This window comes from Gossypium raimondii, chromosome 12 (assembly GCF_025698545.1).
Source record: "Gossypium raimondii isolate GPD5lz chromosome 12, ASM2569854v1, whole genome shotgun sequence".
Lineage (NCBI taxonomy): Eukaryota > Viridiplantae > Streptophyta > Magnoliopsida > Malvales > Malvaceae > Gossypium > Gossypium raimondii.
In genome coordinates this window covers 26498949-26571037 of record NC_068576.1, presented here as the reverse complement: position 1 = coordinate 26571037, position 72089 = coordinate 26498949, and the positions used below count along the sequence as shown (strand labels likewise).

At 32.7% G+C, this 72089-nt stretch overlaps 1 protein-coding gene across 2 annotated transcripts; it reads right to left on the bottom strand.

Moving 5' to 3' along the window:
* Positions 1 to 36734: 36734 nt before the first annotated feature.
* LOC105763588 (membrane-associated progesterone-binding protein 4) lies at positions 36735 to 43939 on the bottom strand. 2 transcript variants are annotated; one of them, XM_012581842.2, is made up of 9 exons: positions 43743 to 43939; positions 43578 to 43654; positions 43425 to 43496; positions 43067 to 43104; positions 42230 to 42292; positions 42018 to 42061; positions 41545 to 41591; positions 38058 to 38232; positions 36735 to 37161 (listed from the first exon to the last, which is right to left on the bottom strand). In XM_012581842.2, the coding sequence occupies exons 1-9, from the start codon at positions 43839 to 43841 to the stop codon at positions 36994 to 36996; spliced, it is 783 nt and encodes a 260-aa protein (XP_012437296.1). In that variant the 5' UTR covers positions 43842 to 43939; the 3' UTR covers positions 36735 to 36993. The 2 variants fall into 2 exon arrangements, with proteins under 2 accessions (XP_012437296.1, XP_012437297.1); XM_012581843.2 differs by lacking the exon at positions 42230 to 42292.
* Between the last annotated feature and the right edge of the window lie 28150 nt (positions 43940 to 72089).

Sequence of the window (72089 nt, the reverse complement as noted above, 5' to 3'; positions counted from 1 at the left end):
AAGCTCCTAGAGCTTGGTATGAAAGATTATCAAATTTTCTCATTGAAAAATATTTTTGTAAAGGGAAGGTTAATACAACACGTTTTATCAAAAGAAAAGGCAAGGACTTTTTAGTAGCTCAAATTTATGTTGATGATATTAAGTTTTACTAATGATCTTTTTTGTCAAGAATTCTCTTAGCTAATGCAAGGTGAATTTGAGATGAGCATAATGGGTGAACCAAATTTCTTTTTGGGTCTTGAAATAAAGTAAAGAAAGGATGGCATCTTCATCAATCAAGCTAAATACACAAAGAAATGCTCAAGAAGTTTGGGATGGACACTCTCAAACCACAAGTTACTCCTATGAGCTCTTATACAAAGCTTGACAAAGATGAGGTAGGTAAATGTGTTGATTTAAAGTTATATAAGTCAATGATTGGCTCTTTGCTTTATCTTACCGCAAGTAGGCTCGATATCATGTTTAGTGTTTGCTTATATGCTAGATTTCATGTCTTAAAGAATAACATTTACATGCCCTTAAGAGAATCTTTAAATACCTTAGAGACCCTCCAAATTTAGGTCTTTGGTATCTTAAAAACTCATCCTTTAGCTTGCATGCATTCTCGGAAGCAGATTTTAGAGGATGCAAACTAGATAGGAAAAACACCTCTGGTACTTGTCAATTCCTAGGTAGCTTGCTTGTATCATGGTTTTTAAAGAAACAAAATAGTGTTGCTTTGTCCACCACTGAAGCAGAATATATTTCTGTTGGTAGTTTTTGTGCTTAAGTTTTATGGATGAAACAACAACTTATGAACTATGGAATTGATGTAGGTATCATTCCCATCAAGTTTGATAATACTAGTGCTATTTATCTCACTAAAAATATATCCAACATTCTAGAACCAAGAATATTGAGATTAGACATCATTTCATTAGAGATCATGTCCAAAAAGGGGAGATTGTTCTAAAGTATGTTGACACCTTAAATCAATTAGCTGATATTTTTACAAAACTTTTAGATAAAAAAATATTTTGGACACTTAGGAGAGAATTAGGTATTACTACCTTACCTTAATTTTGTGTTCAAATGGATTTTTGCACTTTGTTGTTTTCAAAATATTTTATGACATAAAATTGATTGCAAAAGTGTTTATGCATGATTTTTATAGCTCTTATATGCAATTAGTTAGGAGGAGTTAATTGTTGCATGATTAATCTATTTTGATCAATATCGTCTAGCATAAAATTTTTGAATACCTTCAAATGTGCTCAATTAGACTTTATTTAATGAAAATGTTCAACTTTTGCATACCTCACAATACTTTATGTTTCAGATGCATCATACTCAATTTTGGCATATTCAAGCATATGAACTCATTAGAAATTGTTGTTCAGTCATCCTAAGTTAGTATAGAATAAAATTCATGTTAGGAAAATTTACTGCACTTTGAAAAATATTTTCATTATTTTGTATCGATATTGATTTTGGGACCACCTGTACGCCCCGTGGCGCAGCGGAAAGTCTATTCCAGTGATTCACAATCAAGGATCCATGTATGAAGAACGAATCAGGTTGAAAATATAACTTCTTTACTGAAAATGTTAAAAGGATGTTGTTGATTCGATGTCAATTCCAAGCCACAACAAAAACATCTCAACCTCTATGTAGTCCACCCCGTCAAACACGAACAACCACTGTATCTTAAACATTTCGTAGAGAATTAAAAACAGTTGCTAGACCTTTTAAATTATTAAGTTGGTAACCTTAACACACTAAGAGATTATCATCTTATTATCCTCTTTAATATCACATATTAAAAAGGAAAACCAGGATTATTCCATTATTAATAAAGAAGACAAATAGAAAGTTAGAAAAAGGAATTATATTCTTCCAAAAGAATATAGAATTATTCCATTATTAATAGAAAAGACAAATGGAAAGTTAGAAAACGAATTATATTATTTCCAAAAATATAGGATTATTCATTTATTACTAGAGAATACAAATGGAAAGTTAGAAAAAGGAATTGTATTATTTCCAAAAGAATATTAATTTTCGTGTTTTTATATTTAAAAAATTAATTAATATAATCGTTTATATTAATAAATTCGGTAAAATATATACAATTAATATTTTGTATGAATCAAATTCATATATTGATTATATTCTTTCCAAAAGAATATTACTTTCCATATCTTTTATATTTTGACCAAATTAATTAATATAACTCCTTATATTAATAAATTCGTAAAATATATACAATTAATATTTTGTATGAATCAAATTCATATATTAATTATATTCTTTCCAAAAGAATATTAATTTCCATGTCTTTTATATTTTGATAGAAACTAATTAACATAACTGTTTATATTAATAAATCCGGTAAAATATATACAACAAATATTTTGTATGAATCAAATTCATATATTAATTATATTCTTTCCAAAAGAACATTAATTTCCATGTCTTTTATATTTTGACCAAATCAATTAATATAAATGTTTATATTAATAAATTCGGTAAAATATATACAATTAATATTTTGTATGAATCAAACTCATATATTAATTATATCTATGTTCTCTATTTGTGTACAACAAGTTTGTACATATAATGTGTTTAACATTTAACTATCAAATTAAATAATTAATTTAATTCATGTGACAACTAAATACAATACCAAATGTATTTTGGATCCTGTTCGTTTCATCTATACGGTGTGAACCTGTAGGCTCTTGTAATGTTGGTAGTAATACTAGAATGTTTCTAACATTACAAGTAATGAGTGGCACCTAGCAATGCATCATTGCCACCCAAGTTAGAAAAGGTCGTGATTCAACATAACCATTCCGTGATAGTCTTTTCATGTATTATATCATTTTATACTTAATATCTAGATTAGAAACAAGTCATGGAATAGTCACACTTGTATAGTCCAATCTCATATTTCTTGATTTTCTGAGCAGATTACAATAAACAATTAAGTGTTATATCTCATATCAACTTATTCCAGCATGACCATGCATTTCTAGTCTCACTCCATCAAGAGGCCTAAGATATTACTCCCATTATGTAAGAGGGATAAATCCTATCTTGATCAACCATATCCCACTACATGGATTTTGGTATATCCAACATCAGCCTTTATAATACAACCTGTTATGGTAGACATTTTGACTGTATCAAAATATACGAGTCACGATATTGGGACAATGGTGATCTCAAGTCTGAGGATCATATACATAGTTATCACTATGAGTAATATTGTGACATTTACATAATAATCCAAGAAACATACTCATAGCGGGTCAGCCCAATACGTTGTTCTCTAACACATACTCATGTATTAATTTTGACATCTCTATGTCAATGACAATTCTTTGTCGTCAATCAACTACACATTATTCTCAATGTATTATTATTGTCCAAGCCCACAATAATACTTGACTAAGGACATTTTTAAGAATAATCATATTTTCTTAGGACTTTATTACAATTCATTTTATTTATTTACACAGAAAAAGAAACTGAAATAATAATGGAAATGTCTTATATTAATAAACAAGGTAAAACAAGTATGTGATTACAATCATCTCATGATAGGTCTTTGGGCATACTTTAACAATCTCTCACTAGCACTAAGACCAATCAATCATATATCTAATACCGAGTGACTTAGTGTGACGATCATGCTTCTATTATGTCAGAAGCTTTGTTAGTGGATCAGCTATGTTGTCATCTGTTGGTACTCTACTTATTTCCAAATCTCCTCGATTAATGATTTCTCAAATGATATGAAAGTGTATAAGTATATTTTGGATCACTGGTGAGATTTGGTTTCCTTTGCTTGTGCAACAGCTCCGTTGTTGCCACAATGAAGTTCTATAGCATCTAATATACTAGGCACAACCCCTAGTTCAGATATGAACTTCTTGATCCAAATAGCCTCTTTTGCAGCCTCACTAGCTGCAATATACTCGGCATTAGTTTTAGAATCAGCTATTGTATCTTGCTTTGAACTTTTCCAGCTCACAGCACCACTATTAAGGCAAAACACAAAACTCGATTGCAATCGTGAATCATCCTTATCAGTTTGGAAACTAGCATCAGTGTAACCTTTTACACTCAACTCTTCCTCACCTCTATATATAAAGAATGTATACTTAGTCCTTTTCAAGTACTTAAGGATATTTTTAACTTTGACCCAATGACTTTCACTGGGATCTACTTGGTACTGACTTGTCATGCTTAAAGCATCTGATACATCTGGACAAGTACATAGCATGGCATATGATAGATCTATAGTCGAAGCATATGGAATCTTACTCATGTGTTCTCTCTCTTGTGAAGTTAGAGGATACATTTCCTTCGAGAGTGAAATATCATGTATCATAGGTAGAAATCCTCTCTTGGATTCTTCCATACTGAACATTTTCAGTACTTTATCTATGTATGTACTTTGTCTTAGACCTAGGAGTCGTCTTGATCTATCTATATAGATTTTGAATCCTAATATGTATGTAGCCTCGCCTAAGGCCTTCATAGAAAAACAACTTCCTAACCAAGTCTAAATAGACTGTAAGGTAGGCATGTCATTCCATATGATAAGTATGTCATCTACACACAATACTAAGAATACAATAATGCTCCCACTATTTTTCTTGTAAACACAAGGCTCATCTTCATTTTTGATAAAACCAAAATCTTTGATCGCATCATTAAAACAAATATTCCAACTTCAAGAAGCTTGCTTTAATCTATAAATGGATCTTTTTAGCTTGCATATGTTACCAACATATTTTGGATCGACAAAACCTTCAGGTTGTCTCATGTACACATCGTATTCAAATTTTCCATTAAGGAAAGTTGTTTTGACATCCATCTGCCAAATTTCATAATCATGAAATATAGTTATTGCAAGTAAAATCTGGATGGATTTAAACATAGCAACAAGAGAAAAGGTTTCATCATAGTTAATATCATAAACTTGGCGAAAACCTTTAGTGACTAATCGCCCTTTGTATGTTTGTACATTATCATCCATGTCAGTTTTCTTTCGAAAACCCACTTGTACCCTATAGGTTTAACCCCTTCAGGTGGGTCAATCAAGATCCATACTTGGTTTTCTGACATGGAATCCATCTCAGACTTCATGGCCTCAAGCCATTTCTTGGAATTTGGGCTCACCATCTCTTCTTGATAAGTCCTAGGCTCATCTTATCCATAAGTAGAATATCACCATGTGTTGTAATGAGAAATCCATATCTCTCAGGTACATTTTGTTCTCATAAATATCTCTGCAATAGTTGTGTTTCCAAAATAGTTGATTGTTCTACAACAACTTGTGGACCCTGTTGTTGTTCAATCTCTGGTTCAATGATCTATTGTTATTCTCAAATTTCTCTGAGTTTTCTTCTTTTACCATTTCCTTTTCTAGAGACAAACTCTCTTTCAAGGAAGACTCCTATTCGAGCAATAAACACTTTGTTTTTAGTAGGATTGAAGAAATAATATCCTTTAGTTTCCTTAGGATATCCCACAAATATGCACTTTTGAGATTTGGGTTCAAGCTAAGTAGACATTTGACATTTAACATAAGCTTCACAACCCCAAATATTCATGAAAGACATGCTAGGACACTTTCCAGTCCATATCTCATATGGTGTCTTTTGAACCAATTTAGATGGAACACGATTTAGTGTGAAATCAGTTATTTCAAGTGCATGTCACCAAAAGGAAGTAGGAAGATCAACATGAATCATCATTGATCGAACCATATCTAACAATGTTTAATTTCTTCTTTCAGAAACTCCATTCCATTATGGAGTACCAGGAGGTGTAAGTTGTGAGACAATCCAACATTCTTTCAAAAACTCATCAAACTCTAAGCTTGAGTATTCTCCTCCTCAATCTGATCGAAATGCCTTAATACTTTTACCTAGTTGGTTTTGTATTGTACTTTTAAATTCCTTAAAATTTTCTTGGGCTTTATATTTGTGGCCCATAAGATAAATATACCCATATATACTGAAGTCATAAGTGAAAGTAATGAAATATTGAAAACCTGCTCTAGCTTGTGTGTTCATTGGTCCACATAAATCACTATGTATTAAGCCTAATAAATCACTAGCTCACTCACTTTTACTATTAAAAGGAGTTTTTGTCATTTTACCTAACAAGCAAGACTCACATATATCCAATTGTTCAAAAAAAAAAAAAGAATCCAAAATTTCATCTTTATGGAGCTTTGATATGAGCTTCTCACTTGTATGGCCCAAACGAAAATGCCAAAGATAAGTTTGATTAGAGTAATTTATTTTTTATGTTTTAGTATTTATGTTATAAATGGGTCTATCTTGATCTAAAATTTTGAGATCATTTACTAATTGTGTCGAACCATAGAAAACATTATTGAGATAAAATGAATAATTATTCTTAATAATTATCTCAAAACCAATTTTGTCTAAACAAGAATTTGAAATAATGTTTCTAGTCGGGCACAAAATAACAATCCTCCAAAATTAAATCAAGTCAATTAGGCAATGATAAAATATGTGTTCCTACAGCTAATGCAACAACTTTTGCTCCATTCCCGACTTGCAAGTCCAAATCTCCTTTAGTCAGATTCCTACTTCTTTGCAGTCCCTATACAGAGGTACAAATATGAGAACCACATCCGGTATCTAATACCCAAGAAGTAGATGTTGATAAATTAATATCAATAACATAAATAACTGAAGCGGATGCTTCGTTTTCCTTTGCCTTCTTGACTTCTTCAAGATAGGCAGGGTAGTTCCTCTTCTAGTGTCCGGTCTTACGACAATGGAAACATTTTACTTCCTTACCTGTAACACCCCCTACCCGGGACCGTTGTGGGAGTCGAGCACGAGGCGTTACCTGACTTAACTTACTAGTTTGGAGCATAAAAAAATTGCTTTTAAAATTAATTCACTCACATTCAATCAATATGTCCCTAAAAGAACTCTCGAGACCCTAAAACATGCAACGGAAATGGTTCGGGTCCCAACCGGGAACATTAAAAATTTTTCGATTACTCAAACAAATAAAGATAATTTATTTCACTATTCACAATAAAACTGTCCACCTGCGCAGTAGTCACTAAATTAATTATAAACAGATCTACGAAACTCAAAATTTAGTTTCGTAAATTTTACCTAAAACTAGACTCATATATATTTTTACCATAAAATTTTCAGAATTTTTGGTTCATCCAATTAGTAAATTTTATTAGTTAAAGTCTCCCCTATTTCACTGATAGACTGTCCTGACCTCTCATCACTAAAATTCAATTCTCTCATTGTATAGACTTCATATAGTGTTCTCACTTATTTATACAGAAAATAGACTCAATAATAAATCTATAAATATAAATTAAAACTCATAAATATTTTTGTACAATTTTTAATGATTTTACAAAGTCAGAACAGGGGATTCCGAAAACCACTTTGCCTTGTCTAACTAAAATGCAAATATCTCAGAATACATAATTCTTTTGTCTACACCGTTATTTTTCTATGAAAATAGACTCAATAAGATTTAATTATATATCTCATCCACCCTCTAATTCATTTTATACTATCCTTGGTGATTTTTCAAAATCACGTCACTACTGCTGTCTCAAAACCGATTCACTGCCAATTTTTACTTTTTCATGATTTCTATGCATAATTTATCACCTAGACTTTTATAACAACAAACACCTTCATACTTAGCCATTTTAAGAACTATTCATCATCAAATATTTACAAATAATCTTTTGGTCATAATTTAAGAATATAAAATCGAAATGACTAAGTCCCTATACATGCCATAGCTCGAAACATTTATCGTCTTAAAATACCGAGTTGTGGTGGTTGATAGTGTGAACGCTCTCCGACGTCTTCAAGATCCCGACTATGCTTGAAATACTATATGAAAGAAAAAGAAATAAAAGAAGAAAGCATAAAACTTAGTAAGTTTACAAGTAAATAAATAAGAACATTTATCATAAACCATCATACTCATAAATTTTCATCAAGCACTAGGATCTTTACTTTCTTCTTTACTTACTCACTTACTTGTTTACTTACTTGCTTGCTTAAATAACTCACGATTATAACTTACTCTTCACTTATTGAAATTCTTTTTCTCAACTGATAACTAAGATATTTTCAATCATTTATAACTCACCTGAATCTAGATATCATGCTTTTGCTTGAACTTTCATGTAACTTAATTCATTTTTTAGCCCGTTGAATAACTTGGAATACTAAGGATACTCGGGTCTCTTCTCTAAATATAACATGCCAAAGCTATGTCCCAGACATAGTCTTACACAGGATGTTTCCTGTACTACCAATGCCATATCCCAGATATGGTCTTACATGGGAGTTCTCATATCGGTGCCCATGCCATGTTCCAGACATGGTCTTACGGGGGACCTCTCATCTCGGTGCCAACGCCATGTCCTAGACATGGTCTTACATGGGACCTCTTATCTCGGTGCCAATGCCATGTCCCAGACATGGTCTTACATGAGACCTCTTATCTCGGTGCCAACGCCATGTCTCAGACATGGTCTTACATGGGACCTCTTTACCCAAATGTCATGACATTTGTATCTGATACATTCCTTATGTTTCAACAGGAATTTTAAACACTTATTCTCTGTCATCTCATACTTGAGTCAACATTAAATAAATTCATGAAATAAATATATAATTTTTGGAAAATAACAAAATTAATAATAATTATTAAAATATTGTATTTCTTTACCGTAAACTTACCTCGGTACAAAATTTGACAAAATCTAGCAACTTAGCCCTCTATCTTTTTCTTTCCCCGGTCTAACTCCAAATTTCATTCTTCTTGATCTATAATAGAAAATTTAGCTTATTTAATACTCACATTCATCAAAACAATCCTTGACTCGAACTTTGGAAAAATTACAATTTTGCCCCTAAACTTTTGCATAATTACACTTTTGCCCCAAAGCTCGGAAATTAAACTTCATCTCTTATTCTTATGTTTTATGACATGCTGAACATTTTTCCCTTCTAAGAAAACATCAAATTCTTACTCTAACACTTACTTATGAACATTAGGTATTTTTGCCGATTATGTTAATATACTCGTTTTCACTTAAAATCAACTAGCAAAAGTTGTTTAACATAACTTATAGCTTTATATTCTACCATAAAACATCAAAATAAACATATTTCACCTATGGTTATTTTTCCAAATATGAACCTTAGGTTAAATTATTGCTAGAATAAGCTAAATTAAGCTATTGGGATTCCAAAAATGTAAAGAACATTAAACACGGGGCTACAACAGACTTACAATCGAGCTTGAAAGCTTGAAAAACCCTAGCCATGGTTTCCCCTTGTGAAATTCGGCCATGGGGTTGAAGATGGACAAAAATTGGCTTTTAATTTTGTTTTTAATTCATTTTAATAACTAAATGACCAAAATGCCCTTAATGAAATACTTTGGAAACATGCCTAACCATGTCCATTTTTGTCTACCAAATTAACCAATGGTCTAATTACCATATAAGGACCTCCAATTTAAAATTTCATAACAATTGGACACCACTAACATGTAGAACTCAACTTTTGCACTTTTTACAATTTAGTCCTTTTGACTAAATTGAGTGCCCAAACGTCGAAATTTTTGAACGAAATTTTGACAATATCATTCTGTGAAATTTTAGACCATAAAAATATAAGAAAAATATTTTTTTCCTCATTGAATTTGTGGTCCCGAAACCACTGTTTCGACTAGACCCAAAATCGGGATGTTACATTACCAACTCCTCCTTTAGGTTTTAATGCATATTTTCCTTTGTTGGGCTTGGCCTTGCTATTGTCCTTAGGCTTTACCTTAGCCTTAGCCTTTCCTTTGTCCTTGTCCTTGTGGACTATCAAAATGGGCTTAGGCCTAGCCTTTTTCATGTTACTTTCAGTAGTTCATAACATGTTGAGCAACTATGGAAAAGTCTTATTAATCCCATTCATGTTGAAATTAAGGAAAAATTAGCTAAAACTATCCGGCAACGATTGCAAGATGACATCGGTGGCCAACTCCACCCCTAGAGGGAATCCTAGTTTTTCAAGGCTTTCAATATAGCCTATTAACTTGAGAACGTGAGTTCCCATAGGAGTTCCCTCTACCATTTTACATCGAAAGAGAGCTTTAGAGGTCTTGTACCTCTCTTGACGTGCTTTCCCCTCATATAATTTCTTAAGGTGCTGGATCATATCATAGGCAACCATCTCCTCATGTTTCTTTTGAAGGTCAAGAGTCATAGTGGAAAGAATTAGACATCCTATGCCGAACATGTCATCAAGATGCTTCTTATAAGCATCCTTGTTAGCTCTAGAGACATTAGTTGTTGGTTCATAAGGAATGGGTTTTTCAATGACATATAATTTTCATTCTTATTTGAGGACAATCCTCAAGTTACAGAACTAGTCAAGGAAGTTCAAGCCATTCAACTTGCCCTTCTCAAGGACCGATCGCAATGATAAAGAATTTGTGTTGTTTGTCATAATTAATCTACAATAATAATCTATGCTCATGAGTACATTTACCAAGTTTATTATAATCATTAAAAGGACTTTATTAAATGATGCTCCCACTATTTTATTCAAAATTAATAACCCTCATATTTTAATTTCGAAAAGACTTTTTATAAAGTGTTCTAGTGGGTAAGGATCCATATTTCACCTCTTCTTCAGTCAGCTTTGGCTTTACTTTCAAGATTATGGTTATTTAGGTAAGCAACACTTGCTAATTATATCACATGTAACTCCTCAATTTGGTGAACTACTCTTATTCCAATCATCTCATGATTTGTCCAAATCTCTTGCCTCTAAGTATCTAATCCTATTAGAGTAACCTAGTTAAGTTATTAACCAATATCATAACCAGTGAATATCACTTGCTTATTCTTCACGTTTAACCAAGATAGATACAAGTACTTCACTTTAGCAGAACCCACATTGTATCGATCGAGGCTTTAACGAAGGTAAATATTAGAAGGTAAACTTAACTTAATTTTTAATTGAGGGGTTTTTAATTAAATTAATCTCACCATTAATGGTCAAATTTGTTCATTTAATCCTTTAATTGATCTTATAAATATCCTATAACATGCATGCTAACATTTCATCAATTGTATCATATACAAGAAAAATATAAAGCGGTAAATAAATACAATAGCTATAGCCCATAAAACTAATGTGGTTCCTCCCAAGACAATGGGAGAACCGTAGGGAATCCTAAGGGTTTATGCTGCTTCTCGAGCTTCTTTTCCACTTTAGGTAGCTCAACCTTCTTTTCCACTAGTCCGTATCCACTCATACAATTTACAATTATAGAAACTTGTTTTACATATGAGGGAGTAAAATGAGAAGAGAAATACAAGATAAATATAGAAAGGCACGACACGCAGGCTGTATTTATAAAATTACAACCTTTGCAAATAATAAATTAAATGGGCTATTAGGCTATAACCATGCATTTCCAAACACCGTGCATATCAAATATAACATACAACATGTATATCATATAATCGCATCAACCAATAAATTTAATCCTAAATATGTATCGTACAAGTGGCTCTGATACCACTGTTGGGATCGCCAGTACGACTCGTGGCGCAGTGGAAAAATTATTCTTGTGATCCATAGCCAAGGATCAATGTACGAGGAATGAATCGAGTTGAAATAGGGTTGAAAATATACCTTTTTTGTTGAAAAATTGAAAGGATGTTGATCCAATGTCGATTCCAAGCCACAAGGAAAATGTCCTGGCCTCTACGTAGTCCACCCCATCAAAAACAAACAGCCACTTTCTCTTGAACTTTTTAAAGAGAATTAAAAGCAGTTTCTAGACCTTTTAAATTATTAAGTTGGTAACTTTAACACACTAAGGGATTATCATCCTTTTATCTTCTTTGATATCACATATTAAAAAGGAAAATCAGGATTATTCCCTTAGTAATAGAGAAGGCAAAATTGAAAGTTCGAACTATTAATTCATTTATTACTAGAGAAGACAAATGGAAAGTTAGAAAAATGAATTATTTTATTTCCAAAAGAATATTAATTTTATATTTTGATCGAAATTAATTAATATAACTGTTTATATTAATAAATTCGGTAAAATATATACAATTAATATTTTGTATGAATCAAATTAATATATATTAATTATATTCTTCCCAAAAGAATATTTTGACCAAAATTAATTCATATAACTATTTATATTAATAAATTCAAGAAAATATATACAACTAATATTTTGTATGAATCAAATTCATATATTAATTATATTCTTTCCAAAAGGATGTTAATTTCCATTTCTTTTATATTTTGACCGAAATTAATTAATATAACTATTTATATTAATAAATTCGGTAAAATATATACAATTAATATTTTGTATAAATCAAATTCATATATTAATTATATTTATGTTCTCTATTTGTGTACAAGTTTGTACATATAATTTGTTTAAAATTTAATCATCAAATTAAATTAATTCAATAATTAATTTAATTCATGTGACAACTAAATACAATACCAAATGCATTTGGATTCTGTTCGTTTCAACTATAGGGTGTGACCATGCAGGCTCTTGTAACAATGGTAGTAATACTAGAATGTTTCTATCTTTACAAGAAATGAGTGGCATCTAGCAATGCAACATTGCCACCCAAGTTAGAAAAAAATTGTGATTCGACATAACCTTTCTATGATAATCTTTTCATGTATTATATCATTTCATCCTTAATATCTAGATTAGACACAAGTCATGGAATAGTCACACTTGTATAGTCCAATCTCATGTTTCTTGATTTTCTGAGCAGACTACAATAAACAAATAAGTGTTATATCTCATATCAACTTATTCCAGCATAATCATGCATTTCTAGTCTCACTCCATCAAGAGGCCTAAGATATTGCTTCCATTATGTAAGAGGGATAAATCCTATCTTGATCAACCATATCCCACTACATAGATTTTGGTATATCCAACATCAGCCTTTATAATATAACCTGTTATTGTAGATATTTTGACTGTATCAAAATATACGAGTCACAATATTGGGACAATGATAATCTTAAGTCTGAGGATCATATACATAGTTATCACTATGATTAATATTGTGACTATTACATAATAATCTAAGAAACATACTCATAGTGGGTCAGTCCAATAAGTTGTTCTCTAACACATACTCATGTATTGATTTTGACATCCCTATGTCAATGACAATTCTTTGTCATCAATCAACTACACATTATTCTCAATGCATTATTGTTGTCCAAGCCCACAATAATACTTGGCTAAGGACCTTTTTAAGAATAATCATATTTTCTTAGGATTTTATTACAATTTAGTCTATTTATTTACACAGAAATAGAAACTGAAATAATAATGGCAATGTCTTATATTAATAAACAAGGTAAAACGAGTATGTGATTACAATTATCTCATGATAGGTCTTTGGGCATACTTTTACAATCGAAACAATTATATCGATACTTAGTTAAAATGTATCGATACTCTTGGGACTTTTAAGGTACTTGCAGCGTATTTTTCAACCAATTCACCAACCCTAAAAGTTTTTCCCCTTTTTCAAAACCCTCTCAACCCACTCTTCAAAAACTACAATTTCTTCACCTTTTCTTTTTGATCTTGACACAAATCAACCTACATTATCATTTTCTACAAGGATTCTAAAAGTTTGCTCTCCAATTTCACAAATTTAAAGAAATTTCAAGGTAATTTTTTTTTATTGTGAAAATTGTTTAATTTTTTAAAATTTTTTTATTGGAAATTATTTTTTTGGATTTATTTGGAACATATATATGTGTTTTCTTGCATGAAGTTGTCTAATTTTAACCAAACTCTCATCATTTTTCTTTAAACCTATTACCCACAAAGTGTTCAATAAAATTCCCCAACGAACATTTTAAGTGCTAATAGGGTCACTCTTGTCTAGTTAGTTAGAATGTCGGTTAGGAAACGCCCTCGTTTCAGTTCTTCATCTTCTTCTAGTGTTCAACGCAATTATTTTGATGATTATTTTAGAAATAATCATGACTCTTACTGTTTTAATCAATATTTTTTAAAATGAAACGTTAATGTTTCTTATACCGTTGATATCGAATTTTTGGCCAAAATCAAATTTTCATTTCTTCAAACTTCAACCGAATAGAAGTGGATCGATTTTTTAAGGATTCATTCAATAACACAAGCTAATCTTGTTTGAGCTTTTTATTCAACTACTAGGATTGAACATAATGAATCCAGTGAGACAATGGTTGTTATAAATTCTTTTCCTATGAACACTCCTGTTTGTGTCATTTTAGAAAATTTTGGTGAATTTTTTAAACTACCTTCTAGGCTGAGTCGAGTGAGAAAGGCCCTTATAATCTGACCTTCAACGTTCGACCCTCATTTGCATCTGAGCTTGATGTCCATGATCGTATTTGGCATAGACAATAGAATTTAGGTAACCTCCATACATAGCATAAACAAACTCAGGTTTGGCGAATACTTACACCACCCATAATTACAAATATGCAAAGTTCTCTGTATTGACGAGCTACTATGGCAGATTTATTCTTCAGAAACACTACTGATGACTCTTTCCGGAAATACCCCTAAGGAAAATTCAAATTTCACCACAAGGCTATCCAAACAGGAATATCTTGAAACTTACCCAGATCTTTTTCATAAAGTCAACTAGCGAAGAAGTCTCAAAGTTTACCCAAATCTCGCCACAAAGGCAGTTAACTAGATTTCACCTCAAGGGCGTTATAGAATATGCCACAAAGACTTCACAAATACACCACAAAGGCATCACAAAATATGCCAAAAAGGCATCACATAATAGATCTTATCATATTGATTTTTCCAGAAAGTGTTATGGCCATGGACTTTTCAAAGATTTATTTCTTGATATGTTAGTCTGGTTTGCATTATAGTTATCCCTCTAGAGGCTACACAATAGATCTTCATTTTTTAAATGGTCTAACTGTCTAGTTAGCAATTTACCTGCCTTACCAGAGGCAACACAAATGAATCCATTAATCATTTGACACAAAACATACTTACCTAGATCTCATTCACACTCCTAAAAAATTCACAGTCTCCAATACCTAATTTCATATGCATGTATACCACTGTAACGGGGTTTACACAGGTGTACATAGTCATTCAAGTAATAACTAAGTAAAATGAGTTATTGTCTCCACAGGGATTGTATAAGCTTAACCAAATATTTGTAAAATTATAACTTCACAATTTGATGTAAAAATTCAATAATTTGGATGGTGATGATTAAACTAAGTAAATTAATTAGATGCAAAGATTGATCCCTACGCAATTCTAATCTAGATGCAATTTACCTAAATGTATGAATGAATGGCTTTAGCAACAAAAACAATCAACATTAAATGGGCTAGTATAATTATATTAATCAATTCAATCTACTTTATCATGCTTAACAATGTTCGAAAATACTTCCACGGCAACTCGAACTTTTATGAGTTTGGAAACCAAATTAAGTCCTTTCGGAGTCTTTTACTTAGTTAAATATGCATTTTACTGATCATATTAACTAAGGGTTTCTTAGCATTTATGCAAGTTCATAGGGAAATTTACGTTTGCAATAGTTTAATTACATAAACCTAAAAACTAAACAAAGCAATAGAGCTAAATAAAGATATTATGAATCCTCAACTTAATCAGGTTTAAGGATCTAAATTGAGCATTGCACTTTTCAATGATGTGTCTACTAGCCGTCATCTGGTTAAGATCGCTTAGCTAATCTAAGTGCACCCAATCACGTATGAATGAAATGCATCATAATATTAACTGAAAACATGATTGACTGAGGCTTAAATATGTTAAACATGAATAAAATAGATCTTACTGAATTAACATAATCATCCTAGCATATAGAATTTAAAATATCATTGTTGATGTCAAAAATAATAAACTCAAATAAAACATGATTAAAATAAATAACAAGAGGAAAAAGTAAACTCTATTTAGTTCAGCAACCTTTCGGATCTATTTTGACTGAGGCGCTCATCAGTTCTGATTGATGCTTTGTTTGCTAAGTGTTTAAGGGGTAGTTGGCTAAGGACTGATTTTGAGAAAGCTTTTGAGGTTAAAGAATGGAGGAGGGTTGGACGGCTCTACAAGGGAAAAGGGGAAAAAGAATTGAGATGAAACTAGTGAGAGTGAGAGAAGAATGTTGAAGGATGAGGGATCAATGAGGGATGAAAGGGTATTTATAGGTGAAGGTAAGGGGTTGAGTTTACTGAAAATAGGCTTCCTTCCCTCTCTCATGTGGTCGGCCATGCTTCAAGGAACAAGGGATGACCAAGTCTTCTCCATTTGTAATAGCCCGTTTTTTAGTGGTGTCTAAAATAGTGGTTTCGGGGTCACAAATCCGATGAATAAGTTCGTAAAATTATTTAATATTTATGAGTCAAATATGATTTTAGAAAGGTTTTTGATATGATAATTTATGTTATATGAATGATTAATTAAGTTCAAGTGGTAAGATCTTAAAGTTAACTGGTTTTAAAAATGAGGTATCGGGACCTCGTTTCTATAAACCGAGTCGTAAATATTTTTATAAATATTTATGAAGTGTTATTAAGGTTGTATTAAATTTTCATTAAAAATTTTAATTTTAGATAGTTAATTAATTAAAAAGACTAAATCGTAAAGGATGTAAAATTTGATCACTATTAGAGTTGAGTGATTAAATGGCTTAATGAATGAAGGTAAAGGGACTTGAATGGTAATTAAACCATTTAAGAAGTTACTGGACAAATATGGACATTGATTTTGTGTTTTATTTAATTATTAACCAAAGTTAAAATGGTAATTTGATAAATTAAATTAAATAAAACCAAAAGGGTTATCATCGTTTAATTGTCTTTTTCACTAATAGTAAAGGAGAAAAGGGAGCCATTTTAGACCTAGAAATTTTGGCAAGTTCAAAGCTAAATTGGTATGTGATTTTTCACCCGTTTCTAATAATTTTTATGTTTTTGATATCGTTGCAACTAGGTCCAGCTAGCCCGTACCTTCGTTTTTGAAACTGTTAAAGATTTTGAATATTTCCATTTATGAATCTTTTTATTTTAGATATTAAATGATTAATTTAAGGTATTATTTATTATTTATAAGTATTTTGTTAAGTAATTTTGATGAATTTACCAATTAGGGACTAAATTGTTGAAATAGTAAAAAATACAAGGTTTTGGTGTGAAATTATTACAAATGTAGGCTGTTTTGATGCCATGAATATTCTGTTGGCATGGGTTTGCATTAAAAATGGTTAATTTGCATGTTTTAGGCTTAGGGACTAAATTGAATAAAAGTAAAATGTTAGGGGCAATTTTATAAAAAAGTAAAAAATAACTAAATTGCATAAAATAAATTTTTTTACTATATAAATTAATAAATTGAATGAAATTATTAATTTAGATTAAGATCGAGTAGAAAATAGAGGAGAATGGAAAATTACCAAATAACCCTTGTACTTAGTCATTCCTGCAATTTAGCTAGGTAAGTTCGTATGAACTATAATCAATTAAATGTTGATTAGATTAAATTTTAATGTGTTATTCTATTGTAAATGAATCAATATATATGTTATTTTGAAATTTATCATGTAAAGAAACGATAGAAATCCAATGACGTACAAAGACTATCGAGCCCCGTTTAAACCTTAGGAATATATAGGATCAAATGACATGTCATTAGGGTTACCATGTTTCAGGTGCTGGTCCTGAATGTCCAACCGTCAGCTTTTGTGAGCAGACCCAGGTTACCATGTTTCGGGTGCTGGTCCTAAATGTCCTACAGATGGCTGAGGTCCAACATTAGTTACGGATACTCATCAGCTTGTGTGAGCAGCATCGTGTAGCTTACATTCCGATCATCATCTTGTGTGAGTAGGCCCATTTTACAGCTCATATGAGCTATGACTATATGTTTAGCACACTTTGTGTGAGCTTTCTTGCATATCTGATGTTATTCTAAGTGTTTCAACTAGCATGAAAAGGGAAGGAATGGTAAGTATTCAAATGACTTATATTATGAAAACTATGAAAAGGAATGAAAAGGAAATGTTAAATAAAAGTATGACTATGTTCATGGAATTGATGATTTCAAGTGAGGTTATTCATGTTTAATGACTTATCTTATGTTATTCAAGTGAATTATGAATTGATGCATTAACATGGGTTGTTGATGATGCTTAGGCTTATGCCAAGCTATTGGTTGGATGGTATTATGTTGGTTTTAAAGAAATGCATTGAAATGGTAAGTGATCAAATGGAAAGAGGCTTATGTGCATGAAAGAGTGGTAAGAATCAAAGTATGTAATTTCTCATGAAATGGTTTATTGTGTAGTTGATTCTAAAAGAGCCATACTTAAATGCACTAGCTTGTGGCTATGGTTAATGTTATGTTTTTGCCTCGTATGTTCTGCAAATGAAATGGGTGAGAATAGGTAATGAAATGATAAGCTCATAGTTGAGATATAATGTAATGAAAAGAAAGGATTGTTGAGTTAAAGGATTTACTTTTAAAGAAGAATTTACTTCTACTATATGTGAGTTTACTTATGTCATGAATAAATACACTAATTCGCAAGTTAATAATGTAATTAAGCTTATTCTAAGTTGGTATGATTCACCTGGGTGTTATGATTCGAGTCGTCTTAATTTCCCGATCGTCGATGAGGAAGTTTCATTCGGTTTAGAAAATGGATGAATTTTGGTTAAGTATGGAATTGTATGTTGGAATAAGTTCAATGTGGCTAAAAGATAGATGGATTTTAGATGGAATAACTTTGGATGGGCTCGGTATAACAAAGAAGTAGGATAGAAAAAGTAAGTGATGGAGATGAATAATAGAACTTAAACATCAAGCAAGATTCGATACTATAACGAGTATCGCCCCAAATCTTATATGGTTTAAGGTGACAGTTGGGAATAGGTTGATAGACCTCGACCCGTTACTTAGCAAAGTAGGAACTGAAGGTATATTTAGATGGATGAACGCCACACCAGGGTTGGTGATAAGTTCAGAAACAAGTTCAGGATGACGCCACTAGCTCGCTAGATAAGTCACTCGAGACCCGTACGAAATTAGAGAGGAAGTTAACCTCACAGAAACAAAGTTTCACTAAACAAATTGGCAAAAATTTTAGCAAAATTCCATTACAAAATCTGATTTCACCTATTTATAGTGCTAAAAATAGGGAAGCCAAATAGTCACAACCATTCATCTTAACGTGCTAATTAAAAGCTGAATTAAAGTTCAAGTCTTTTGGCATTCTTGAAACAAATAACTCCTTCATTGAATTCTCTTCAATTGAGCTAAATGAATGTCCATGAAGGCTTGAAAAATGGCTCTTGAACTGTCCCTTGGCTAGCCGAATAGACATCAACTCCTTAATGATGATTTGAATGCTTAATTTATTCTTTTGAAAGAACAAAAACAGCTGGTAGCTGAAAAGGGTTGTTGCCAAAATTTAAATAGTATATAATGCTCTTTAAAACTTCCTTAAATGATGTATTAAACCCCCTTTGTAACAGCTCCTTTTGTATTCAAATAGCACTTGAAAGGTTACTTCAATTAAGTTGTAACAGCTTTGAAATGTAACGGTTGTGAGCTGAAGAAACTCCTCCAATAAACACATTAAAATAACTCATTAAGCATATTAAACACTAATTAAACATATCAAGAATAAATACTTAACTTAGGTAAATAAACTAAACATATGCATTAACTATTCCAAAGAACTAGTTAATTAAAAAGCATAAATAAATAAACTTAAACTCATGCATCAATAAATAATCCTAGTAACTAGATTAATTAAGAGCAACACTTATTAAATAAAGTTCAACAAAAACACTTATTAATTAAACTAAGATGAGTTGAATAAATGTCCAGCAACTCACTTATTAAACTAAGATGCTTAAATGCATGGTTTGAAATGCAAACTTAACTAACATGAAAGTTACATAATTAAACTAACATGACTTAATTTAATGATGCAAACTTAACTAACATGAAAGTTACATAATGCATGACTTCATTAAATGCAGAGCACATAGTAATGATGTGCAAACTATGACATAATTAAAAACACAAACTAAAATAACTAAAAATTAATGAATCAAAGTCCTTATTTTTCAGCAGCCAAATTGACAAACTGAAATTAAAAGCTTCATTTTGCACTTGCGCCCCTCGAGTTTGGGCCAATCTCAGTGGCATCGAGTTGTGTCGTAACATGGTGCGGCTGGGATCGCATCATAAGTAAATGGAATGGTAAGTAAGTAGATGAAATGGCTCATCGTTTTAAGGAAAGGTTGATAATTATGTAAGTCAACCTATGGGGCCTTATTATGTTATGAATGAAAAATGTATGTGATGTTTATAAATATACTCAATTATGAGTTGAATGGCATTCAATAAGTTTTATACTAAGTTTAAAGTATTGGTGTTGAATCATGTTTAATATATCTATGATAGTATTGAAGTGATAAGTTATGTTTCAAGTTTATATGAACTTACTAAGCATTCGTTGCTTATGTAGTCATCTTCCTCTTACTTTGCAAATTATTGAAAGCTTGACTAGTTTGGAAACTCGTCGGAGATCTATCACACTATCTGGTGATTATATTGGTAGCTTTTGATGTCTTGGTCAAGGTTATAATGGCATGTATAGGTGAACTTGTGGTTCATGTTAGTTAGTTGATGAGTTTGGCTTGTATATGTAATTGTGGTTGGTGTAACCTTGGTACTTTTGATGCCTTATTGATGTGTGTCATTTTGACAATGTATTAATGTATGATTGAATGGCTAAAATGATAGGTGATGGATTGACCACAACATGGTCAAGTTATGGTATGCTTTGGAAAGGTTTTGAATAGATGTGCATGAGTCAAATTTGGTCTGTATATATGTTGGTTGTTGAAACCATTTGGAAATTGCTAGTTTGGTGTCACTTAGATGGTCTTGATGCATGTGAGAAGTGGTCCAAATGGTAAGGTTATTGTGATATGGCATAAATCTAATATGGCATGGTTGATGTGTGTCAATTTTGATATGTTTTGGTATGGAAATAAGTTAGTTGATAAATGGTTAAATATACACATGTTTTGGTATGTTTGATGTATGTGATTGAGGTGCCTTATGGCATATTGGTTGTATGGATAAATGACCTATTGAATTGGTCTTAATATGCATGATTTAGTTATGTTTTAAGGCTTGATTGAATGTGCACATGGCTTGTAAGGGTGTTCTTGAATTGAGTGAAAGAGATGGCTTGAATTTGGCCTATTTCTTGTCCACATGGCCAAAGACACGAGCGCGTGTCTCAGCCATGCGTAACGCAAAGCCATGCGACACGGTCGCGTGTCCCCTGTAGGTTTTAATGGTTGCTTTTTGAAGTTTACACGGCCTGGCACACGAGCGTGTGGCTTGGCCGTGTGATCCAAGTTAATTAGTTACACAAACACGGGCTGGGACACGGTCGTGTGTCCCTATTTTGATTGTTACACGAGTTGAGACACGGGCGTGCATCTCAGTTGTGTGAGTCACACGGCCATGTGACCCCTGCAGTGTGAATTTTTCTAAATTTTTCTTTAAAGTTATAAATGTTTTCGATTTAGTCCCGAATCATTTCTAAAGTCTTTCTAAGGACTTGAGAGCTCGAATAAGGGACGACATGCATATGTTTGAATGGATTATGTTATTATTTATGAAACGATTGGAAATGAATGATTTGATTTACGTTTTTATTGTAATGCTCTGTAACCCTATTCTAGCGACGGATACGGGTTAGGGGTGTTACACCATTTGAATTTCAAATTCAAGCTAAAAATAACTATAGAATGGACGGTTTCAATAGAGAAGTTGTTGGGCTAAATTTTCATTATTTTCCAACTGTAAGGACCTTCAATTAATTATCCCAAAACATATTTTGGGTAGCCACCTTTAAGTGCAGAATTTAGGCTCTTAGTTCCCCTTGTTGGACTATTCTTCAATCTAAAACTTAGCAGACATGTGTAACAGCCCGTTTTCAGTGAAATCAGAAGAGTGGTTTTGAGACCAAAAATTCGATGGCTAAATTATTATTTTATTATTATTTTAATGTCGATGGAATATTATTAAGGTCCTATTAAAATTTTGTTAAGAAATTTTGATGTTTGCTTGATTAATTAAGTAAAAAGGACTAAATTGTAAAAAGTGTAAAAGTGGAGTTCTATTAGTTTAAAGGGCTAAAAGCCTATGGTAATGAAACCAAATGGACTTAAATGGTAAGTGGACATATATGGACATAGCTTAAGTGATTTTTAAAGTTAAAAACAAAGGTTAATATAGTAATTAGTAAATTAAACTAAAAACAAATAAAAGAAAAAAATGTACTCATCTTCTCCAAAGCTTTTTTCCACAGAAATTTGAAGAAAATAAAGCCATTCTTATGGTTCTTGAATTCGGCTAGCTTGAGGGAGTGCATGTAAGTGATTTCGAGTCCCGTATTTAATGATTTTTATATTTTTAAGGTCGTTTTAACTTAATCTAGCTAGCCCAGAGATTAATTTGCAAAACTGTTAATATTTGAGGGACTTGCCATGAATTTTTTGAATTCTTTTTGATGTTAAATGATAGATTTTAAATTTTTGTTGAGAAATAGACAAGTTTTGTAAAGTGTTTTTGAGGAAATTCGCATATAGGGATTAATTTGTAAAAATAGTAAAAGTTCATGTTAAATTCATGAAATGATGATTGGTATGGATTGGTTTAAGTCTCTAAAGAATTCAGGTAGCTTGAATGGGGGACTAAAATGCTTAGATTTCAATTTATGAGCTTAAGGACTAAATTGTGAAAAGTTAAAATGTTGGGGGTAAAATGGTAGTTTTGTATAAATATGAAATGTGGACTAAATTGAATGCTAGAGGTATTAAATGGATTGGAAATTGTCTATTTAGATCAAGATAGACCACGTACGATCTAGATCGGGGAAAAGCTAAAGTCTCGGATTAGTTCGACTTCGTTTCTACGCCCCTAGTCATAGAGGTAAGTTCGTATAATGACTATCTTATTAATGTTATTCAAAAGTATTTTATTATGTATTCATAATGTAATTGAATGATGTATATCCAAATCAATGTTATGACGATTATCGAGTCCAGGTTGAACCTTAGGAATTCGTAGGATACAAATGACATGTCATTAGGGATTTCATGTTTTGGGTGTTGGTCTTGAATGTCCTACCGATGGCAGAGCTCCTACATTTGTTGTGGATTCTCCACATCTCATGTGAGCAGCATCGTGTAGCTTACATTTCGACCTATAACTCATGTGAGCATAACCATTTCACAGCTCGTGTGAGCAATGATGTAAAGGAAAGGTTACAGTTATATGTTTAAGAAAACATCGTGTGAGCTTTCCCGAATATCTGATGATATTCTAGATGTTTCAATGGGCAAGAAAAGGGATGGAAATGGTAAGTTTTCAAATGGAATTATGCTTATGCTCATGGAAAGGATGAATGAATCAAATGATGTATTTTCATATGAAAATGACTTATCATGTGGTTAATCCAAATGAGTTATGTATAAATGCACTAACTTGTATATTGATGATGATGTATAGGTTTGTTCCAAGCTTGTGGTTAGGGTTATATTATGCTTATACTTAATGTTATATAATTGAAATGGTAAGTTGTGTTTCATTTTCTATGAACTTACCAAGCATTTTGTACTTACGTAGTTTCTTTCCTATGTTTTATAGATTATTGGAAGCTCGATCGGTTTGGAAGCTAGTCGGAGATCTGTCAAACTATCCAACATAAATTTTGGTAGATTTCAATGTATTGGGCCAAGGTTATTGAGAAAAATATAATGTCGGTAATGATAATATATCGCAAAGAAAAAGAAAAAGAAAAAGAAAAATAAAGTATACACAGATTTTACGTGGAAACCCTTTTGGGAAAAAACCACGGGCAGAGAAGAAGAAAATTCACTATGTCAAATTCGAATTAATTACAAGAGGAGTAGACTATGCCTATTTATAATTCTATAGGAGTGAAACTCCTTATTCTAATAATATCAAATAGATGGAGTTTAATAAGGTTTAAAAAACCTTATTCTAAAATAAAATAAAAGAAGTATAATTCTATAGGGATTTTACATTTATTTTATTTTACCACAGTATTTAATTTAAATAAAGATTTGGGTCACTTAATTCTAACAATCTCCACCTTGACACAAATTCTTAATGAACAAGTTCTTCATCACGAACTCTAAACGAACAAGTTTCTCCACCTCTTCCATAAAACCCCTTAAGGGTTTATTTTCAACAATGAACACCAACCAAGTCTAAGCAGTGCTCAAACTTAGTTATAGGAAGTGACTTAGTCATCATATCTGCAGGATTTTCATGAGTACTAATTTTGCTCACAACAATATCACCACGAGCAATAATATCATGAACAAAATGATACTAAACATCAATGTGTTTTGTTCTCTCATGAAACATTTAATCTTTTGTAAGGAAAATGGCACTCTGACTGTCACAAAATACTGTATTGATTTGAAGGTCTTCATTGAGTTCACTAAAGAGTCCCTTCAACCAAATAGCTTCTTTACAAGCCTCAGTAATCACCATGTACTCAGCTTCAGTGGTAGACAAAGCGACTGTAGTTTGCAAAGTGGCTTTCCAACTGATTGCACAACCTCCGATTGTAAAGACATAACCTGTGAGAGATATTCTTCTATCGAGGTCTCCAGCAAAATCAGAATCAACATACCCAATGACTCCATCTCTAGTTCTTCAATACTGTAAGTAAACATCGGTAGTACCTCGTAAGTATCTTAAAACCCACTGAACTGCTTTCCAATGTTCTTTACCAGGATTCCCCATGTATCTGTTAACTGCACTAACTGCATATGATAAATCTGGACTAGAATAAACCATGGCATACATGAGAGATCCTACTACACTAGAGTATGGAACATGTGACATGTACTCAATCTCATCATCTGATTGTGGAGACAAAGTCGATGAAAGTCTGAAATGGGCTGCTAAAGGAGTACTAACAGGCTTAGCATTCTGCGTATTGAATCTGCAAAGAACTTTCTCAATATACCCCTTTTGACTTAGGTACAATTTACTTGTTTTTCTATCTCTGAGAATCTCCATACCAAGTATCTTCTTTGCTGGTCCCAAGTCTTTCATCTCAAATTCTTCATTTAGTTGGGCTTTGACCTTTCTTATCTCTCCTTTATCTTTCGCTGCTATCAACATGTCATCAACATAAAGGAGTAGATACACAAAAGAACCATCATTGTTTTTCTTAAAGTAAACACAACTGTCAAAGCTACTTCTTTCAAACCTCTTATACTACTGTCTTGGTGACTGTTTCAAACCGTAAAGGGACTTTTTCAGCAAGCAAACATAGTCCTCTTTTTCTGAAACAGTAAAACCCTCTGGTTGTTGCATGTAAATATCCTCCTCAAGTTCTCCATGCAAAAATGCAGTTTTTACATCTAACTGCTTAAGCTCCAAATCATGCATGACCACAATACCAAGCAAAGCTCGAATTGAACTATGCTTCACAACTGGAGAGAACACATCTATGAAGTCCACTCCTGGAATTTGACTGTAACCCTTTGCAACAAGCCTTGCTTTATATCTGGGTTCTTCAACTCTTGGAGTCCCTTCTTTCTTCTTAAACACCCATTTACAACGAACAACCTTTTTACCTTTAGGAAGTTTCACAAGATCCCATTTTTTATTTTTGTGTAGTGATTCCATCTCCTCCTGCATAGCAAACATCCACTTTTCTGAGTCTTCACAACTAACCGCCTCAGAATAATTAGATGGCTCTTGGTTTGCATCTATATCTTAAGCCACATTTAAAGCATAAGCAACTAGATCAGCCTCTGCATACTTCTTTGGAGGTTTAATTTCTCTTCTAGTTCTATTTTTGGCAATAGAGTATTGTGGCGAAGAAGCAACTCTATTTTGAATTTTTGTACTGGCTTTAGTAGTCGATTCTGTTGTAGATTCTAGATTAATCTGATGCTCCACCTGCTTTTGATTTTCTTTATTGGAAGAGTATTTAAGAGATAAGTTAGGTAGCATAGCAGTTTCATCAAAAACAACATCTCTGCTAATCACAACTATTCTATTTTCAGGACACCATAACTTATACCCTTTTGCACCAGCTTTATAACCAAGAAAAACACATTTAATAGATCTTGGTTCCAATTTTCCATTATCAACATGAGCATACGCAGGACAACCAAAAATCTTTAAATCAGAATAGTCAGCAGGATTACCAGACCATACCTCTTGTGGAGTCTTTTTCTCAATGACAACAGATGGAGATCGGTTGATCAAAAAACATGCAGATGAAAGTCGCTTACCCAAAATGACTTTGGTAAGTTGTCATTTGACAACATACATCGAACCTTCTCCATGATCGTTCTGTTCATTCGTTCTGCAACACCATTTTTCTGTGGAGTATGACGAACTGTCAAGTGTCTCACGATCCCTTCTGACTTGCACAATTTATTAAACTCATCAGAACAGAACTTTAAGCCATTGTCTGTGCGGAGGTATTTTATTTGCTTTCCCGTCTATTTTTTAATCATGGTTTTCCAAGACTTAAATGCAAAAAACACATCGCTTTTCTGCTTCAGGAAGAATGCCCACACTTTTCTGGAAAAATCATCAATAAAAGTTAGCATATAATTAGCTCCACCTCTCGAAGGCACTCTGGATGGCCCCCAGAGATCAGAATGAATATACTCCAATATTCCCTTCGTGTTATGGATTCCTCTGGTGAATCAAACTCTCTTTTGCTTCCCAAAAATGCAGTGCTCACAGAACTTCAGTTTACAAATTCCTTGCCCATCAAGAAGTCCTCTTTGGCTCAATTCTGCCATGCCATTCTCACTCATATGCCTTAGGCGCATATGCCAAAGTTTAGTACTATCATCATCTGACAAGGAAGAGGATGAGACAGCTGCATCACCAAGAATGATAGAACCACCAAAACATATAACTTGGCAGTCTTTCTCTGCCCTTTCATCACAATGAGGGAACCTTTGGAAATCTTCAAAACCCCACTTTCAGCTGTGTATTTGTACCCTTTTGAATCAAGAATACTCAACGAAATTAAATTTCTCTTTAATTCTGGAAAATGTCGTACGTCACTGAGTGTTCTGACAACTTCATCAAACATCTTAACTCTAATTGTTCCAACAGCTGCAATTCTACATGAAGCATTATTTCCCATCAACACAATACCTTCAGACATTGTTTCGTAAGTTGTAAACCAATCCCGATTGGGACTCATGTGAAAGGTGCAACCCGAATCAAGGATCCACTCCTTGCTCGCTTTAGAATTGTTGACAGAAGTGACTAGAAGTTTACCATCGCTGTAATCTTCTACAACATCAGCTTTACCAGAATTTTCTAGTTGTTTTCCATTTTGATTCGCAGCCTCCCTTTTGATCTTATTCTGTAGCTTATAGCACTCAGATTTAATGTGCCCTTTCTTCTTGCAAAAGTTACAAGTTTTACCTCTGTTTGAAGACTTTGATTTACCTTTAGATTTACTGCGAGGATTCCGTTCCTGTGTCTTTCCACGATCATCATTAGCATTCTGATCTTGTCTCCCACGAACAATAAGACCCTATCCCTGAGAGTCAGTTTTAACCACAAGATGCTTCATCTTACCATACGAGGTTAAAGAATCATATACCTCATCAACTATGAGAGACTCGCGACTATATAAAATCGTATCTCTAAAGGTTGAATAAGACGGGGGCAACGAAAAAAAGTAGAATCAGCCCTAGATCTTCCTTATCATACTGAACCTCCATGGCCTCCAAGTTTGAGAGAATTTCTTTAATCACTGTTAAGTGTTCATGCACAGATGCACCTTCCTCCAAACGATGAGCATAAAGACGTTGCTTCATATGCAGCTTGCTAGTTAGAGTTTTCGACATACATATTTGTTCCAACCTCTTCCATAATCCAGCGGCGATCTTCTCCTTCATCACATCCTGCAAAATTTCGTTAGACAAATGCAGATGTAACTGTGTTAATGCCTTTCGATCCTTGCACTTCTTCTCTTCTTTCGTCAATGTTGAAGGCATCTTATCTAACCCTAGCAGGGCTTCCTCTAAGTTCATCTGTGCAAGAACTACCTGCATCTTTATCTGCCACAACGCAAATCTGGTGTTGCGATCCAACAGCGGAATTTCGTACTTCAAAGATGTCATTACCGTGATTTGAGATCAACAACCCGGAAGCTCTAATACCAATTTGAGAAAAATATAATGTCGATAATGACAATATATCGCAAAGAAAAAGAAATAGAAAAATAAAGTACACACAGATTTTACGTGGAAACCCTTTCGGGAAAAAACCACGGGCAGAGGAGAAGAAAATTCATTATGTCAAATTTGAATTAATTACAAGAGGAGTAGACTATGCCTATTTGTAGGCTTGTAAACCTTATTCTAATAGGAGTGAAACTCCTTATTCTAATAATATCAAATAGATGGAGTTTAATAAGGTTTAAAAAACCTTATTCTAAAATAAAATAAAAGAAGTATAATTCTATAGGGATTTTACTTTTATTTTATTTTACTACAATATTTAATTTAAATAAGGATTTGGGTCACTTAATTCTAACAGTTATAATGGCATGTATAGGTTGAATTGTAATGTCATTTTGATGAATTTTTGGTTGGTGGATTGGCTTGTATAAGTTATGAATGTTATCTTGGTTTGGTACATTTGATGCCTTGCTAGTCTGTGTCATTATGACTATAACATGTTGCCTGATTTGAATGGCTCAAATGGTATGTTTTGTGATGGAATAATGATCAAGTTGTGGCATGTTTGGTAAGCTTTGTAACTAGTAATTGATGAATGGTAAGTGGTAAAAATATGCATGTTTAGGTAAGTCTTAATGATTGCGTTTGAGGTGTCTTTGAATGGCATATTGGTTAGTTGAATTAGGACATTTGAAATGGCTTATATGATGTGGATTTAGTGCCTTGTAAATGTACACAAAAGACTTATATGTTCATGCATGAAATGGTATGGAAAATGGCTTGATTTTTAGGCAATTTTATGTCCACACAGCCTGAGACACGGGCGTGTGACTCAGCCATGTGTGGCACATGGCCAAGTGACACGGCCGTGTGTCATCTGAGGGTTACTTTGTATTCAAGTCAGTAAGTTACACAGCCTGGAACACGGGCGTGCGGCGCAACTCAGAGAGTTACACGACCTGGCATACGGACATTTGTCTCAGTCGTGTAAGGCACATGGCCTAGCCACATGGCTGTGTGACCCCTATATCCAAATTTTTGTAACTTTTTCTTCGATTTTTCAAATGATTTCAATTTAGTCCCAAATTGTTTCTAAGGTATTTCTAGGGCCTCAAGGGCTCGATTTAGGGATGGAATGTGCATGTATGATTGATATATAATATGTTTATGTTTGTGAATGAAATAATGTTTAAATGCTTCTAATTGTATGATAATGCTCAGTAACTTTAATCTGGTAATGGATACGGGTTAGAGGTGTTACAACATGTCCATCTTTCATCACCTTCTTTATTGGGTCAAGTAGTCAACCTCATGCCCTAAATTGCATGGTCTTACTGTCCACATGGATAAGTTGTACATGTCCATGTTTTATTTAAATCCTTTCTCCAATGGACCTCTTACATAGTGAAAAATACATACATTAATAAATTAACATGAATTAATATAAAATGTGCATGAAAATCATGTAATTAAACATAATTTCACATACTTTCTAAATTCATGTCTAAAATTACTAATTAAGTAAAACTCACTTATTTCAATAATAATTACAAAAGATAAACACACATTTATTAAGTAAAAAGGTGGTAAAAATATATAGAAAAATCCTATATAATTTTGAGTTTACAATCACACATGATCTTATTCGTGCAGCACATCATGTATCTCATTTGTAAACATGTAGAAACTTTACGATACTTCACATACACATACCCTCACTAGTTATCCGAGAAGACATCAACATACGAATAACCATTGTAAACTAACATACATGAGTCAGGATAAAAACACACTTGAAACTCACCATTATTTCAACTCGGAGTTCCTGCTCTAATAGTCCTACCCAAACCAGCAGCAGCAACCGCTTAAAAGGACATGGAATTTTCATTAAAACCTCATTTTCAGGTAGTTTACCAATATATCAATTATATACGACCCCTATGTAGGGCCTCATTTTCACACCCTCCAGTATTTATGTATTTTAAGATCTTTACTCATGCAGAGCTATCAGACTTACCAAGAGGTTGAAACATCTACCGATTAACCCAAAAAACTTAGTTTCCAATTTAATGAAGAAGAAGAAAATTTTTAGTTTTAAAAAGAACCAGAACGTTGAACAGAAGAAAAACTATCTAAATGTTCCCTTCTTATAAATACTCAGTTCTTTCTCAATAGATCTTGACAAGTGTCAAATGTTTACAAAAATTGTCCCTTAATTTCCCTACCAAAATCAGGAAAAATATAAAAAGGAAATCCGGATGCAGATACTATTTGACTAGTCAAGCCCACTCAATTGACTCTTAACTAATCCCATTGCAGGACCGACTTGCATAGTGTTCAAGCAAACCGAGCATTCCATACCTCTGGCGGTAACTCGTATGTGGCGAGGTCTTAAAGACACTTTAGTCCCCCTACAGCTTTTTCATATACTTTGTAGACGCTTCATGCTCAGCTAAACTCTAAGACATACTCTTTGCTTGTCATACTATTTCTTCAATTGAAGATTACCCTGAGATGAAATCCTTAGATACTACCACAGACGAGTACTTTATGCGCCACAACTTAGTTTACCAGAAGTATGTAAAATGGCAGACTATGCTACCATAGTACGCCATAACAGGTAACATGTATGTCTACTCGCCCTTTTCTCGTATCCATCAATGTTGAGGTGTGCCACGACATCCAGGGGCTGGTGTCGCGACTCTGAAGGCAGAAATACAACAACTCTAATCCACTTTGGTTTCAACTTTCCATTTAAAAAAGCATATGCATCATTCTAAGATTCAAAATGACAACACTATATATAAGTTCAATTTCATGAATCAACCCAAATAGGCCTTAGCCATGCATAAACTATTACATTATCATTCATCCATTACTCAATTACACAAAATTTGACCATTTGCAACCTGATAATCAGTTCAACCCTAGGTACATGCCATTTAATCAAAATGTAAAGAAATATACAAACTTTGTTGATTTAAGAGCTACCAACTCGATGCTAAATTCACCTTACGGGACTTTGAGGTTCACCTATACCTGCACATGGAATATACAAATTGTACGTTGAGTGGTAAATTTCAATGGTACTTTCATAATTCAAGTCAATTAAACATTTTTAAATCATATATAACATCTTTGATGCAACATCTAGTAATCAACCAAAACCATTACCAATCATATATCGAAAACCTGAATTATACACAATCACATTTAACCAATTCTATATACTATCACCATTAACAATCAATATACATATCATACCTTGCTTTCTATGTGACATTAATACATTCTATTTAATTTCAATTCAAACCATTAATATGTGTCATTATTCCATATTGTATCAAATATATTGATTTGTTATGTTTCCATATCTACCCTCTAGACTCGTATAAACCAGTTTGCTTGGTCTTTCACATGTTATCATTAATTGCATTTAACATATGAGCTTTTATAATACCATTTCATATCATCAATTCATAAATCATGATTCACATACGATAATTCAAGCCAAAACTTCCATTACATGCCACTTATGCACACACATTCAACTCTAATTCAATATCAACTTTATGTACTAATTCACTTGACAATTTCATATAACATATCATATATCATATTATCTAACATCAAAGCACATTTAATTTCATTTCATAATGTGCAATTTGCATACCAATTCAACAAATGTCAATTTATGTACTATTTCATTATATGACCATTTATAACATTCAATACCATACCTTAGATTAGTATGTATACAACCATTCATTTATGTTTTTGTTGAACTAGCTTTATTTGACAATTTATTTTGATATAACAAATAAAAAATCTTTAAATAAAAATTTGTTTTTGAACAAAGAATTTAAAGCATGAATAATACTTCAAAACTTCCTAGCATCTTAGAAAATGCTTTAAACACTTAGAATATTTTTAACAAAATTTTGAAAATGAATTAAACTCTTCAAATGATTTCTAATCGGTTTTAAAATTGTTCCTACAAGAAGTATCGATGTTTTCCAAAATGCATCTATACTTGTACAATTTTATCGATACTTTAATTTTTTCGATATGCTTTATGTTTTGAATCAAAATTGAACACAAACAATAAGTATCAATACCTACTGATTTTTATCGATACAAAAATTTATATTGATACCAATTTTGCATTTTGTTTTTCATGATCTTTCAAAAATGTCAAACAGTATCGATACCCATAAAATTATATCGATACATTTACCAAGTATCGATAAATCATTTTTTGGTATCCTTGGAAACTAATTTTAACGGTCACTGAATCAGACATTAATTGCTACTAGTATTGATACTTGTACAAAAATTATCGATACTTTTTGTTGTAGGTGAACTTAATGGTCTGGTATTTCCATCCCAACGGCTTTATTTATTCTCCCAACAACTACGATGGTTGGAAATGAGTTAGAGGGTATAAATATCAACTTCTAGGGTCTTACAACAACAAGAGAGATAATCAAGTCTTAAGATCAATCAATTCAACCTTAGTGCTCAACTCTTTCATACTTTTCTTGTATACAATTGTGAGCTTTCATTGTTATTCTTTAGCTCAAGTTTATTCTTGTCTATTTGTGCTCAATTGACAAACATTATGATCTTGTAAATATTTCTTCTTAGTTTACTATTTGTATTTACTCTTTGAGAGGGTTAGTGTCTTAAGATTTGGGTAGAAATCTTAAGGGAGTTGTAAAGTTAAACATTCTCCTCAAAGGTTGAACAAATTAGTCAATTTGGGAAAATCATTAGTTGTGGAAAGCTAAGGTAGTGGAGTAAGCAATTGGGGCCGGACCACTCTAAATTGTTGTGTTCATTATTCTATCTTTTCTTTGTAGCTTTCCTTAATTTTTAAAAAGTCAATTCACCCCCCAGTTTCAAACATTTATACCTTTAACAATATGATACACAATTTCTATTTTCAATCAACACCATTTGACCTCTCAACTTACGATTCAATTATATTTCTGGAGTCTATTGACTCATTCCTACTCGCTTCGGCCTCCCTAGGGCTCATTTCAATCCGTTTTGTGTAATCTATTATATGCTTTCTATATCATGAATTACATATATATATACACATATAGTTTCATATCATCATATCATTACAATTCAATATCATTTATCAAGCTTACGTTTTATAATCCCTATTAACCTGACTCAGACTCAAATAGATACGCGGATCTTTTACTTTGTCATCCAGGGTTGCTCGACACTGATGACTACTAGAACATATACATACTACCACCCCTTGTTGCCAGAAAACAATGGCTTTTACCAATTTCTTATTCTATCATCTCGGATGGCCTGAAAATGATGGTTTTAACTATATACACACTTTACCATCCCAGGTTGTCCGGCAACGATGGTTTTCACTATATACACACTTTACCATCCTAGGTTGCCCGGTAACAATGCTTTTTACTGTTTGATTACTCTATCATCTCGAGTTGCCCGACAATGTTAACTGCTAACATATTTACATTTTACCACCTCGGGTTGCCCAACAACGATGGTTTCAAATCATTATACCTGACCCTATGGCATGCAAACTATATTCGACCCTATCCGAACAACTAATATGGTAACCACTGTTTCAATTACATTATATAATTCAATTAACATATCATCATTCTCATTTCATCATCAGTTCACAATTTTCTCATATCATATAACATGTTTCTATCTATTTTTACATCGCATATCATGTATCAATAAATCATACTACTTTCTATTTTATTCAATTTAGTCCAATATCTTGATTTTCAATATCAATCACAACGAATCAATTCATACTACAATTATGTACTCACATCAATACTTAATCATGCAATTAACATGAATATGCAAATAATTAAGTTGATCATGAATCATAAAAGTACAAAATGATTTCTCGCGTTACTCTTCGATGACTCTCACTTTTCCTTCCCCTCTCGATTGCTCGGCGTCGTCTTTAGCTACAATCAATAATTAATAAAGGGAAAATATCAAAATTCATCCAATTCACATTCAAATAAAAATCTAAGCATATTTTGTATTTTAGTCAATTTAATTCCTATACTTGGGATAAGCATATTTTCAATATTTAGCATCAAATTAAAATATGATTCACATTCTTTCATTAGACACCCTATACTTCCTATTCCTATCATAATCTCATAATAGGTTTTTAATTTATTCAATTTGGTCCCTAATGTTACAAAATTAACAACCAAGCTTATTAAGCTTTACAATTTAGTTCTTATCATGATCTAAGCTTAATTTCTATCAATTTCAAGCCTAATTCATTAATTTCTCAAAAATGACAACTTGCTATAAGTTCAACAATTGAACAAATTGATACACAGGCTAGCTAAATCAAGCTCCTATGATTCAATTTCTATAAAAATCAAAGAAAAATGGTTGAGGAATTTTTTTGGTTGATTGCTTAAGGGAATTCGAAGGTTTCCTCTTTCTTTTAGAAATGATGGATGATGGTGACTTTAGGGAGATGATGATTCCTTCATCTTTCCACTATCTATTAGTATATATAATATGATTAATGATTAATTAACCTTAATTAATTATAATTAATCTTTAATTAATTCATTATTAATCACTAAATTAGTTTAAGGAAACTAATCATCACACTCCACTAACATCTATTTATACTTGATTAAATATCCATTTTGGTCCTTTGGATAATTGCTATACAGTCCCTAAGACTTTTCTTAATTAAAATTCTATAGCGATTGGACTTTTACAATTTAGTCCTTAAGCTTTAATTAACTAATTTCTTAGTTAAATTACTTAGTCAAACTTCAATATATTATTATATTAACTTTATAAATATCTTTATTTTATATTTACTGACTCTATTTACGAAAATGGAGTTTCGAAACTGTATTTTGACAAAATTGAAAATTAGGTCATTACATAATTTTTAGGTTTTCTTTAAACAAAACCCCACATTCCCCTTTAATTTATTTTTGTTTTAGTTGAAAGAATAAAATTCTTTCGATCATTGTTGATTTGACCCTACTTGTACACCAAGTAGTAATCATTTTCAATATTCATCAATTGAAAAGGTTTGGAGGCTTCTATAGGGCATATGCTCTATTTAGAAAAGTGTTAAACCCTATTCTACGGCCCACAGTTCATGCCATGCTACGCTCTAATATTTGATAACTTTATTAGAAAACTGTGTTGCAGGCATACCCTCAATGAAATACATGGACAGATCTCCTTCAAGCAATTCGATATCATCCTCGCCAAAGCTTTCATGCCTTCTTTCTTTCTCCTCTGTTGATGGAATCTTACCATTCACCACTACGTCCCTAAAAGATACGCGCTCTTGCAATCTAGAATCCACCACCATATTAGTGTTCTCCCCATTGATAGAATCCTTAAATCTGACCCTCTTCGTGGACCTATACGTATTAAAAATGTCATCGTCACTCATTCTCTTCTCGTCTTCAATAATATTTTTATTTTTATTTTTAAATATCAATGAAAGTGATAATTTCTTTTGAGAATATTTGGGAGAATGATTTAATTTGCTCATTTTATTGGATAAATAATGTGCTCAAATCTATTATAAGACTAATTTGCTCTCAAACCTATAATACAAGGACTAGTTATATTCATTTGGCCACTAACATTTGAGACAGCTAGGATTTGGTGGGTGAAAAATCATTTAAAAAGTTTACTATTGTAACAATACAAGAAAAAACCTTATTAAATACATCTATATTAAAATAGTTAAACAAAAATAATGAATAATTAGTATTAATTAAATTTAAAATGAAAGGATGAATAAAAGTCTTGTAAAAAATAAAATCTCTTCAAAATAAATAATAATAAAAATATTCTCTTTACCACAAGCAAATCATATATGTAGTTAAAATTACCAATTATAATTAGTTGACAGTTAATTATGGCTAAAACAGACGGAAAAACATTACTCTTACCAAATGTAGCATTCATTCTTGGATTGTTGTTTTGTTTTTCTTTTAAGATGATTAAAATTATCAAAATAAAATGCCCTATAAAATTTATCTATTCCCGTATAAATTATTCTTCCTATACTAATTCTAAAAGTTCAAATTGCAGCAACTCCAACAAGCAAATGATTAAAAGTTGTAACATAAACTTTGATTATACCAAAAATATATATATGACATCACTCAAGAAATTTATTCATAAATATGATCCGAACACTAACCATATACTGGCGACTTTGAACCTCATTCTTGTTTTCCTTTTCTGTTTATCTATGAATTATCTAAAGATTTAATCTTAGCATTTAACTGAAAAAAATGATGGAAAGAAACCACAAATTTCTATAGCTGCAATAGCATACATGAATTGACACTCTTTCAATTTACTCAAAACAGACCCACGATAATCCAGGAAAATTAAGCAACAAAAAATCAGGTTAGTAATGAAGTGCATTGGAGGAAATGAAACACCCACACAGAACATGGGTACACTTCACTCTTTGCCGACCTCCTATCTTCAAAAAGTTCACTGGAGTTTAAGGGGCTTCAACTATACAAATGACTTCTTCAAGCTCTTTCATTTAAACTCGGCATCTCTTTGCAAGGTAATCACATCCACTATAGACCTCTAACCCTGGCTGGCCAAGTTGATCTTCATTATAGCAGGCACATCGCTTGCTCATCTTTCCCGTCAAAGCAATTTCTAAAGGTCTCTGAACCAACCTTGGGAAGCCATTATCACACCAAACCTGATCAAAACAATATGAGATAAGGCATAAGGTCAATTAGAGATGCCTTGAAATGTTACATCATTTGTGTAACAACTCAACTACGTGCTCCTTGTTAGCAAATGCCATTAATGAAACAAAATATAAATTAGGAAAAAAAATTTAACACCTACTCAATGGGACAAAGGAAAATGGAGAGGCCAAATATAACTGCATAAAAGAGAACATAAAGGTCTATCATACACGCTAAGGTCTGTGAATAGATCATCTGTATATATGAAAAGAGGGCCCCATACCCTTACAATTGATTATGTTGAAATTTCAAAACTTGGGTCAAAGCTTTCTCCTTTATCCGTGTGTCAGTGTGTGATTTGAGGTATTTATGTGCACAAGTGTGCTCTAACCTATTTTCACTCCATTTCTGGAACCTCAACTATAGGTCATGGTGTTAATGCCAGTGGCCTATCCTCAAGACCAAAAGTAAGAAGCAGAAAGGAAAACAATTATTGTTTATATTATGAAATCAACAAAATAACAAATTTTAGACATCTTCAAGCAGGCTCATCATCTTCATTCGTTTTTTATATCTATCATCATTAATTTTAGCTCCATTTATTCTGAAGGTATAGGAAATATTTATTTTTAACAAAGGGCAAGGAGCCATTGGAGCTTTAGGGATATCAGCTTCACGTTTTTTATGCTTCTACGACATGTCCAGACAGAAGTCTGGTTAACTTATTAAGCTTTTTTACTTTACAACTTTACATATGTCATGGAAGAAACAAAATGGATTTTCTGGAGAGTAATCATTTGTTGGGAGGTATGAGCAGGGTGTGAATTTCAGCAGGCTACTTAACTTTGCTTGAGTTAAATTGGAAGGTTTCCCATCCCAATTTTAAAGCTATGAGAGCACATACCTCTCCACCATCATCTTGACTCCATCTTGAATTGCAACTGGGTTGCTTAGCTTCCATTTCTTTTTGTTTCTCCATGAGTTGTGCTCCTCTAGCAGCCTTTGCTTCTGCTCCCTTTAGATATTTTGTGGGATTTCCTTGGCTATCATAGTAGCGACCCACAAGCCTTCCAACAAATCTGCAATTAAGAATCAAGAATCAAACAGATTACAAATCATTTTGATAATTGCTGAAAAGTTGCGATGGGTTTTGTCTGGATTGATGGGTTCTTAACGGCAACAGATGTGAATTCAAGAGTAAAGCCATGAAGAATAAAGCCAAAGGCAAAGACAAAATATTTAAAAACTGGTCCATACAGTTTTTTTTCTGGTTTATCCGATTCCGGTTTAAAACGGTCCTGGTCAAAACGGTTTTAAGACAATGGATGAACCACCGGATCAGCCGGTTTCCGGTTCAAAACCAATCAGTCTGCTCCCAACAACACTTAAGGGAAGTGATTGGATTGTGGACTTAGGAGCAACCAACCATAGGACAGGTGATGAGACATTATTTGAATCTTTAAAACCATGTTATGAGAATCTAACAATAAAGATAGCAGATGGATCTCTCTCAAAAATTGTTGAAACAAGTTCATTAAAATTTCGAAGGACCTAATCCTCCACTCAATTCTTTTGGTTCCATATCCAGATTCTAATCTTCTGTCCATAAGTAATCTTACACTTGAACTTGTGTTGGATGATTGAAAAGGTTGAATCGTGCTCGGGTCTCTATCTTCTTAAATTCCTGCTAGCCGAAGAATAAAGCCACCAAGTCCAAGTGTCTTATGGGTCAATCCCAAAATACTTTGACTTTATTTCTTCCTCAGACAATAACCTTGTTATGTTATGGCATTATAGACTAGGACAACGAAATTTCGTGCATCTTAAGAAGTTATTTTTTTCCTTGTTTAAGAGTAAAATACCAAGAATTTCAGTGTGAGATTTTTCAACTCTCCAAACATACATGAAACATATATCCTAGTCATTCATATAAGTTAACCTTTCTCAATAACCTATAGTGGAGTGTTGGGACCATCTAAGGTAAGAACTATTACTGGCTGTTGTGATTTGCTTCAATCATAGATGATCACACTAGACTTATGTAGGAATTCCTAATTAAAGAAAAACCTGAAGTGGGGCAAAATTTTAAAATACTTCAACACTATGGTCCAAACACAGTCTCAAACAAAGATACAAGTCCTGAGAACTCATAAAGCTAAAGAATACTTCAAGGTTTGAAGTGAGATACGAGTCCCAAACTCACGCACCAGGAACAGTGAAACACCTTTAAAACCCAATAGAGATTTCTTTGTATACAATGGGAAGAAAAGAAGCAGACAGGAGATTGAGGAACCAACACTAATTTAGCAATCAGGAGTCTGATCCAAGTTCAAATTTTGATAAACACTCACCAAATTACAAAATGGAGAATGACTCTAGCTTAACTGAATCAGTTAACCTCCTTAAGCATTGACAAATCAAGAGACCTGGTGTATGCTAGAGCCAAATGTGAGAGCGAAGACTCTAATGGCGAATTTTAGTCTGAGGCAAGTAGAAAGACCGGGAGAACCTAGGATTAGTTATACAACAACTCAATTTAGCATCTCGTTCCATAGCCATTAGATAGATCAATTGACCATTACTATAGACTTGTTCAGGAAAGACTTGAGAGTTTGGTTTTTAGAATTCAAATCATTGAGTTGTCTAATTTAGTGTTAATTCAAATGAATTTAATCATGTTGATAACACCTAATTTGAGTAAATTGGTGCTTGGCTTGCTAGTTTAGAGTATTCGAAATTTAACAAAGGTTTAACCATTTTGATTCTCCCTTGGCCATGGTCCTTAAGAGTATTTCACCAAATTTTTTCATTGTAAACAAAATCTATACAATAACTTGACATCGTACACTTGCATTAAATCCAATCTTAAAATTTAATTATTTTAAAACACCCAGAATGAATGATAACTCCCCCAAATACCGTTACTGGTCGAGACAATCTTCACAAGTACTCTTTAGAAGGGATTGCTTAGGTTGTCATGGTCAAAATCAAAATGTTTTGCATACCACCCTCAGACTAACAGCCAAAGTGGTTAACCGTGGAATAAAGATTTACTTACAGTGGATGGTAGGTGAGACCTAAGGATTGGGCTAGGTGGATACCCTTGGCAAAGTGTTGGTATAACACCAACTTTCACACTTCAACACAAAATACTCCTTATGAGTTAGTTTATCGACAACCAACTCCTAATCATATTCCATATTTGCCTTGGGATTCAACTATTAGGGCCATAGATGAGTTCACAAGTATGAGAAGTTGCGATTAAGCTGCTGAAGTTTCTTCTTGAAAGGGCTCGATAGAGGATGAAACAACAAAAGGATTAAAGTACATTTGATTGTCAATTGCAAGAGACCGGGTGTACGCAAAATTGCAATAGTACAGGTAAAAGACAATGGCCAACAGAATGTGTTCGTAGCCAACAACTAGGTATTTTAGTCCATATGAAGTTGTGAAGAAGATAGGATCTCACTCAATCACCTGTATTCTATGTTTCCCAAATGAAGAAGCATGTGGGAAAAGGGCTCAATCAATCACACCTTCCTTTGGTTGATGATGATGGACTCTTAGCTCAAGAACCAATAGCAGTGCAAGATAGTAGATTTAACAAGAGAAGGAGCAGGATGATCACTAAAGTTTAGGTGCAATATAGTAATTGTTTTCCCAAGGATACAACATGCATGGGATTGTTCATGGTATCTACGGTAGAAATATCAATGTTCCATCCTTGATGCCAAGGATGGTTTCAAGGGGGAGCATTGTTAGAATTACACTAAGCTTTTATCTTTAATTCTTGTTTGCTTTATTTTTATGTTTCTATTTGGATTTCTCATAGTAACCTTAGTGGCTTGAGAGTGTTTATGGGGTTGGTCATGGAAGCCCATATGAACTGACGAAGCCAACTCGACATTTGATTTGAATATAGGCTAACAATTACCATGAGAATGAATATATAAAAAAAACTTGTCATTTCTTAATTTTATTGCAACAATTGATTTGCTCCAATCAGCAACAAAGTTCCTCAACCATATCCAACAAATCCAATTCAAATCCCATACCAATTCCAAAGTCTCATTGTGTCGATATGGGGATCCCACTAGAAAATGATATGTCGAAGTGGCATAGTCAAGCTCCTAAAGTGTTTTATGTATTGCTCCTTGCATTACCATACATAAGAGAAATAATTCAGCTAAACATAAAGCCCTAAATTGGATATTGAAAAGTGAAGTAAAGAACACTACTCCCTTAGTGGTTTTAGAACTCAAACATCTATGGGACATATGGAACATGTGTTTTCTTCTTGATAGGTTTGAATACAAAATTATCAATGTTATATAGTTACACAGAAATCTGGACAGTCTTCATGAAAGAATAATGAACAGTAAGGAACTTACTTGTAGCTTCTGAAGTAGAAGTCTCGCCATCCAACTACACTATGAACCTACAAACATGAATAACTGAGTCAGACAAATTAATTTTATAACTAATATATGGCATCAGACAAGAAACATGTAAGAAACACCAAAGACGCCCATCTTGTACTAGTATTTTTTGAAAGTAGAAAATTGGAGTAACAAAATGAAAACAGAGTAATTTACTAGCATGATATTCGGTGGAGAAACATGCATTCATACACAAAAATAAATAATTGTGAAAAAGATGCCAGCAAAAAGCATTTGTAAGAAAAATAACCAAATCCAAATGTCAAAAGAAAAAGATGCCAAAAATAGCTTACGCGCTCCTTTTACTTAAAGTGTAGTTTTCTTTTGCTTTTGATTAATGATTAACCTCCATTAGCTTATGGATAAATCAAAAGGCACACATATAATAGCATACCCCTGAAAGGGAAGAGGAAATACATCATTACCTCGGTGCTGGATAAACCTCGCAATGAATCTGTAAGTCCATCTCCTGTTTGAAAATTGAAGAAACAAGGGATAAAAATGTTTATCAAGCTAAAATGAAATTTTCTATGGCAGCTCTTAGATATGTAATGTTTTCTAAAAGAAATTTACTCCATACACAATTTGTTATTTTGTCAATGTAGGGACGACAAAGATGCACATTGTATGTGCGTACCTTCATCAGTTTTCAGAACCTCTTTTTTGAGTTGGTATTTAGCATCATAACCTGAGGTTAAGCCTAGAAGTAAAGTTCATTCTATGTGGTATCAATGAAACATTTATATTGTCAAGCATAAAAGAACTTAACAAGACTTAGGAATAAAAAAATGCATATATTTAGCACTTGCTTAAATGTGCCCAATTGCTAATATCTATTACAGCATAAGCCAGTGATCAGTATGATTCTAATTTTCTTAGAATTTAGTCCCAACTTTTATTGACATCTTTTTTAATTTGCATTAAAGGTTGTTGACTTTGTGACAATAACCCTCCTATGTTTCTAATGACCCTAACAGAACATGGTGACTGGAAAAAGCACTAGGAAAACAATCTTTAATATCTTAATTATCTTATGGGCTGCTTCTAGAGTTCATCATCAAGGACTTTCTCCATCTCAGTCAAGTCATGTTAAGATTTGAAAGTTAACCAACTAGCCAAGCCTTCTCTCACTTTCTTGCAAGAATATGCAAATACCAATTCCAAATTTGTTTCTGTTGCATTTCATGGTCAAGAAAGGAATTAAAAATAGACGATTCATTGGTTTGGTTCAATCAATGAGGAACCATAGTTGGCTATTTCCCAATTTTTAATTGCCAGAGAGGAGACAATAGAATTTTGCTTTAGCTCATGTACAACCAGAATTAATTCAGAATATGTCTAAGTCAGCTTACTAATTCTTTTTCTTTGTTTGCTCCTCACTTTGATTTTCCGAACAGCTTTTAAGTCATTTTCTCTAAAACCAAAAACCCTCAAAACCATCCTGACAAATAAGCTGAAGGATCACAACACTTACCTGTAAAATTTCCAGAAACAAATGCACGGGAGGCATCTCTGAATTTTCAACATACAGCAAAATTGAAATCAGTTTGCAGATTTGAAAATACACTGAAAGGATGCAATTGGCACATGAAGATAGCCCAACAAGCTTTGTTAAGGGGGAATAATTGTATCAAAACTAGGAATTAAGTAAAGCTTCCGAAAGGTTTCATCAATAACATAAAGAATTTGAACAAGTAATAGCAACAAATAAGCAGAAATACAGTTCAGCATAAAATATTTATAAACATATATCTGAAAGGAAACAAATAGGATAATTAAGTAACATAAACTACTTGAACGACCCAATTTCCTAGTAAAGAAAACAAACAAACCTTCCAGCGAAATGACTGTAACCTCCTCCAGCACCATAGTGAGATTTTCCCTTCGTAACGTCAAATACAGATCTAATCACAAAGTATTAAATTGGATTAGCACTTTAGAACATGTTCATATAATAATATGACGAATAAGGCAAAAGAAAGTACCCCAAAATTCCTAAGAGTATGGGTAATGAATCATCAGTTCCATTATATAGCGCCAGTTCTTCAACAGTGAACAATTTCTGCATAAAATAAACCAAGAAGAAAATATTTGAAATTTCCAAGCACAAAAAGAACAGGAAAAAAAAAAGGAAAAACGAGATGGAAGACCTGTGAAGAGTTAAATTTTAGGAGAAAAGCCACCAGAGCGACCAGAAGTGTAAACCCAAAGAAAGAAGAGGTTATAAATTTCTTTGCCGGAAATGCCATTTTTTCCGGTGCCGAGATTCAAATTGAACTTTTGGTTTAGGTAAAGCAGTTGAAGAGCAGACAAATTTTAATGCTTCCTATTTTCAACTTTCTTCCATTTGGTCAAATGTAGTTTTACATATATATATATATATATATATATATATATCATAATTACTCTACAACTTTGATTTAATATGTAATTTAGTATATAAAATAAAGTTATATAAATTAATATATAAATTAAAATTTTATTTTGGTTCAAATGTAAATAAAAAATTATTTTGATTCAATTATATATATTTATTTAATTTTTATATATTAGATAAATAAAACTATTTATGTAAGCAATATGTAAAGATAAAATGATGTTATATTGATAATGGAGTTGGTGATTTGTAAAAATTAAATCAAATCAAATTTTTATGTACAAAATATACAAAATCAAAATTTATTATTAACATTACAAAATGCGTCAAAGTTATGTCTAGTTTTGAAAATGGTGAAAATAAAGAAATGGAAAATATTTGGAAATGGATGTAGTTTTCTCCAAAATGAAAATGAAAATGCAAATGACTTACAAATAAATTTATGTTTTTTAATTAAATTAAGTTCTAAAATGAAAATAAATCATTTGGTCATAGTAAACTCGTTAAATGTAGAAATATTAAATATATTTTCTTATAAATTCTTTTACAATAAAGTTGTAATAATTTTAAATGAATTAGAATTGGGTTGTGAAGATTATTTACTTGAGAAAATAATTAAGATGTTTATTTTAGAAAATAGAAAAACAAATATTGGGTTGGATCAAATTATAAAGTATTGGTTAAAAGTCCAGAAAGTACTTCTAATACCTGATATTAGAAATGCCCAAAAGCCTTCATGTTAAAAGGGAGGGATGACAATGTTGGGAAATGCGTCCATATTGTAGTAAACATGCAACTATTTTCTATTTATTTGAAAGATGAATAAATAAATAAAGTTAATTTCACATTTCACTATTATGTCTTTTGTATTTTTGTCTTTCATATTTGGCATACATAGCGAAATTGTGACAAACAAATATTAGCTTATTGATTGTGGAAGTTCAAACTGATGATAAGTGGCATTGTAAGAACGTTTACATTGCGAGAAAGATAACTTACTTCAGTAGATAATATAAACAACTCTGTAATCTCGTAAAAGAATTAAAGTGAGCATTTGATTCAAATATTGAGAAGGATTATTATGTTATCTACAATTCTAATTGAGGAGATGACTAGTCTTGGCTGTCGGAGCAGTTGACTCCACGGGTAGAGACATAGATGTATTCATTGGCAGAATGATGCATTGGGCTGGACCCGTAATGAATTAATTCTGAATTTATTTGTGAATTAATTCACTTGTAATTTTCATGGTGTGATTTACCTAAATCCTGAATTAGTCGCTAACCATGCATATGTAATTCATGTGCTTTGATGTAAGTGGAGGCTTATGCTCTAAAGATGATCGAGTCGATAGCCGGTATGTTGGGTACATGACTTGTGTATGACATGGCTTTACTAGTAATAGTAGAATTTATAGCTCAATTAAATAGTTATCGGTATCCTCTCATTGACATTGTGTGGGTTGATAAATATGGAACGTGGTCACGAATTGCTTATTCTCGAACGAGTAATTTATCACAGTCATTTGCTAAAGTGATCATATTAATCATTAAGAAAACACAATAGTGACAATGAGATAAAATGAGATTGTATTGAGTGAACGAATTTAACTTAAATGAATCAATGATATCCTATGAGGGTAACACACACATGACGAGGTCATTGGACAAAGCAGTTGGATGAATTACTTTTGTAAAGAGTATATAATAAGGAGTTTTCAATCATGGTACTTCTTGTGGACTGACTCCATGATTAAGTAATTGTGAATTATCAAAACAATGCTTCTAGACATAATTGCAATTACTAGAGCCTAATTGTATATGTCTGATTGGTCCCTCCGCTAGTTCAACAAAAGCTCGATCGGACTATATTTGAATCAAAAGGAAATTCTACGACTTTGGAAATAATTTACTTGAGTCGATTTACTCGATGTGGAATTAAATTGAGTGGTTGTAAGAATTGTTCAACTAGAGAATTTGATTAAAGAAATTTCTTGAAAAATTAATTTGGAAAATCTAAGTGATTTTTGAGAAAATTAATTTTGATCAAGTAAAATAAAATTAATTAAATTTAATATGATATTTTTGAAAATTAATTTTCAAGTCAGACAACGGTAATTAAACTTGAAAATTGGACCTGAAATCGTAAATTGGGCTCGAGAGCTCAAAATCGAGACTAAAACCCAAAAACTGGTTGAACCGATCTAGTATGTGAAACCTGGCTGACGATCCAACCGGCTCGGGGTGTCGGCGGCTGCAATGGTGACATTCTAGTGGTCAGCAAATTGTCGGCGACGGTGGGTCTTTAGTGGTTGAGCAATGGAAGAATTACACTCCTACTGAGACTCTACCAGATAATTTGATTTCAGATTAACTATTTCAAAAATAATATTATTTTAATAGATTTAATATTAAATTTAATTTAATACTTATCTTAATAGTATTTTATTAATTTAATATTAAAGTGATTATCTTAATATTAAATTTAATTTAATGTTTATCTTGTAGATAAATAATATATTAATTTAATATTAAAGTATTAAGTTTAATCATAGTTGAACTCTCTAAACTCTGTCTATATAAAGAGAGCCTTGAGTCATTATTTTGACACACTTGAATTCAAGAGAAAGTTGTAGAGAGAAAATTCTCTGAAGAAATTATTTCAAAAAATTTCTAGAGATGTTTTTTCTATTTACAACTTGACCCAAAAGTTTAGAGAAATTGCAAAATTAGCACACTAGTAATTTTTGTGAATTTTTTTTTGATTCGAAGCGAGCTCACACTCGGCAAACGTGAGCTTGAGGATAGTTGAGAAAATTACTCAGTCAAAGTGTTTATCCTAGACGAATCAAAAAAGTACAATTTTGATTAAGTGCTTATTACTTTATATATCAAAATCAAGTTCTTGTTTTGGAAAAAAATTTAAAAACTTTAGTTTTTCCCTAAATTTATTTTCCGCCGCGCTTTTCAAACTTGATTTTCCAACAGGCAGACCCTAGCATTTTTATTTAGGGTTGCTACCCCCTATACTTCTAGTTAAACTAGGAGCTCGTTTTTCTAGTTGAATGAATTTTACAATTTAGCAAAGGTTTTACTTCTTCTCTCTATAAATAGATAGCACCGGTAGGACAAAATACACAACTCTAAGATATTATTACTCTACTCTAAAATAGTGAGGGTTCATTCTATAAGTATTAAATCTATTTTCCAGAATAAAAAATTCTATCAATTTCTATTGAGAAAAGATTTTCTTTTTCAGATTAAAAGTAAAAAAAAAAAATTCTAGTTCTATGTTTGATTTGAATCGTTCAAGCCCGTAGTCGAAGCAATTTGTGGTACAAGAATAACAGAGAAGGTCATTCGATTGAAAGCCAGGAACCATAAGGATCCGTCTAGCCAAAAACACAAGTTCGATTTCGGTAAAGGGTTTATTGCTATAAATATCACAAACTGACTTGGTTTTCAAATTTTTATTTTCCGTAGTGCAAGAAAACCATTTTCAAATTGGATTTTTTCCAATAATGTGCACTATACCATAGCACATAAATGCATAGTGAGGGCCTTAAGTGTTTGGTGTGATGGTTGGATTGCACTTTTAGTGCAATCAGTGTATAATGTTCAATTGAAATCCCAAGGATTCAAGTCTTAGTTTACTAGAGTTTACTAAGCACTAAGTGTTTATAAATGAAGCTAAATGAATTTGTAAATATGTTGTGTCTTAGATTGGGCATAGATAAAGTAACTTAGTTAAAACGTGAAAGAAATGAATAATTGGGCATAAGTGGATCTAAATGTGAATAAAGATAATATTAACAAGTTAAATTAGTTAAACAATAACTTGACATTAATATGCCATGTGATTAACAAGTGAATAGAATTAAGTGATAAATTATAAGTCTCAAAATATGGGAAACTATGTAGTCATTAATTGAAAACGTGCATAATATGAAAATGGAATTAAAGATTGTGTGACATAAGTGAATGCTCACAAATGAGAAAAATAGGTAACAAGCAGCAACCATTTTAAAAGCGAAATATGAAAATTGAATGAGTTATACTTGACTCTTAAAGAAGAATGAGGACACGAATTGGTCCTACATCCTTATCAATAGGTGTCATAAGAACTTTATCAATAGATGTCACATCTGTTGCTGGAGCAACTACCGTCAAATATACTGCAAATAAATCATTCAAACATTCAATCATATCATAGACACATTCTCATTATGATACATAATTAAATCTGAGCCTAAATCAAGCTTACGAGAGCTCTTTTGTTGACCCGAGAATGAAATAGGACCAAATTGTAAAGTTTCAAAATCTTAGGGCTGACATCGTGACGTCACTACCTCTACGTCGTGACGTTGTCAAATATTTGTCGCGTCACGATGTCAGACTACTTGACTTCGTGGCATCACATACTGTCGGCTAACGTTGCGACAAGGAAAATTGCTTATTAGGATGTGAACTCTGTTTTTGGTAAATTTTGATTCATTCGGTGCCTATTTCATTTTTTCCACACAACCTTCACATTTTGAACACAATTGGTTAAGTTTTCCTACACAAAAATATCCCAAACACATACCAAAACATTGCATTTAACCATTTCAATTCATCTAATCCAAAATAACTTCAATTTGGTATCAAACCATATCACTTCATCTTATTCAATTTCAACCTATTCATTTTGCCATCCAATACCATCTTATCAATGTTAAAAAATGTTCAAATATACTATTTTAATCACTAAACATAACTCAAGTTCATTCATTAGAAACAACCATTTCAACCAAGTATTTACCTTACCAAAATTTAAGCATTAGTAAGGTTTTTAACTAAAACTACCATTTCAAGATAACATATACAAACATCTATGTACAAGCTACAAAATCAGACTTTTAAACGATTGAAAAACTACTGAATCAATAATGGGATAGTTTGAGCTTCTTGTTGATCCACTTGACACGTTTTGCAAGTTGGCAATCTACAAGGAAAAGGGAGGCAACGGAGTAAGCATATCGAATGCTTAGTAAGTCCATAAGAAAATGACCTAACTTACCTTAACATTTCAAAAATTTAACAATTAAAACACTTTGGTATATAACATGACATCCTTTGGCATCCTTATACTTTCATGTACAATCACAAGAACTTTTAACTCAAATCATATGCATGTTCAAACATTACTTCTTATTGTAACACCCCTATACTCGGTCCGACCGTATAGACCCGGTATAAGACTATTACATTTGGTGCCAAAGCAATTTTTGGCTAAACATTGTTTAATTTAAACATTTACCCATAGTGTTTTAACTCATTTAACCCAAAAATTATTATCATAAACATCTAGGGTCATTATTGGATGTTTGATTATATTTGGAAATGATTTAAAAATTATTTTTACTTAAAACAGGGGTCAAGTATCGATACTTTAACAAAAGGTATCAATACCTTATAAAAGGTATCTATGCCTCTGTACAAAATCGATACCAAACTAGCATTTTGGAACTCCAAAAACTCAAATTTTGGTGAAGGTATCGATACTTTAGGCCTAGGTATCGAAACCTAGCCTTCAATATCGATACCAATTTCAAAAATGATACCAAAATTACATTCTGTTTTGGAGATTTTAAGTTTTAAAGACTAGGTATCGTTACCTATACCCTTGGTATCGATACCTTGGGTAAATTTTGTTAAGACTCAGTTGAAAATTTCACTAAAACCCCCTGCAAAGTTTTGGATTCTTTATAACACTTAAAACATTTCAAAGTGCCTTAAAGCAATTAAAAACAACTCTGAATCAACCAAGTTATCACACTATCAAATCAAAAACGCAATCATACATATGGCCATCACTAATCATTTAATATAGAACTAATATACTTCAATTTAAAATACCAAAATAGATCAGGTTTAAAGAGTTTGCATTTTAGTCCCTAACACTTGGAAACACATTTGGACTACCTATGTACATGCCATTTTAACTTAAAATATAATACCTACATTTACTGCCCTTGAAGATGTTATGAGATGAAAGGTCTCCTAGCTCAAATCTAGCTTTTCAAGTCTAACTGTACCTATGCATTGAAATAAACGTGTTAAGTCGATTAAGGCTTAGTAAGCACTACAAGAATAAATAGGTAAATGAATCATAACATAATGTTTAAACTTATTTTGTTAATACATACTTACACACATACAAATTTCTATAACGATACCTTACTTTAACAAAATTTAACTTACCTTAGAAAGTTACTAAACTTACCTCAACACTTTGATAATTCACTTTTGTTCACATTTCATATCCTTAGCCCATAATAGAATTTTATAGAACATGCCGAATATACGGAACAAATACAGAGGTGCATATTATGCACGAATGAGCAGAGAGCACTATTGAGCTAATAATCGGAGAGCGCTCTAAGGTCCCTTAATGGCATGCCACTAATATCCTAGTAGTTCTAAATTTTGTCTACTTAGGCATTAAAACCAAATTTAGTACAATTTCTCATAATAAATATATGTCTCGAAAAATAATCTACATTTTTCTCTATTTCACAATTTATTCATTAATAAATAAATCACATGTATAATACCTTTTTCACACATATATTTCTTTCACTACATCATTACTTAGTATTCAAACAAATATACTATTTCATATTCTTCCCCTATAATTCTATTGACAAATCTCATAATTTCATAATTTAACCCTTTATTTATTATCTATTTATAAATATATATTTAATTTACATTTCAATCCTAATAAATTCGCATTACAATATAAGCATTTAAATAAAATAAATTAAAATCTTGTAGTACTTACAACAAAATGATTGAGATGATGTATTTTCTCTTCTCCTCACTCCTTGGCTTTCTCTTTCCCTTTTTCTTCAACTTGATCCTTTCCCTTCTTTTTTTTTTCAATTTCATATAAAAAATGTATGGCATGATAATTTCACCATCTCTTACCTTAACTCCATGAAAACCCAAAACCCTAACTCTTATTTTTCTCTCTTTTAACACATTTATGGAAGTTTTCTCATGAGATTAAGATGCTCAATAACCTTCTTTATAGTTTTTACTAAAGAAATTTCAAAGAAAAAGGAAGGCTTTGAGCTTGGTTTCTTTAACATTGGAAGAAGGACACAAAGGGAATAAAAACAAAATATGAGTGATAGTAGAGATAAAAGTGATGGTGGGCTTAATGAAAAGATGATAACTTTTCATCTTTTCTCCCATTTTCTACTTCCACTAAAATATCTGATCATTTTTAATTAAAATGGCGAAATTGTTAATAAGTCCTCTAGCCATCCATCTTTACACTATAGCCCCTAGTCATTATGCCTAATAAATATCTACTTGGCTAATTACCACTTTATTCTTCTCCATCTTTCATAATTCCTAGGATGACTCATACTTCATTTTGGTTAAATTTATTCATAATCCTTCATTCCTTTTCACCACTACTATGTATCTCCTAACTTTTTATTTTTCCTTACTTTGGCCACAAGAAATTCTCTATTCTTTCAATTAAGTCAATGCGTCTATTTAGAATTTTCCTATCTAAGGAGTACTTTCTAATTTCTTGTCAGGTCTAAATACTTCCTAATTTAATTCTCAAAATTACCATTCATTATGTTTCAAGAATTTTGGGCTAATTCTTGATCCGATCCATCACTGTACCTAACTTCAAGTTAAATCGTAGATGTTACACTTTGAACATGTACTATTCAAGCCATATACAATTTGCAACATAAGAAATTCAATTAATATCCAATTATTTAAACCGTTTCATTTCCATTAAGTTACCATTTTCTCGCTCGAGGAAACCTTAGTAATCTAAAGTCGGATACACGGGACTATAGTGCCCACACAAGCTGATAGTGATCATGGTTGCTCATACAAGCTGAAATTTTTGCTCACACAAGCTGACTTATATGAATCAAGAATCTACAACAAATGCTAGATCTCAAATAACCATGTAAATACCTGATCGTTTTTATATTCGACTCTAATGGCAAGCCATACATATCCTAATCCTTTACTAAGTTCACACGGGCATTATTACTATAGTCGTATCACTTCAATCCCTGTAATAACATATACATATACATATACATATACATATCATTCAATCATAAACATTTCATTTTCATTCTGCACCTTGTACCTATTCATAATCACCATAAATTTCATATTTTACAATTTAGTCCATTCTATGCCAAAAATAAATCAATTCACATTTATATAACTAATGAAATAATCAAATACAATTAAATCAAAACATGAATAAAACAGAAGTTCCATATGAACTTAACTGAAAAAACAACAAGTAATGGAATCTTTAAGGACTATTCAACAATTTTATCTTTTCCTTAATTATATTCTATGATCTATACAATAATTCAGTTTAATTTATCAATTTCAAACATATTATATCATCCTATTATATGCATGAATCAGTTTAATTTCATTTTCAAATGCCCCTAAAATTTTTATTTTATTCAATTTAGCCCTAAAACCAAAATTGCAATATCTTTTAAATTTGAGCTTCAATTTTGAAATTGATCTCAATTACATCCTCCAAAGACTCTTTACTATTTATAATTAAAGGATTTTTTCATCAATTTTGAAATTTATACACTTTTGTCCCTATTTTAAAAAACTAGCAAGTAAACTTTACAAACTAGTCCATTTTTAGTTCTAAGCTTAAAATCTAACAATTTAGTGCCAATTTCTTCAAGAATTCATCAATGGAATCTTTTAGAAAATTTAACAGTTTTGCAAATTGGTACATGGGCTAGCTAAATCAAGCTCCCGCAACCTCAAAAACATAAAAATTACAATGAAATGACTAAATTGAACATACCAAATTGAAGGCTGAAAGTTTGAGCTTCCAAACCCTATTTTCCTTCTTTTTTCCATGAAGATGAACATAAAGTGTTTGTTTTTCATTTCATTTTATCTTTTATACCTTGTTTAACTTTTAACTAAACATAATTAATTAAAGCTTAATTAATCTAATCTTAAGCTTAATTAACAAATTTAGTTGATGAAAAATATCATCCACCACTGTTTGGCACTTTAAAGAGGGTCCAATTTCTCAATTGGTCATTCGATTATTTAAAAATCCATAGCGATAAACTTTTACAAATTTTATAATTTAGTCATTGTACCTGAATTAGTGTAAAAGATTGTAAAGTAGGAAATCTTAGTATACTTATTAAGCTATTGGAGCTTAATGCATTATTTTTTTAAAGTGCGTAGGTAGGAGACCTTTTCCGTGAAGTTAGAGGTCGTGTCTTGAAGAATCATATTTTTGTTAGAGGTTTGAAGAGCATAAAGAATTTAGTTTTGTGTCACTTGTATTAAAAGAGTTTGTAATGACATGTACATTGACTGAGTGTATTATATATTAAGTTTGTAAGTTTTGTGATGTTTCTTATAATGCTTTTAGCATTTTCAAGATAGATTTGTGCTCTAATGAATGTTGGTAAGGTTTTGAAATGACTTAAAAGTTAATGGTATGATTTGATGGTGTTTGGAATGATTTTAAAGTGTTTTCAAGCTAATTTCCATGTCTCTTGCACCCATTTATCGATACTTGGGGGTTTAGTATCGATATTGGTAAGTCAATAGCCAATAAGCTATAGTAGATAGGCCAACTACAAATACTTGAGGGCTAAGTATCGATATTGACAGGCCAAGTACCAATACTTGCCTCTCAATTATCGAGACTCAGGTCACTACACCTTCAAAACTTGTATTTTTAATTGTTTGAGCTACTGGAACCTCATTTTTATGTTTCGAACATGTCTAAATACCTTGAAAATGATTCAAAATTATTCTAAAATGTGTCCAAAGTTTTCAAAATGATGAAAAATTGTTTTAAAAGATTTTAATAAGTGAAATAGTGTTTTTTCTAAAAAAGAAATTGTGCAAAAGTGAAGAAAGTGCCTATATGACATCACTTATCCATGTCGCATGGTCGTCGGATTAGGTAAGGGATATTAGACTTACAGCATCAAAATTGATTTTCAAGCTTTGAAATGACTTCGAATAATGTTTGAATGTTCTCATTTTGTAAAGGGACTTTCTTAAAAACATCTAAATAATGGAAGTATGGAATTAACCTTAAAATAAATATAATTCAATTATTTATTGCTCCAAAAATATGTAATAGAAAAATATATATATTCTCTTGTAACATAATGAGGTACCTAATGAGAATTAGAGATAATTAGACAAGAAACTAGCAAGGGAGGTCACTTTCAAGGAGCTAGTAAAAGTGTTCATTTATATTAATATGCTAAAAATTTAAAATATTATTTATGTAACCCCTCGAATTTTAGGCCTTGAAGAAATAGGTTTTGAGCAAGGGAACAGTTAGGAGACTACACATAAATATTTAGTTGTGCAAAGAAGTGACATAAAGGAATGTTTGCTTCAGTGGTTAAGTGATTTAGAAGTGTTTGGAAGTGTTTAAGAAGTCAGGGGTTCAAGCCTTGGCTTATGCAAAATTTTTATTTTAAGTGAATAAAATCCTTGGATCTAGATAGTAGGTTCTTAAATTATTGTGGTTAAAATATGACACAAAAATAGCTTGTGGTCTAGCGGCAATGTGGCGTGTTGTGTAACTATGAGGTTTGAGGTTCAAGTCCTAGGTTGTACAATGTGGAGTATTTATTTTGCTGCTTGAGCTGTGTAGGTAGTGGAGTTGGATTGAAATACTGCTAAATGGAGTTTGAACTGGTCATACAGAGAATTGAAGAGGGATATTTGGAGAGATTTGAGGAGAGGATATTGGGGAGGTCGTTGTCGTGGAGAGATATATATCACATCTCATTTGTTCCTTGTTCTCGATGGAAGATAGACTAGGTTTTCAAGGTTTTCGTTGCTTTCTCCAACCTGCATTGCTTCCATTCCTAACTGGTGGTGGTCAAAGTTGATTAGCACATTGCTTGGGAACCAAGGGTGCGATGATCATTGATTTCTGGAATAAGAGTGTTCGGAACAAAGGGAATCTACAAATCGCATCAGGTGTGTAACCACCCCACTGTAACTGTAGAACGGCAAAAGTCGAAATACGGCGTTTGAGACCACACGAGCGTACGCTCGTGTGGTAAGCCAAACCCATGAACCATGGGTGATAAACTGTAGAAGGCCTCCATGAGCATTTCCATGGGCTTAGGCCGTAATGGGCCGTATGGCCTCATTGGGCTTGTGGGCCCCACACGGATAAAATTCATGATTTGTGGCAAATACTGGATGGGGCTAAGTAGATCTTATAGCCGTGGCAAAATTTGAGTTGAACGGGCCGTGCAAGCGTGTGGGCCCACTTGGGCCGAGTAATGGACCTTGGGCCCATTTTTACTGTTATGACCATTTAGGTTACCTGAGTCGCTCGAGGCGACTGCGAACCTTTCGAGAGGTCGATATCTATACTGAAATACCGTCATAGGGTAAAATGACCGAAATACCCCTATAAGGTAAAATGATCGAAATACCCCCATAGGGTAGAATGACCGAAATACCCTCGTAGGGTAAAATGACAAAATACCCCCATAGGGTAAAATGACCAAAATACCCCTATAGGGTAAAATGACTATTATACCCCTAGGAGATAAAATGACTTTTATGGCCTTATGTCATGTATGATTGATTTGCTCTATGATATGTATGACTATGATTGAGCATGACATTTTGCATACACGTATGATATTATGTCACGACATGTTGCATGGGGTTAGGCTGTTATATTTGGAGGAAGTGTACTGTACTGTTAAGGTCGCACGGGTCGCCCAAGACGACTGTGGACCTACTGGTGGCTTTGCCACATAAACTGTTATTGGCAACTTTGCTGCGATACTGATACTGGCAGCTCTGTTGCGATGTTATTACTGGCAGCTTTGCTGCGATATTGGTGTGTTGGCTGGGTGGGTCGATTTTATCCCCACATGGTGTGTTGGTGGTACGGAGTGGTGTGTTGGCTGGATTGGGATGGGTTGCATTATTACACTGCACTGTTACTTTATTGGGCTAAGGCCCACACTGATTCTGTATTGGGCTAAGGCCCACATCATTCTTCAGATTAGGCCAAGGCCCACACTGATTCAGTGATTGGGCTAAGACCCACATCATATCTTGTATTGGGCTAAGGCCCACATTATTCTTAGATTGGGCTAAGGCCCACACTGTGTCTTGTTACTAAGTAGGGCTCGAGCCCAGCATATTCTTGCATGTTGTAGGTTGACTATTTGGTAGGGGATTACACACCGAATTTTCGAAAACTCACACTTTCTTTTATTTACTTACAGGAAATCCTCGGCCATAGGCGATTTGATGCTGTGAGGGACTCGGAGGTGGCCACACTACTATAGTTGTTTATGACTAGTTTTTATTTAAATTTAAAGTTTGTGTTGGGTTTGTTCATGTAATAAGAGCCTTTTAAGTTTGTTTAAGTTTTTAATTGGGCTTTTGCTTATTTACTTTAAATTGCTAGTCTAGGGAAGACGAATTTTCAAAATAATAACTGTTTTCAAAGTCACGAACCTTAAATGATTGGAGTTTTCAAATGCTTCCGTGTTCTAAAAACAACTATTATAACAGTAGCAGATAATAAGGAAAACGTTTTAACTAGATGATTGTTAAATAATACTAAAGAGGTTTTAAGCTTAGAAACGTTTTTTTTTCCAACAAGACAAATTTGCAAACGACACTTCAATATGACACGCCAGATTCAGCCATAACGTCTAGGCCGGGTTTGCGGTGTTACAATTTATGTTATTATTTATATATCTATACAATTATTTAAGGATGTAATTGAGTTGGTGTCACAAGTCAACTCCGCACAAACTTAATCAATGAAACTACTAAAATCACTTTTCATATTTTAAATAAGTCATATTATCATGATAGTACTTTTGTCCTTTCCTCTTAAAAATATAAAAAAGTTAAAAATATTAAGATTTGAACCCTTGCCACCAACAATAATAAAACCTTTTCTTTATCACTTCAACAAAAGTTTTTATTTTGTAATTTTATACATTTTAATTTTATTACACAAATAATTTCACTCAAATTGTTTGTATATATTGATAATGTTATTGATTGAGCCAAGTCACAAGTCAACTTGATACCAACTCAAGAAAAATGACAAAACTACGATAAACAATTAAAGTACATTTAATATTCTTAATCTAATGTATTTATCTATTTAAATTTTCTCTTACTCACAATTTAAAATAATTTTTATTTTAATTTTGTGCATATTTCATATGTATTATTATTTTTGAATTTTAGATTTCATTATTTATTATATGTTATTTTAAACACACACTTGTGAGCTAAATATATGATTTTCACACATAAACGCTTGTGATAGAACTTCTAATCATCATAATTTAGACCTATAAATTTTGACCAAAACTTAAAAAGTCAATTTGATTAAATCGAAAATGAACTTGAATTCAAAATAACTTGAACAAATGGCCTAAAGCGATTAAAAATAAAACGGTTAAATATAAAATTGGTGCCTAAACTTGTCCACTTATCCCAAATTAGTACCTATGGTTTTTTTGTCTCAAATTGGTACTCAAACCTTTTTTCCGTCCACTGGTTTGGTAACTGAACCTAATGCCGTTTAAATTTTGCTAACTTGGCAGTGTAGGCCAATCGCCGCTGCCATGTGTCGCATCGGGCTTTGAAATGTTTAGGGAAAAATCTATTGATTCTTCATCTGAAATAAAACTATTAGGTTTTTTTTTGTTGAAGATCAAAAGTTAGATAATAGTTATTAACATTGATTGTTCAACTGAGAAACTATTTTGATTCGATTTGTTTGAAAGAAAACCTTGAACTTGTTTGAAACCTTTCACAATCTCAGAAACCCTTTTGATTACCCACCCATCGGTTTGAAAAAAACCTTGTTTCATAATTGACTAGTCGTCCCTTTCGATTACCCAGCTATTTGTTACAAGATTGCCATATTTTGACCATCAATTACAAGTATTTCGCCGTAACACCCCTAACCTATCTCCATTATTAAATTAGGGTCACGAGCATTACTAACCAATCAAAACATTTAATTTCAAACTAAATGTAACACCCCTAACCCCTCTCCATCGTCAGATTAAGGTCACGGGCATTACTAACCAATCAAAACATTTAATTTCATCGCAAGCGATGGTGCAAGCTAAAGATTAACATCACATGATACATGAGCAATGTATGCTAATTTAATATTTCCATAATCGTGTCTTATACAATTTAATAACGAATCATGCTATATCATACCAATTCAGAGTAAAAGTTGCTCTTACAGTCCTTAATACAAGTTTATGGGACCTTAAAAATAGTCTAAAAATAAGCATGGACTAATTTGAAACTATTCTAAAAGTTTAGGGTGAAATCTAAAAATTCCTAGAAATAGAGGACACACGGCTATGTGGAATGCCCCAGACCGTGTGACTTTCAAAGTTGGGACACACAGCCGTTTCCCAGCCTAAGTCTCTGCCCATGTAACTCACTGACTTGAGACACATGGTTGTGTCTCAACTCGTGTCTCTTCCCTTGTAACTTACTAACTTGGGTCACACGGCCGTGTGGAAACTACACTTATACTATTTTTCTAAACGATCAGGGCACACGCCCATGTGGGTGCCTGTGTGTGTCACACGGCCGTGTGACAGACCGTGTCTCAGGCCGTATGCACCTAAATGTACCTTAAAATTCAAGTTTACCAATTTCTACTTACTTTGGCACTAAGCAACTCAATTACCAACCATTTAACCTATTCAAAACACATTTAAACATACTCAAAATATGCCAAAATAACCATCTTAAGTGCTTAACCAATTTACCATAATTGGTACCACATTTTATATCATCAAACACACTAGCAAGGCAATCAACCATTCAAAGCTTTCCTTCATGCCAAAATTTTACCATATTTGGACTAACACTTAGTTACTTAAGCTACTAAACTTGAAACTAACACATACCAAAACATTAAGCTAAGCTATTATACCAACATAGCCTCAATCACTACCATATTTACACATAATCATCATTTTACTAGAAAACCAAATATTATCACATTATAACAACCTCAAACAAAGACTTCCTAGGTACATGCCATTACAAAATGAAATATCACCACACTTGAGCTCGGGATTGAGGTTGGATGCTAAGTCAGCGATAAGCTGAAAGTACCTAACCTATGCATGGGAAACAAAACCACACGTTGGGTAAAATTCAATGGTATTTCTATAATCTGGACAATTTAAACTTGATATAAGTAGTTAAAATGTAAGAAATATAACAAGTAATGCTATACACATATGTATCAAATCAATAATACAAATTTGTTCATTCTTTATTTACATTCACTAGGTTCTACATGTACAAGTACATAACATTGACATTTCATATAACATTTGATGATTCAACTCATCCAATGGCATGACTTATATCTATATTCAATTCACAATTTCATTTCAATATGCATATCCAAATTCATCATTTCATAATACATTTCACATCTTGTTTCCATTTTCATCCATTAACATTTCAATATTGAGCACATCGATTTTATTGTTTATTTTCCCTATTAACATGACTCAAAGTCAGACTCAGACGAATACACGGATCCAACCAACACACTAGTTTGGCACCTAGTGCCTCATCGGATAAATCCGAAGTAATAATTGTGCCCAGTGCTATATAAGTTGACACCTAGTGTCTCATCAGTTAAACCGAAGCAAATTGGCACCCAGTGCCTCATCGACTCGAGGTCAAAAAAATCCCTGAACTCTTCCTATCCTATGGCATGCCATCCATATCTGACTTAGCCCAAAATAGTTAATAGTGTTTCATTCCACTTTCCACAATAACTAATGTCTCATTTCCATATATATACATTATCACATATAGGCATATATTCAATTTGGTAGCAATCATGTCTTCACAATACACATATCAATTCAATATTCACAATTAGTTATTCTAACCATCAATTTATTCAATCCAGCCCAAAATACAAGGGTTCTCACCTCAAATACTTGCCATAAGCAAACAATTTAATATGCAACAATTTGTAAATTATTTCAGATTATAGAAACACAAACCGTATATTCTGAGCTACTAGACGTCGACCTTGTTTTTCCCCTTCTTATTCGAAGATTCTAGAACGACGTTTGCTATGGAATAAAATAATTACAATCTATTAATAATACACAACTCAATGCACAAGAATTTCAATTTTTTTCTACTATATTTTGGTTATTCTTCAAATTAGTCCCTAAACCGAGACAAATTTTAATTTCCACATTTAAGTTTTAATTTTTATACTAATTTCACTCTAGGCTAAATTTAACTCCCTATTTTCAATTCTACCATTTAATTTCAAGCTTTTCTCATTTTAGTTCCTATTGCTCAAAATCAACAACTAATTCCACAATTTAGTTTTTTTTTTCACTTCTAACTTTAAGATCTATCAAATTAATCCCTAATACTTAAACTACTCAACAATGACAACATCTAGAATACTAAACAACTGCTCAACAATGACAACATCTAAAATACTAAACAATACTAAACAATACTAAAAATTATGACATGGGTCGGGTAGCTCTAATTATCGAGATTCCAAAAAAAATAAAAATTATAAGAAAGGGGACTAAATTGACTAACCAATTGAAGTTTGAAAGTTTGAAGCCCTTGGTGTCATCGGCCTCTCTTTCTTTGTTTGTTTCTTTTCTTTTCTTTTAATTGTTTTAATTTGCATCCATTCTCTTTTCTATTTCTACTTTATTTCTTTTAAATTTTTTTTCATTTTATTACTATATTATATAATATACATACATTTATACTATTTATTAATAACATAAATATATATTAAGTTAACATATATATATGACATATATCACCAATGTCATCCACTATCATTAAGTAAATGTATATTTACTATTCTAGTCCATTTAATTTACTTAAACCAATAATTCAACTTTTAATACATATGTGATTTGATCCCTACACCTTAATAACTCCTAATTTCATGAAAATTACCTATCCAAAATTTAATTCGCTACAAGACTAACTTTGTAAATATTTAATAAAACTATTTAGACTAGTTTTACAAGAATGGAGTCCCAAGCTTCACTTTTCGACACCCCTGACTATCGGTTTGTTACATTCACTTTATTATTGCGGGTTATTTTTCATCATCGAATTAAGATTGACATATGTTTAGTATACAAAGCTCATTTCATCTTCAATGGGGTTTTTGTTTTTATGTTTTTTTAAAAAAATTAAACCCTTTTGTTGGACTCATTCTCATAAGCTGATTGTTTTGTACGTATTATATCTAACTTCCAATTTTTAATTCGTATTATATTTAACTTTTATTTTTTACTTTTGTTGGCATTCGTGAGCGATAGGGATTTTCTTCGACCTTTTAAGAGATTAAGGGTGAAAGGTATGTCTCATTATGTATGTTTTTTACTATTTATGTATGTATGGTATGTTTTAAACGCTATGTATATTATGTATGTTATGTACTATTATATATGTATGCTATGTTTATTATTATGTTTGTATATTTGTATGTATGTTATGTACTATTATATATGTATGCTATGTTTCTTGTTATGTTTGTATATTTGTATGTACATTATGTTAAGTAATGTTATGTATATTATTTATGTATATTTCTATGTTTGTTATGTGTTATATTACTGTTATGGTTGTATATTATGTATGTCATGTTTAATGTATATATATTATGTGGTATATTATTGTTATGTGTATGATTGTTTATTAATGTTTATGTATGTATATTATGTATGTTATGTATGTATGTTATGTTTAGCACTGTTAAGAATTTGTATGTATATCATGTATGTATATTACAATTTATATTATGCATGTTCAGCTTGCTATAATGTCTTGGCGTAAATGTTTGGTGCATATGAATTTGGGTGAAACTTTTGTTACAAACCCATGTGCATCCTATGTTGGAGGGGAAGTGCTGCAATGGGATTTTGACCTTGACTTTTTGTGTTATTACACGTTGTGTGAGATAATAGTGGAAGGTGGGTATAGAGCTGTAAGAAACTTTGTATATTATGAGGGTGGGGTAGATTTTTGTAAGGGACTATGTGTTTGCTATGGTAATTCATCATTCATAGCAATGATTAACCATATTAGACAAAGAAGGTGGTCTATACATGTATATGTTGAACACGAGGTAGACACACTTAATGTTGTTGATGATACCATGTTGTTGCCTAGCAGTAGAGAAAATGATGTAAATAGTGGTGTTGAGGAACAAAATTGTAATGAAGAATTACATTGTAATGAGAGAGTTAATGGTGGGGCTGGGGAAACATTTACAAAGTTAGGTGGGGAATCTAATGTGAGACTAGACTTCAGTGGGAGTAGTGATGCATATGTTGAGAGTGGGGAAAGTACTGAAAGCAATGGGGAAATGATACTGACAACTCATTAGGTAGCGAAGGGGATTTAGGGGCAAAATCTAAGGATGAGGATGAAGAATCAAGAAATATAAAGGCTTGGTATAGAAAATATAAAGGAAAAAAGTAGAAAGAAAGAGTAAAGGTAGGTGAAAGTAGTGAAAGGTAGAGAAAAATGGTGAGGATTCATCAAATAGGGAAACTAAATACGTTGATTCATCGGATCAGGGGTCTTATGGAAGTGATTCAGATGGTGTGGTAGTTTGTAGGAGAAACAGACATGTATGTTTCGATCCTAATAACCTAATATCACATTTAGAGCTTGGTATGGTGTTTAGGGGACCAAAGGAATTTAAAACTGCATTAGCAAAGTATGTAGTAAAAAAAAAGGTTTGATATTGTGAATCTTAGGAATGAGAATGGTAGGTCTAGGGCTAAATGTAGGGTAGATGGGTGACCATTTAGAATATATGCTACTTTAGATAATAATGATGGGTTTTACAAGATAAAAACCTTCATGGAAACCCACGAGTGCTCTATTACTTTTAAGAACAAAAGGGAATATTACAAGTTTGTTGGGGAGCATTTCTTAAGTAAGATTAGAGTGATTCCAAAGCTGATGTTAATTGAGATGCAGAAACTAGCCAAGGAAGAGTTGAAATTTAAGCTGAGCAAGGGTACATGCAGCAAAGCTAGGAAATGGGCACTAGAGGAAATAAATGGAAGGGTTTGCTATGAGTTTAACAGGCTATGGTACTATGCAAATGCACTTAGAAAGGTAGATCCAGATGACAATATAGAGGTGATGGTAGAAAGGCCAACCCCTAATAAAGTTCCCAAGTTTAGAAGATTTTATGTAGGGTTTAGTGCTTTGATAAAAGGGTTTCTAGAATGTTGTAGACCTTTTATTTTTCTGGATAGATGCTTTCTGAAGGGGAGATTCAATGGGGAACTTCTGTCTACTGTGGGGAGAGATGGTAATGACCAAATATACCGTATTTCACGGGAAGTTGTGGAGAATAAAAGTAAAGAAATATGTAGATGGTTTCTTAATAATCTTATTTTAGATTTAGTAATTGGTGATGGCTCTGGATTCATTTTTATGACTGATAAACAGAAGGCATGTTTACTTAAACAATTATTTGGTATTATGCTTACTTTATTAAACTAACCATATAATTATTTTTTTTGCATTTAGGGATTGATGGAAGAGATTTCTGAGTTGTTGCCAAGGGTTGAGCATAGAGTTTGCAAGGCATTTATATGCCAACTGGAGGAAAGAAAATCCTGGAGGAGACCGGTAACAAGCATTTTGGGGAGCCTACAAATCCTATATAACTGCTGACTTTGAAAAGTATATCGAAAAGATTGATCATATCAAACATAGTGTCAAGATAAGTCTACTTAGGACTGACCCTGAGCAATGGTCAAAGGCCTTTTTTTCTGGTAGGTCCATACGTGATGCAACTGACAACAATTTTGCCAAGTCATTTAACGCAACAATTTTAGGAGCTAGGTCAATGTCTATAATTTCCATGTTAGAAAAATTAGACAGTATGTTATAGTTAGGATTGTAAAAAATTTGGCCAAAACTAAAAATTGGAATGATCAATTCTGTCCTAAGATATGTGAGAAGTTACACAAAAGTATCCAAATGAGTTCATACTGTCATGTTAAATAGAATGGAGTAGAAGGGTTCAAAGTGGCAAACTTTGGTGATGTTGTACTTGTTGACTTATTTTAGTGGTCATGTAGTTGTAGGAGATGGGATCTCACTGGCATCTTATATCCACATGTTGTTGCAGTAATTTTGTGGAAAAAAGTTGATATTTCTAATTTTGTTTATAAGGGGTTTAAAAAAGATGTTTATGAAAATCTATATAGTTTTGTACTGCCTGCTGTCCCAAGTGAGAAATTTTGGTTGAAAACCAATATGGGACCAATTGACCCTCCCATTCTAAGGAAAATGCCCTGGAGATAAAAAATAGAGTCAGAGAAGAAGGAGAGATAAGTGGAGTAAACTGTCTAGAAGAGGGAGGAAGATAAAGTGCCACAAGTGTTCCATGGTTGGACACAACTCCAAACACTGTCAAAATCCAACTACTGTAAGTGTAACTCTGTCCTAAGAATTTTAACGCAAAACACGTTTAATTAGAGAACTACTAACATGTTTAATTTGTAAAGTACAACTCCACCAGCTGGAGATCCTCCAATAGCTCCTGATCCACCAGCTCTTTCTAGTCCTGCTCCACTAGCTCCTCAAAATGTTGCATCCGAAGCATTTGCATCATCACCACTAGCTCTTTTAACACAACTGATCCCACTATGTAACAACCTATTTTCCAGTGGTGTCAGAAACAATGGTTTCGGGACCACAATTCCAATGTGTTAATCTATAAATATTAATTATTTAATATTTATGAATTCATTAATGTCATATTAAATTTTGGTTAAGAAATTTTATGGTTTAGTTAGTTAATTAAAGAAAAAGGATTAAATTGTAAAAAGTGCAAAAGTTAATTATTATTAGTGAGCTGGAGTTAATAGTGTATTTTAGTGAAATTAAAAGGTTTAATATAGCAATTAAGCCACTTTTAAAGTGAGTGGTTGGTTATGATGTTATTAGATTTTATATCATAAAATGATATTAGTTTAATACTAATAATAGTAAAAACAAAGGAGAAAAGAAATTAGTCATCTTCTCCATTTCCATTTTAGCAAATCGAAACCGTATTATTGAGAGCTAGGAGATCCAGTCACTATTTCCTATTGCATGTAAGTTGTTTTGAGTTATTTTTTCATGAATTTGAATGTTTTTATGATCATTGTCAAGATCTCCATCTAGTATAGGGGCTATTTTGTGAATTTGTGATTAAAAATTTTACCATTAATGATCTTGAAGCTTTTGAATTGTAAATAATTTATTTGGAAGCTTGATAGTGGTTTTGAGCTAGTTTGTAAAGTAATTTTGTTTAGTTTTATGTTTAAGGACTTAAGTAGAAATATGTTGAATTTTGAAGTGTTTTATTGGAAAGTTCCAAAATTTAAGGGCAATTAATTTATAGTTAAAGGCTCAACATAAGGAGTTTAAGGTTTAAATTGTGAAATAAACTTGTTTTGGTATTACAGATCAAATTGAGTAAAATGTAAAAGCTTAGGGAAAATGCGTAAAAATTGTAAATAAGGAATTATATGTGTCAAATTGAATAGAATATGAAATTGACACTAATAATTGAAATAAAATATATTATAGATCAAGAGCATGTTGATAATTGTGGAAAAGGGAAGGCTGCTGATTAGTCTCCGAACTTTTGTTGTTTCTGCAGTTTAGCCCTGGTAAGTTTGTACAGTTTAATTTTTGTATAATTTAGATATTTTATTATTTCTGAATTCATATTGGTAAATGTCTTGAAAATGTTGAATTGTATTTAAGTGGATTGATTTGAGAAAGTGGTTATATTAAGTGTTGTTATTCGATAAATAATTGAGCAAATGAACTTAGGATAGGATACAATTGGCATGGCAATAAGTTATATCACGTGCTGTATTTGATTGGTTGGTGCTGAAATGATGATTCTGATGTATTCTTATTTACTGAATATATCGAAGTTCAACATTTTTTGCGAACTATCGTGTTATATTACAGTGATTCAAGTGTGTTTCTAGGGGCAGATGTAAAGCTTTCGGGCTTGGCACTCAGTACTGAGGTGTGTTTCAGAAGGATGTTAGCCTACAGGCTTGGCACGTGGTGCCTAGGTGTGTTCTTAGATGGTTAGATTATTTGAGCAATTTGATGTGTTTTGGATGATTAACCGTGTATCTGAATCTATTATAACGTTTATTGGTCATGTTTTCAATGGTATAATGTACTTGATTGGATTGTATCAATTGCATTTAAACATAAAGCTTACTTGTGATTTGATTGTGATTAATAGGATTTTGACTTATTTTCTGTATTATGTAATAGATATGTTAATTCGGTAAGTTTATTGTTTTTAACCGTTGAACTTACTAAGCTTAATTAAGCTTACTTGTATCTTTTCTCTTATTTCCTTGTAGATACATTTTGAGGAAACGAGTGATTGGGTTGACTCAAAGAATCACACTATCCAGAAATCTTTTGGTAGTTTTTGAATGTTCATCTTTGGATTATATGTCATGTAATAGGTGGCTTAGAATTATGTTGGTTACTTTTTTATTGTATAGCTTGTTAAACTTGAGTGATGTTTGTCTTTGGATGGACTTTAGTAAATGTGAATATGTTTTTGGTTTTAGTATGAAATATGCATATAGCTATGTTTTGGTTAGTTGGTATAAATTCTTGAAAGTAATTGAGAAATGGTTTATTGGTTGTGAATGGTCAAAATGAAATGATAAGTATGTCATGTATTCTTTTGTATAAGCTTATAACTTGAATGCAAATTGTTGTGGAATGTTTTATGGATGCATTTTTTTATTGAATTGTGGTGCCCATGAGGACACATTGGTTAGGCACATAGGTTGTTTGTTTTGGAATGTTTTGAGTATATTTGAATGTGTTTTGAAGGCTTGGAAACATGTGTTTATTGTATAACTTGGCACATAAGCAAATGGGTAGAAATGGCTTGTTTTAGGGGAAATCTAGGTATCACACGGCCTGGGACATAGGCCGTCACATAGTCGTGTGCCACACACAGTCACCCCACATGGGCGTGTGTCATTATTATTTTAAGTGCAGGTTTCACACGGTCTAGGACACGGCCTACGACACGGCTGTGTGTCTCAAGTCAGTATGTTACATGGTCTCGCACACTGTCTATGACACGATCGTGTGACCCAACATTGAATGCACGCACAGGCTAACACACGGGCTTCGACATGGTTGTATGTTAATAATTCGAATATACACACGATTTGGCACACGACCTGCAACACGGCCATGTGACCTTATTTCGAATATACACATAGGCAAACACACGGGCTAGGACACGGTCGTGTGTCCATACTTTGAGTACTTACACAATCTAGACTGTGTCACATAGCCTGGCCATACGGCCGTGTGACCCCTGTTTTCCAATTTTTCTAGATTTTTCTATTTTGTTTCAAAATGATCCCTCATTGGTTTCAAATTGTTATTAGGGCCTCTTAGACTTGATTTAAGGTTCGAAAATGAATTCTTACCTTGATTCATATGAGTTATTGAATAATATAATATAATTTGTGTAATTGTTCCTATTTGAGTTTAAATGTTCTGAATTGTACTGTAATGCCAGTAATCCTAATCTGATGACGAAGACAAGTTAGGGTTGTTACACACCATGCCAACCTTTTCAACACAACAAATACTTACAAGACTTCGTAGTAGGGAAAACAAGTTATGCAAGGGATTGGGTTATACACCGATGAAAGGACAATGATGTAAATTTTGAATGTAAGTAGCCAACCTCTAAACTATTTTTTGTATTTTGATGACATGTTTTTTAATTATGTAATTTATGCATTGTAGCTTGGTATGAGAGGGGAAACCATGATGACTGCCCCAACCAAGTGCACCAATAAAAGGAAGGATAAGGAAACTGCTGGTAAGACTTAGAAAAGTAGGAACACGAAAAAGGTTGAGTCCAAATACTTACTCAAACACAATCGTAAGCCATAGAGATAGTAGATGTTAATCCATGTTTAATTTGATGGTCCTATTTTTTTAACATACGATGGATGGTTTTATTTTGTTGGATGTATTTCAATGATGGATGGTTTAATTGATGGTTGTATTTTGATGGACACTTTATTGATGTTTGAATTTTGATGAATGGTTCAATTTTGTTTGTAATGGATGGTTCAATTTATGAACAAAAAAAATATATTTTCCATTCCATTCAATTAAGTCATTCTTAACAACTAATGGAAATACATGAACAAAATTTCACCATTCAGAAGCAAGATAACCAAAAAAGTCACTTATGATACAATTAACAACAACTTATAAGGAACTATTAATTTGTTGTTCCTAGACATTTTATCATTGTACAATTTTATCTTCTCTTCCAAACGAGTTACCCTCGGTCGCATTCTTCGCATTTCGTCAATATTGAGCTCATCGTTCTCAAGTCTTAATCTCTTATTCTCTGTTAATAACATCTTATTTTCTAGCATTATTTCATCGATTCTACATCCTTCTTCTTTTACAGTTGAGTCCGTCCCCTCACAGTCACCTTTAACCCAAAATCACATCCCCCGATCTTTATTTTATACATACAATAAAAAACAAACAAAATATTAAAAAATGGCAGTACATAACACTTCTTTGCAAATTACAATGACAAATCAAAACCTTAAACCCTAATTTACCTCTTTGAACTTTGAACACCCAAAGAATTGTCTCCCTTTGTTCTTTGGAGTATTAGCATTGCAAACGGGTGCCCTTAAACTGCAATGGCAGTACACAACACTTCTCTGCGCACTTAATTTTCTGTTTGTAGAAGAAAACATGGTGGAGACGTGAAGGAGATGGAAAATGAAGAAAAGGAAAGAAAACATGGGAATGAAAGGGGAAAATTCAAGAGAAAACCAAAGCTAGAAAAAAGAGAGAGATGCAAGATGTTGAAAACTGTTGAAAAAACAAAAGAAAAGAAAATGGCAGATAAGACGATGCAGAGAGAAAACGAAAGAAAAAAATGTTGAAGAATATGGTGAAAAATGATGGAAAAATTAATGAAATATAACTTTAAAGGAAAAAAATTAAAATAAAAAAGCCAAAGGGGTCGGGTCAGCAGCTGAAAAAAATGTGTCAAATGGGGATCCCAGATTACGACACGTGGTGGCTCGAAATTGGCCAGCACTTCCATGTCAGCAAAACTAAAATAGCATTAGGCTCAGGTACCAAACCAATGGATAGAAAAAAAGTTCGGGTACCAATCTAAGAGAAGTGGACAAGTTCAGATACTAATTTTATATTTAACCCAAAATAAAAATAATATTTACAACTTAAATTATGAATTTGTTTTAATTTATAACTTGTAAATTGCAATGGTCATTTGTATTGTTATAAATATATGCAATTTTAGCATGATCTTGATAGGAAATTGTACAATAAACACTTAATAAAGACTATTTTACCTATAAAGACCCTTTTCAAAGAATATTTATGGAAATGGGCCAAGTTTTGCATTATTTACCGGAAAGGGTCAAAAATGACAAAAACGAGTCCATGTAGGAACATTTTTGGGTGAAATTTTAGCAAAACGTGCCCCTAGGGGAGTGATTTTGCCACGTCAGCACAAAATGCGCTGACGTAGACTCGCTTTGCTGATATGGCAAAATCGCTCTACCAAGGGCGCATTTTGCTCCGTGTTTTTCTAGGTTAGAGCTTTTTGCATGTTTAGTCCCTAAGGTTTTTTGGTTTAGGGTTAGAGTTTTGTTAAACTAATTTAGGGTTGGGGTTGTAGGTTTAGGGTTAAAGAATTTAAGTTTAGGGTGTAGGGATTTTAAAAAAATAAATTAGGGTTTAGTGTTTTTTTTAAAATTAATTAAATTAGGTTTTAGGGGTTTTAAATAAATAAATAAAATTATGATTTAGAGTTTTTAAGAAAATTAATTAAATTAGGGTTTAGTTTTTTAAAAATAACTTTGTGTTTAGGTTTAGGGTTTAGAGAAAATTGTATTGACAATAATGATTTTTTTCCTGCAGTAGTTCTTGAAAAATTTATTTTGAGAAGACAGTTCTGAACAAATAGTGTCAAAAACGCTTCAAGCAGGATGCACTGTCAGCAAAATTGATGAAAAAAGCTCCCACGTGGACACTTTTTTTCTGCAGTAGTTCCTGAAAAAATAATTTTGAGAAGATGGTTCTGAACAAATAGTGTCAAAAACGGTTCAAGAAAGATGCACTGTCAGCAAAATTGATGAAAAAATCTCCCACGTGGACGCTCTTTTTCTATAGCAGTTCTTGTTTGGCCTTAGGCTACAAATGAGCCAAACTTCATTATTTGGTTGCATAAGTTACAGCAAGAAAACTTAGGGAGGCTAAGAAGAATAGAAATTGAAGATGAGTGAACGTATTAGTGCTATTATTTACTATGATGGTGAGGTCTGTGACACGGAGAACGGTATTGTTTTTTATTAGAGAACACAACACGACTGGGTTTTAATCAGAACATAGATTTGACAGAACTTCGTAAAAGAATTAGGCGTAAAATCTTCGGAACGACGCCAATGAGGGTTTATTCTATTAAGTATCAATTTTGTGCTTCGATTTATCCCGTGACATATGACTCATTTGATATCAAAGATGGTCGTAGTTTGGAGGCGATGGTACAGACTTATCTCGCTAGTGGATCACCCTATCTTGAGTTATATGTACAATTTTCATCACCGAATGAAGCATTTATGACTTCAACATCTACAACTATTCGAAAGGAATACACGATGCCTACCTGACACTCCGTTAGTGGGAGGCAGAACACGGAAGCGCTTGTATTTGGTGGCAGTATGGAATACACAACTCCTGTACGACACTCGGTTAGTGGATGGGAAATGCACATCAGTGGGTCAATGTTCGATGCTGGGATGGAATACACAACTCCTGCACATGTACTCACTACGACGTTGTAAATGATTGTGGATTGGATAATGAGTTCGATGTGGATCCACCTCGAGAGCCCGGCCCCGATGGTGCAGAAGTTACATTATTTTCTGAATCGAAGGGATGATGTACTCACTACGACATTACGAAATACGTATTGGGGAATGACATCAACTTCTAGTGGTTGGCAATCCACATTTGATTGGGGAAGTTACGAAATTTCCACAAGAAGGGATGATGTACTCACTACGACGTCCACCAGTGAGGGGACCTCGTACGTTGCAAATGATGGTGGGTTAGATGATGAGTCCGATATGGATCCACCTCAAGAGCCCGGCCCCGATGGTGCAGAAGTTGCATTATTTTCTGAACTGAAGCCTGTTCCATCTGAACCTGAAGACGTTGAAGGGGGTTCAGATAAAGAAGAAGAAGATCCGTGATTCAGGGCGTACTCGCCTCCAACCCACATGCATCATGTTGATATATCGGCAGATGATGCGTTGGAGTTTCTAGAGCTACTACGTAGAAGGCGTAACTGTACAAGCTCGTCATTGGATTCAGGTGAATTAGAAGTTGGTAAGGATTTTTTCGATAAAGATAGTTTTCTTGGTGTATTGAAACAACGTAACATCAATCACGGGGTTAACTACAACGTGGTTAAATCCAAATCCGAGAAGTTCGAGGCCAAGTGTACAGTGCAAGACGATATATGTTTATGGAAAATCATGGCTTCGTTTAAGAAAAAGACAGCTTGTGGGGGATAAAAAAGTACAAAGGTCCACATACATATGTTACCGGTAGAGTATCACCGGGTGTTTAGGGTTTTTGAATAATAATGTTATTACTTAATGTTACATTATTTAACATACTTCGTTGACAGGTGTTTCACAAGATCATCCCAAGATGGATTCAGGTATGATAGCTAGCTTAATACTACCAATGGTGAAGGCGGATTCTAAGACTTCTGTGTCAGTCTTAATTGCCAATATTCGTAGCCAATAAGGTACAACCCTCTTACTGCAAGGCTTGGATAGCTAAGCAAAAGGCGTGGGAAAAGATGCATAGTGGACGGGACGCTTCATATA

Excerpts from the sequence above, each read along its gene's own strand:
- LOC105763588 (XM_012581842.2), bottom strand. The coding sequence starts at position 43,841 with ATGGCATTTCCGGCAAAGAAATTTATAACCTCTTCTTTCTTTGGGTTT. Across the intron at positions 41,592-42,017 it reads GAGGTTTATCCAGCACCGAG|GTTCATAGTGTAGTTGGATG; the intron begins GTAATGATGTAT and ends TCATGTTTGTAG. Across the intron at positions 38,233-41,544 it reads TTCTACTTCAGAAGCTACAA|ATTTGTTGGAAGGCTTGTGG; the intron begins GTAAGTTCCTTA and ends TCTTAATTGCAG.